Source organism: Primulina tabacum, chromosome 12, assembly GCF_025594145.1.
Source record: "Primulina tabacum isolate GXHZ01 chromosome 12, ASM2559414v2, whole genome shotgun sequence".
Classification (NCBI taxonomy): domain Eukaryota; kingdom Viridiplantae; phylum Streptophyta; class Magnoliopsida; order Lamiales; family Gesneriaceae; genus Primulina; species Primulina tabacum.
The window spans coordinates 303,187-357,088 of record NC_134561.1 but is presented as its reverse complement, the minus strand read 5'-3'; the positions used below and the strand labels follow the sequence as shown (position 1 = coordinate 357,088).

Below are 53,902 nucleotides of genomic sequence, written 5' to 3'. Positions count from 1 at the left end.
TGAATTTTTAAAAACAAAACTGATGAATCTGGGATTGTTGTGAGAAATAAAGCTAGGTTAGTTGCTCAAGGGTATACTCAAATTGAAGGAATTGATTTTGATGAGACATTTGCCCCTGTTGCCCGGATTGAGTCAGTCCGACTTCTACTTGTTATCGCTTGTCACATGGACATAAAACTATATCAAATGTATGTGAAAAGTGCCTTTTTGAATGACATTTTGAATGAAGAAGCTTATGTAAGCCAACCTAAAGGATTCGAAGATCCAAACCACCCGAACCATGTCTACAAGTTGAAGAAGGCACTTTATGGACTTAAACAAGCTCCACGAGCATGGTATGGTAGGCTTACTGAATATATGCTTGACTTAGGCTTCAAATGAGGTGAGGTTGATAAAATCCTTTTTATTCAAAAATCGAAGCATGATATTCTTGTGTGTCAAATTTATGTGGATGACATCATTTTTGGTGCTTCTTCTCAAAAGCATGTTGATGAATTTGTTAAATGCATGTCTACCACATTTGAAATGAGCATGGTAGGAGAATTAAGTTTCTTTCTTGGATTGCAAATTAAACAAATGCATGATGGTATCTTTCTGTGTCAATCCAAGTATGCCAAGAATTTGGTGAAGAAACTTTCTACCGAGAACACTAAACACATGAAAACACCAATGGGGTCGACTGAAAAATTGTCCAAAGACGATGTTGCTGCAGGTGTTGACAACACCCAGTATCGCAGCATCATAGGCAGTCTTCTTTACTTAAGTGCAAGTCGTCCCGACATTATGTTTAGTGTATGTTTGTGCGCCAGGTACCAGGCTGATCCTAAAGTCACTCATTTAAAAGCTGTCAAAAGAATTTTGAGATATATAGCCGGGACAGTTAACTTAGGTTTGTGGTACACCAAAGAAACAAACACAAATCTAGTGGGGTTTAGTGATACTGACTGAGCTGGAAATCTAGATGATAGGAAGAGTACCACTGGAGGATGTTTTTATCTAGGTAACAATTTGGTGTCATGGTATAGTAAAAAGCAAAATTGTGTATCTCTGTCTACTGCTGAATCTGAATATGTTGCAGCTGCTAGCTGTTGTTCACAACTTTTGTGGATGAATCAAATGATTAAAGACTATGGTTTCAACAGTGACACCTTAATTGTATACTGTGACAATTCAAGTGCAATTGATATTTCAAAAAATCCAGTACAACACTCTCGAACGAAACACATAGACATTAGACATTATTTTATTCGAGATTTGGTTGATAAGGGTACAATTCGAATGGAATTTGTTAGAACTGAGAACCAACTGGCTGATATTTTTACAAAACCATTGGATTTTGAGAGATTTTTCAATCTTAGAAAGTGTCTCAGCTTGTGTGCAAAATGATCACTCACGGATGTTGTCCTCGGTGTTACAACACCTGTGGACAACACTCAGCATGCATGTGCATTTTATTTTTAGGATGCTAGACATATTGCATACATCCTGTTTTGTGTGAAGCCTATACAAGTGAAGGATACTGAATGGTGTGCTCTCAGTTGTGAATCAAACTTTCTATCAAAATTTTCTAAAGTATGGAGTGTGCTCAATCTAAGTCATTAAGCTGTGAGGATGTTCGTGTACCACATGATCTTGTCCAATGTAGAAAATGACTTAGAAAATTCTTGAGCAATAAGGTGAAAAAAAAAAATTTGTTTAGAAGAAAATGGAAAAAGCTACCTAGAGGAGTCCAATGAAGACCGTTCTTCTAGTGTGGGAGCTACCACTTCTAATTCAAAATACAGATGGAAAAAGCTACCTAGAGGAGTCCTATGAAGACCGTTCTTCTAGAGTGGGAGCTACCATGTCTGAATTAAAAATGTTCAAGAAAGTTTGAGTCCAACTTGTGAGTGTTGCCAAGAGGTGTTGCCAACACTAAGTACAGACTGATCACAGTTTGATCACATGCGTGTGCATTTCATTTTTGATCATATTTTAGGCATAAATTTAAGTCATTCATACTGCTGTTATGTGAATTCATCATGATCAGTGGGCTATCAGTTTTTAATTCATGAAATACGAAGAAAACCCTAACCGACTTAATTTTGAAATTTCTTGATTTCTAACTGTTTGTCGGGTTAATTCGACGTGGTATTTTATCCTGCCTGATTTCTTGAAATAATGATGACACTGTTTCAGAAAGTTACTGTTGGGTGAGAGTAAAAATTGAGTTGAAAAGGTGCTGAAGTTGCGGCTCAACAGAATGTTACCGTTGGAGAGATGTGCTTAAATAATTAGGAATGGACGAAGAATAACTTTACTATTTAGTATTTTCCCTCACATTCTAAAATTTCTCCTGCCCTCACTATTCATTGTTTTTGCTTAAAATATCTCTGTTCTTCGCGATTTTCTGTGTCCTTCGAACCGATCTACTTCTTTTGTTCTTGATTTCGCAGATGGCTGGCTTCGATCCTCACGAAATTAGGAGTGAAATGGCTGCGAGCATGTGTGGAAAATCACCTGACTTTGTTCCAACCAAGAAACCACGGGCATCTACCTCCTCAAATCTTCTGGACCCTGATTTCTCATCCGGAGACGACTCCAATGATGATGATTTTGAGTTGATGGCTCGCCCCAAACCAACTGTTGCTGCAAAGGAACCTGGTTCTACTTCTGGTATTCAAAAACAAAACCCCATCACAGATACTCAAAATGTTGCAGAAGAAAGAGTTCCTGATGAGCCTGTAGAAGATGAACAATCTCTGGCCGAGTTTCTTGCTCACCTTAAGGAAGAAAAGGCTGCCAAGAAACAAATTCCTAAGGATGATGAACCTGATTCAGAAATGATGAAGGAGTTTGAGCAAAACCGACCTGGAGCTTCTTCCTCTTCATCGTCTGTATCTGACTTTGAATCTGAGGAACATGGTGATGCTGAATCTGAGGATATTGGCTCTGAAGCTAGTGAGTCTTCTGATGATGTTGCTGCTACTGCTGCCGGTGTTGAGGTGGATGTTGACAACACCGAGCACCACATTGACTCGGCTGACTATGATTTAAGTAAGTCTGTTCCCCCAAATTTTATTCTGAGGATGCCTTGGCATTATGACCGTTGTTTGTTCAAAGAGAGCTGATTGAGGAGAAAAATATTGATGTTAATGCATATGGGAAATACAATTTGATTGAGTTTCTCAAGAACCGAAGGTTGCTATCCACAGTCACTACTGTTATGCCCTACTGTCGCCGTGTAGTGTTAGAATTCTACTGCAATCTCCTGGGCAGTGTTGGAGATGAGGAATCAGTGAAGTATGGGAGAGTGTTTGTTCGTGATCGTATCTACAAGTTCTCACCTTCTGTGATCAATGCATTCTACAACACTCCGGATATTGAGGAAGTTGAAGAGGATCTGGACATAAATGCTGTAACCTCTGTGCTCACTGGAGGCCTGATCAAAGTATTCCCTGATTATCCCAAGAAGTTGAGTGCTGCTAATCTCACTTCTTTTTTCTCCGTGCTGCACAAGACATCAATCTGGAATTGGACACCGTCATCCAATTCTACTACTGTGACTAGATCTCAGGCCCTGGTGTTGTTTGCTATTGGTACTGGAAGGGCCTTTATCTTTGGAAATCTGGTGTTCAGGACAGCATTGCAATATGCTGAAGGAGACTTCAAGAAAACAAAGCTGCCCTACCCTTCACTGATTTATGGAATCTTGGAATCTCAAGGTTTCATTAGGGATATTGATGAAGATCATTGCCCTGTCAGAGATCCTCTGAAGATTTATCCTGCTTATTTCAAAGGCAACAGAAAGATCGATCTTCCTTGGCTGCATTCAAATGTTGCTTCGGATGTTGGCAACACTGATGATACAACATCTGAACATGTGCCTGAGACAGCTGAACAGCCACCTACAGATGTTCCTCCTACTGGTTATGTCACACTGTCTATCTCCTACATTCAAGCTCAGATTGCCTATGGTCGACAACATATTGAAAATGCCAAGAAAACCATTGAACATTATGAAAATCAAGTGGCTGACTATGAGCTTCTGCTGGGTGAAAGTGTCCATTCTGGACAAAAAGGGGGAGTAGATACAGATATAGCTGGAACTAGTGGAGCAAAAATGGCTGATGGTGATGATGGCAGTAATGAAGGATAATGAGATTTTGAGTTTTTTTCTCTCTTGATGGTTTTGGTCTCTCTGGATGGTTCTAGTACTTCTTACTTTAGTTGTCCTTTTATTCTCTCTGATCTTTGTCCCTCCTGATTAATTAACTATTTCGGTGTTATGATCTGAATGTTGTAACATCTAACATACAACACCTGTGTGAACTGTATTTTTCAGCAGGGGAAGGCTTAACAGTAGAATTCAGGGGGAGTCAACTAAAGTTGGCTGAGTCACTGATTTGCTAACTCAGAGGGAGCTGAGCTGTATAACCATTTTTGGGTTGTTTTGTCCAGAAAGACAAAAAAGGGGAGATTGAAAGAATTCTATTCCTTGATATATTTTTCCTTTTTTTATCTTTAATATTTTGCCTTTCTAGACATGAGAATAATCTCGAAATTGACAATATGATCTCATGTAAATCTAATATTTGATATGAGACTACATTTGATATGACTCATAATATCCTTAAGATGTGATATCATAATATCTTTGAGATATGATATCACAATATCTTTAAGATACTATCCTTGTTTTAAAGAGAGTTTGTTTTCCTAATGAAATTGCTTTTTGTCTATGTTAAATAGGACTAAAAGGAGAAAGAAAAGATGGACGATATAGAGCATAAAACTTTCGTAGAGACAGAGACGCATTCGTACGAAGGAAAGGTTTTCTGATTGAAGCAATCTCGCGTCGTTGATAAAGTGTTGCTGTGAAGTGCTGACAACATCTGAAGACAACACCTAATCACTGTTTTGATTAGTGCGCTGATTTTTGAAGACTTTTTCACTTCTCAGTTGATGCATCCTATGTATTTTGGTTATACGGTTTGTTAGAGGTTTAGGATGCAATTTGTTACTCGCCTTAATAAGGGAGTTGTTTTATTCTTTCACTAGTATTGGTTTTTGTAAACTTACAAGTTTTTCTAGTGAATTATTTTGCCCTGAGGCACCGCACAAGTATTTTATACTTGTGCTTATCTCTCGTATCTCGTATTGTTATCATTCAAGTTGCGTGTTAGTGTGTTAAACTATAATTTCCGCTGCATGTTGTCGTGGGTGTTACAACACCTACGCACAACACCTACATTCTGATACACACAACACTCACCCTCGTCACATTCACTCATGTGGAAACTGGAACTTTCATTATCAATAGTGCATAAACAATGAGTAAACAGAAAACACCATCTATCCATCATATGAGGTGATTGGTACAAAAATTACTGAGTTTATATGTACAGTTACACGTGCAGATTGTTTCAAGCCATCTTGAAAGTTGAGAAGAAATGTATATCTCTGATGTAAGAACAGATTTAAAGAACAAATAAGAAGGAAATATGTCAAGCCAAACAAAGAGAAGTTAGCATGAAAGACCAACGAATTATTAAGTTAGACTCTTGTACTGATTATTAGCATCTTTTGACAACTTTCATGACATAACCGAGCAGCATTACAAGTTCTGTTTTTTTTGTACAAAATGAACAGTTATTTAATGCATGGAGATGACCATTTAAAAATGGCGTAGACGTGACAGAACAATATTCAGCACATAAAATTTTGCTGTACGACCCACTTAAAAGTGAAATCTTCTCATTTTTTAACATCCAAGATCCCAGACATACAATTCCAAACTAGTAACAATACAATAAATTCGAAGGAAATAATGTACGTAAAAGGAATTTTGGTAGATAATACTCAACACCATCATATTTAAAAAACTAACACTCACTTTTGAAATGTCCATTCTACCCTCATTTTAAATATTTTCAAATTTTTTTTTCTTTTAACCCTAAACTGTTTTCTTCCTTTGGGCTGCTCATTTGTTCTTCTTCTTTTGCCTACAGTTGCTGCTCTAAGCTTTGCCAGAGATCGAGGAAACAGGCTCAGGAATTCTTCCGCAGTTGAAATTATTTAGTTATTTGTTTTACATTTTAGTTATTTGTTTTACATTTTTATAGGGAATCTTTAATTATTTGTTTTACATTCCATGGATTCCATGGTTTAGTTATTTGTTTCATGGTTTAATTATTTGTTTTACATTCCATGGATTTCATGGTTTAGTTATTTGTTCCATGGATAAGAAATTACAATATTAAACATAGTGTGAAATAATCCAGAAATGATTTAGGACGACCGAATGACGACTGAGAGCGACCAAATGGTGATTGAGTGATATAACAAAAACAAAGTAAGCAAACTCGTGTTTTATATCTTATTTACTATATTATGGTATGTTTTCATGGATAATAAATTACGAAATTAAATATAGTGTGAAATAAGATAAAAATGACTGAGGGAGACCGAATGGCGACTGAGAACGACCGAATAACGACTGAGTTATACAGTAAAAAATAGTGAGCAAATTCGTGTTTTATATGCTACTTAATATATTATGATATATTTTTATGGATAAGAGATTATAAAATGAAAAATAGTGTGAAATAAGCTAAAAAGCGATTGAGGACGACCGAATGACGATTGCGTGATATGGTAAAAACAAAGTGAGCAAATTCGTGTTTTATATCCTATTTACTATATTATGGTACGTTTTCATGGATAAAAAATTACGATATTAAACATAGCGTGAAAGAAGACAAAAATGACTGAGTTATATAGTAAAAAATAGTGAGCAAATTCATGTTTTATATGCTACTTAATATATTATGATATATTTTTATGGATAAGAGATTATAAAATGAAAAATAGTGTGAAATAAGCTAAAAAACGATTGAGGACGACCGAATGACGATTGAGTGATATGATAAAAATAGAGTGAGCAAATTCATGTTTTATATCCTATTTACTGTATTATGGTATGTTTTCATGTATAAGAAATTACGAAATTAAACATAGTGTGAAATAAGGCAAAAATGACTGAGGGCGACCGAATGGATACTGAGTTATATAGTAAAAAATAGTGAGCAAATTCATGTTTTATATGCTACTTAATATATTATGATATATTTTTATGTATAAGAGATTATAAAATAAAAATAGTGTGAAATAAGCTAAAATGCGATTGAGGGCGACCTAATGACGATTGAGTGATATGGTAAAAACAAAATGAGCAAATTCGTGTTTTATATCCTATTTACTATATTATGGTACGTTTTCATGGATAAGAAATTACGAAATTAAACATAGTGTGAAATAAGGCAAAAATGACTGAGGGCGACCGAATGGCGACTGGGAGCGACCGAATGACGACTGAGTTATATAGTAAAAAATAGTGAGCAAGTTCATGTTTTATATGCTACTTAATATATTATGTTATATTTTTATGGATAAGAGATTATAAAATGAAAAATAATGTGAAATACGCTAAAAACAATATTTTCTAGTACATCAAGTGGTTCTATTAGATCACACATATATCACTCAGTCACTCTCAGTCGCTCTTTGTATTATGACATTATTTTTATATTTTACACTATCACTCCATTATATTATACTAAAATAGAGTAAATAGACCCCAAACGTGAAGTTGCTCGTATTTTCTATTATAAGAATCATATATCACTCAGTCGCTCTTTGAGTTATTTTACGCAACTTTTATATTTTATACTCACACTGATTATAATATATTTGTGGGGACCCGGACGCTAATCAAGTTTTTAATCATCATTGGGACTAATTAATCAATTATAAACAGGGTCTAAATTTTTTTTTTTAAAATGCTGAACGTAGTGACATAAAAACATATATACATCTCAGTATATAAAAGTACCAATTCTATACCACATACATTTATTTAATTAAGGTTTAACAGCTAATATCAAGTGATATCAAGTGTCCAACCCTATCTCTAATCCAAGTCCGGAGCCGCCACTCTAATCACGATCTCCCTTCATCTTCTCAACCCTGAACCTGTCCCACCTGTTAGTCATGTACACATACAAACAAGACAACAGCCGGATAATTCCGGTGAGAATATAATCCCAGTATAAATCAACGAAACATGTAATCATATAAACAAATATAAAGCATGTAACAGGTAGCAGCAATATGTATCAAAATCTGAAACATAATCAATCACAGACTGTCGACAATGCTCGTAACTCTACCATTCAGATTAGACTCAATCCTAGTCTAGGGATCCCGATTTCTAGAAGTTGGCATTCCATATCGATCAATAGTAATAGAAGAATTTCCGATTCTATCCACATCGATATAGTATCGATCACCAGTAATAGAAGGAGCTCTGATTCTATCCACATCGGCATAGTATCGATCACCAGTAATAGAAGAAACTCCGGTTCTATCCACATCGATATGACATCGATCATCAGTCATAGAAGAAGTTATAATTCTATACACATCGATACGGTACCGATCACCAGTAATAGAAGAAGCTACAATTCTATCCACATCGATAGCCAATCCTCCAGTGACAGACTTTGGCACAATCGCCAATACACTATCTTATGACATCGTGCAATGTGCCCGTGGCGATCCCGCCACTATCAGGCACTTCTGTCATAAGACTACTCTTCTAATACCTGCTATCTATAAATCAAGAGAACAAGTACATCAATCGAATCAATGCAATATCAATGCAATAAAGTAAAGTATGTGATTTAGGGAAACTCAAGTCTAAACCGACTCAAGTCGATCTCCCAATACCACATTGACTTATACCTTCCGTTTGTAGTCCTGGTCTGAAGCAATATCAGTTCTGAACTCAAGACTGTCTCTGTAAATCTGAAATGACATATTGATAATCATAATATCAATGTTCCATTCTCACTTCAACACTGAATCTGATTAATCTGGATTTAATTCAAAATCAACGGCATAGTGGTACCATCTCAGTATCCCCGTCAATACAACATCACCAGATAACACTTACAATCCATAACCCATATCAGTACATTCTACAATCATCTATAATTCAAATCTGTCCAATATCAACCGATATATGTCTGAAAATTCATAATAATTCCATAATCAAGCTGTTTCTTAATCTGACTTCGATTCTACGATGTCTAACATATCAAGAACATCATATATGAATCATATTCAATTCTGACAATGACATAATTTCAAAGCATGTCAAAACGTAGCAAAACTTACGTCAAGTTGTAGCCTACGTTGATAGGATTACAGTACTGAAGTCAGATTACAATTCGAACGGACGTATTTCTCACAAAAGGCGTAGTGATTTTCAACACATATACAGGAACCTTTTCTCGATTCTTCTCTTTTCGTTCTACTGAAGGAAACAAACGTATATATGTATATATATATCCTAAGTTGCATGTTTCAGCAACGTGTCATTTTTTTCTTGAATCTCGGTTGGCAGCTCGGGCGGTCATATATTTCCGCCCGGGCGCTTGCTCGGCGCTCGGGCGGTTGAAACTTACCGCCCGGGCGCGAGGGGTTCTGCCTCCCGATTATTCCTTGGCGCTCGGGCGGTCAAAAACTACCACCCGGGCGCCACATCTTCTGTCCGAAGCATACACTTGTTGCACAATGGCGCTCGGGCGGTCAAACACTACCGCTCGGGCACCACTAGTTCTGTCCACCACTTGTGTAACTTCATATGCATTGCTCAATCTGGTCTCGGGATAGCCCGGATATAATCACATCAATTCATAATCAATAAATCATATCAAATTAATAGAATCAAAATCTCGGGCATTACAATATTATAATATAGTAAATAGTCCACAAAACATTAATTTGATCACCTTTTATATATCGAATATTACAAAATATCTTCGATTCATTCATACTAAATCATTGATGTTCAATTACATTAAAAAAAAAACATTCAACCTTCCACTTCCAGAAAACAATATCTTCTAGTACATCAAGTAGTTCTATTAGATCACTCATATATCACTCAGTCGCTCTTTATATTATGACATTATTTTTATAGTTTACACTATCACTCCATTATACTATACTAAAATAGAGTAAATAGACCTCAAACGTGAAATTGCTCGTATTTTCTATTATAAGAATCATATATCACTCAGTCGCTCTTTGAATTATTTTACGCCATTTTATATTTTATACTCACATGATTATAATATATTATAATATAGTAAATAGTCCACAAAACATTAATTTGATAACATTTTATAGATTGAATAGTATAAAATATATTCGATTCATTCATACTAAATCATTAATATTCAATTACATAAAAAAAAAACATCCAACCATCCACTTTCAAAAAACAATATTTTCTAGTACATCAAGTGGTTTTACGAGTACATTTCGTCTTATAATGTCCAACATCATTGCATAAGATGCATTTCTTTTTTCGTTGTTGTCCAAACTCTCCAATAGATGGTCTTCTTCATTTATTTGGTCACTCCCGTTTTGGCTTGAAGTTAGGAGGTAGCATTTCCAAATTAGAAATATAATCGAGAATCTTCCAATCTCTTGAATCAGGCACGGGGTAAATGGTACCGAGTAGGCTTGACGCCACATATGCACAAGCTAATGCGTGTTTACATGGAATTTTATCACATTGAAACACACAACTACTGCAGGAGTAGGTGGAGAAATCATTCTTCCACTCTCCATTAGAATTAATCAAAATCTGGATGATCGTCATTCATATACAAAATAAGCAGTAAAGATGTCATAAAAATTAAATGATTTAACATATAATTGGATGACATAACATATCAAAATGGGCGACTGAAAACAGAATTAGGCGACTGAAAACAGAATTAGGCGACTGAACCCATAATGTTTGGACGACCGAACAATTAAGAATGAAATATATGAAAAATTATATTTACAATATATACATTGTAATAAAAACCAGTAAATCAATAAAAAAAATTGAGATGACATTAGAACTTACACCTGCATTTAAAATCTTTGACAATGTTGAGAAAAATTGAAACTTTTTTTTAGGGAAATAAATACTAAAATATTCTCTTGCTTAATGTAGTGGAAGAAAAAATATTGAAGAGAAGACTAATGAGTGAAGGATGAAGAAAAGAAGAATCGTTGTGAGAAGGATGAGAAGAATGGAGGGAACAAGATCCTATTTTCTTGCTCCCTTTTCTGTTTTGTTTTTTAATTGATTAATTATTTTTTTAAGTGGATGTTATATATCAAATTTTGAATTCTAAAAGGATAATATTTAAAATTAAAATTTTCTTATGTTTAGATTTTAAAGTGGCCCCCATTTAAAAATGGCGTAGACGTGACAGAACAATATTCAGCACATAAAATTTTGCTGTACGACCCACTTAAAAGTGAAATCTTCTCATTTTTTAACATCCAAGATCCCAGACACACAATTCCAAACTAGTAACAATACAATAAATTCGAAGGAAATAATGTACGTAAAAGAAATTTTGACAAATAGATTCTGGACAATCATTCATCGGCATCTAAAACACACCCCGACAATGTAAGCAAGGATCATCGGCCCAAAATATAAAAGCCTGAACTCACTCTCAGTTTGCTGGTAGCGATACTACTTTGGTACAAAAAAATTATATTATATTAATTATTCAAATTAATTAATTCAAATTTGAAAGTAATATAATTTCGCACTTATGTTGTAACATCCAAATAAGAGCATGAAATAATCTGGTAAACCGATCAAGCCGACTTTTCTAGAGTAAATAATTTGTATTTGAGATATTAAATTCGAGTTTAAACTATTTTATTTGATAATTTGCGAACTTTCGAATGATATTTTTAAATAATTTGCGAACATGATCGAATATTATTTATTCGAAATTGAAAATTTTAATCTTCAAATAGAATATTAGAGATGAGATCAAATGATAATATGATCACACCCTTCCAAACAAAACATTGAAGAAAGACCGAGAGAGATAGAGAGAGAGGGCCGGGGGGATCTGTCCTCAGAGACTCCGATCATCTCCAGTTGTCCCCAAATCAAACAAACCCTAATTATTTATCATGTCCTTGAACATGAAAACCCTGACGCAGGCCTTGGCCAAGGCATCTGCCGTCATTGAGAAGACTGTCCAAACAACCGTTCAAGAAGTCACCGGTCTTCCTAGACCCATGCAGGACTACGTCCTCCTAGATCAGATCGGATCCGCCGGCCCCGCCCTCGCCTGGAAATTGTACTCCGCCAAGTCGCGTGACGGCCATGCGCCATCAGTCTACTCCACCGTCTGCGTCTGGGTTTTGGATAAGAAAGCTCTCTCCGATGGGCGCCAGCGGGCTGGCCTTTCCAAAGCCGCCGAAGATGCGTTTCTGGATGTCATACGGGCCGATGCGACCCGGCTCGTCAGGTTGAGGCATCCTGGTGTGGTGCACGTTGTCCAGGCTTTGGATGAGAGTAAAAACGCCATGGCTATGGTCACCGAACCTCTGTTTGCTTCCGCCGCCAACGCGCTGGGGAATGTGGAGAATATTTCCGCGGTGCCAAAGGACCTCAAGGGAATGGTAATTCTACTCAATTTTTAACTTGACGATTTTGTTCCGACTTCTATTGCATGAATTTGGATTTCACTTTGAACTATTGTAACTTCCAGAATTAAATATGATGATGTTGATTGTCAATTTGGCTTCTTTCAGCTACTTCTGTGAATTAATGATACTAGAAAAATGTAATACGCTAAGATAAATTTCAATGAATAATGGGCAAATTGTGAATCGTGATGGCCTTGGAATCTTACTGTAGGAAAACCTCTAACCAGGCCTCAACCACGACCAGGATTTTCTATTGGAAGCTTCTTTGAATAGGGGGGAGCTTAGAGATCTGTAATTGCAAAAAGAAAATTATGATCATCCATTGGAATTCCCTGTTCTGATATCTTTTTACGTTCATAAATTGTCAAATAAATCACTCTATGTTTCAAGCATCATATGCCTAATGCCCTGCATGTTTTAGAGATACCGTGGAGGTAGACTTTGAAAAATGTGTCACAGGGCTCTTCACCTTGGAACTTTTAAGTTTAATTTATTTTATCTGTTTTAAAGGCTTGCTTGAATCAACCAAGTATAATTCTAGTAGTTGTCTGATATCAACAACTAATACTTGTTGAAATTAGGAGAAAGCAACATTCTGGTTTTTCCTATTCATATTTTGGTCCCAAAGCTATCAAAGGATATACTATTATTTGTATTTATTTCATCATGCAGGAAATGGGATTGCTGGAAGTGAAACATGGTCTGCTCCAGATTGCAGAGACGTTGGACTTCCTTCATAATAATGCACGCCTTATCCACAGGGCTTTGGCACCCGAGGTATGATTTTTGGTCTCCAGGTGATTTTTGTTTTCACATTTTCACGCACTTTCTTTCTCGCCTTCTTTTTTCTCTTTGTTTTAATAGAAAAATCCACTTGTCATTCTCTGTATTGACCTTGTGAATTTTGGAAATAAAAAACAAGTGAGTAATGATTTATGAGGGAGCACCTTAACGGGAAGAAAAGGAATGGTGCACCGATTTAATGTACTATCGGCTCTTGTAAGTGACTCATCACTCAGCACACGACGTGAATTAATATTTGTGTCTAACTATGTATTGCCTTGGGTATTATTTTCAATTTAAGTATTAAACAGCATGTAGATAATGGATGATGATTTCTTCACTTTTGTTTTTTCTATTACAGAGTGTCCTCATAACATCTAATGGAGCTTGGAAACTTGGGGGTTTTGGTTTCACAATTTCAACTGATCAGTCGTCCACTGATTCTGCCAACAGTCAGGCATTCCATTATGCTGTGAGTAATAGTCTTTGACACTGTGATTTGAGGGATACCGGATATCCATGCATTTTTCTCTTTGCTCTTAGAGAAAATACAGGCGTGTGTATATGTATTTTCAATTTTGTGGTGATTCTTATGAACGAGTAAAATTAAGAACTAAATGTTATGAGTCAATGAGACGGAGAGGAAATATCATACAAAGAATTCTGAGTTTTTCAAACTAGCTAGCATGTTGAAGGCTATCTGGTCTTGAAATCTGGAAAAATTTCTTGAGCAAGACGAGTGTCTAGTTTTGTCTACCATTTGAGCGAGGAATTTATATTCTATCCACATACTTGGGTCAGGGTTCGAAGGCATTTGATAATGTTCTATTTTGTCGATCACAATGTTTTCCCAGTCATTGCTAATCACATTTTTGTTATTATTACATATTTGAGTCAATTTTTGTTAATTATGAATGTCAATAATGTATGATATCTTATTCTGATCAGGTTTTTTTCGACAGGAATACGATGTAGAAGATTCTATTCTTCCCCTCCAGCCATCAATAAATTACACTGCCCCTGAATTGGTTCGCAGTAAAACATCTTCAGTTGGGTGTGCATCTGATATTTTCAGCTTTGCATGCCTTGCTTACCACTTGATAGCTCGGAAGCCATTATTTGATTGTCACAACAATGTGAAGATGGTATTTTCTTGTTCTTGCTTTTTAATTTTATTATGTTACACTACTGAATGATCTTCTTGTGTTTGTTATGTCTGGACAAGTTGAATGTTTTTAGTCTCATCTCCTTGGCCATTTTTTGCGTTCATTTCATTAGTAATGCAGATTTTATGTTGTAATTCTTAATTCTTTTGATTTGTTCCTTTTCCTGAAGTATATGCTTGTGTTCTCTGTTTTCTGTCAATATGACATTAAAACATCTTCACATTTGTCTTTTGATTTAGAATTAGATGTAGTGAGTTTGATAAAAATTTCTGTGCTCCTATTGAGAGATAAGATGGGAGCTTGTCAGCTATGTTTTGGAATATTTAATTTTGCAGGAACACAATCACGACAATGATAGGGTCTTAAATTGACTTATGGGTGACCAATAACTTTTTGTATTTAGCTTAAAATACCGAATATGGAAGCATATGTATACAGATTTCTTACTTTGTCACTATTATTTGAATTTTTTATTTTAAACCAATTTCCTCTTGTTACTAGCATTGGTCCACACCGTCTTGTTCTTATTGAGTTTGGCTAGTTCAGGTAGCCACTAATACCCAAAGAATTATTGACTAGTTTCTGCATCAATTCCGTAATTTTTCACTGATTTAAGGCAGTTGTGATGAAATTTATTAGACTTAGGTGCCAAACATTTTAGTTTCAGTTAAAAAAACAAAACAGATTTTGAAAAATTATTAACCTAGTGAAACTAATCTCGGTGCATTTATATATTTTATTTTTTTGCGAAAAAACTGAGTCGCTTTTCATGCTGGAAAAATTCTTTCTAATAAGAAAATCCTTGCTTTGAGATTAATTACTTCTGGCCTACTTATTGCTGCAGTATACAAATAGCTTGACTTACCTAACCAGTGAGGCATTCTCCACCATTCCAAAGGAGCTAGTTCCTGATTTATTGAGGATGCTTTCTACAAATGAAGCTTTGAGGCCAACCGCATTGGATTTTACAGGTTAGGGTTGATGGTGCCTTGTCTGTTCAAGTATGTTCTTGATATCTTTGAATCAAGATCAGGGTAATCGAATTCCCTTCTTTTGTTTGTTGCGTGTTGTTCGGACGAGGAAGACCATTTGAATATCTTTTTGCACTAAGAGAGAGCAGGTCATAAGGACTAATTTTCAGATTCCAAGTGTCCTATTCTTAAAATGTACTGTAAATAAGAATACTTCGTGGTAGTTTTGGATGTCTTTAAATATTTATCTGTATCTATTACTGTATGTTAATTTCTGTTATAATCTATACCAATGTATTAAACTACTGCATCCCTTTGTAGTAACTACCCGGTCTCTTTTGGTATGTGAATATATGAAATTGCACTACTACCTTCCTCTTGTCTTTGCTATATATTAACCTTGCTAATTCTAATTCTACACCTCATTGTGATTTCGCCTTAAAATATATTACTACATATATTGTTAGAGAATCTTATAATAGCCATCATGGCCTCTTAAGTAAACACAGATTGTTATGCACCCATATTACTTAGGGTCCTGCTGCTAGTATACAATAGGGGCAAGGAAAACTACTTTGGTTAAGGTGTAAGACTAGAAAAGATCCAACTCAAATTTTAAAAATTTCGATGATGAAAAAATCTTAGTACAATCTTTTGATTTATTGAACATATGAGATTAAGTGCATTATTTTGTTGAACTAAACAATATCAAGTGTATACAATCAAAATTCAAATGATTATCATGAAAAATTATCATATGTTAATATTATTTTCTACTATTTAACTCGATTCTTTGACATATTGAATAAATATACGAGTATATAATATAATATATATAATATTTTAAAAATACAAGTATCAAACATTAAATTTTCGTTTATTTCTTTTAACTTAATCATTTTTAGCTTTTCTTCTTGCTATTATATGAATCGGTATCGGTCAAAATTGTTGTAATTTAATTTTTATATTACAGCAATTTCGTAATTAATATCTATTATTTATTTATTAATATAATTTCGTTTCCTATCAAAAAAAGAAAATTTTCGTAATTTAATTTCATTTTACCATTCATGGACTTGATCGTATAACATGGTTTAAATAATTTTGTTGCAAAGAAAAGTGTGATGTTGTGCTTTGTTTCACTTTTAGTTGAAATGATCGAGAACAAACGATTAGTAGCTTTATTTTGTGTTGTGTTGAAATGTTATTAAAAGCATGGGCCTGCGCACCCATTGCGTCTGGGTTGTTACCCAGGTGCGACACTTGAAACAAGCGCACTAAAGCGTGCGCCTTTGCCTAGGCGCGCGATGCATCCGAGAGGCGCAGAAGCGTGCGTTTTAAAGAAGTGGCTGATATTTTGTAGGTAAATAAGAAGTAACTCAAGCTCAACTAATTTTGAAGCCCAATTAGCAAAGCTTATGTCTATTTAATGATAAAAAAATCCCTATTGTTACTTATACAAGACTTTTTTTTTATCATGAAAATTCAGAAGTCTCCTATGCAAACTTTTACAGTAATATTCTCCCAATGATGATGATATAGTTGAAGAGGTTGAAGACGAATTTGATTATTTAGATGAACCCGTAATCCTCTATGCAAATTTTTAATCAAATTTCTTCTAAACTCATTACTCATCATTGTTTTGCAAGATGATGATAATGATATAATTGAGGAGGACGAAGATGAATTTGATGATTTAAATATTTGAAGTTTTTTTCTTGATATAATGTGAATTGATGACTTAGTAATGAATTTTAGACTATGAAAGTTTTTTTTTTTCTGGTTATGATTTACGTTTTATTGTCTATTGATGAATTTTTATTTTTAATGTTTGCTATTGTTGTGAAAAATATTTAATTTATGTAATATTATAGTATCAATCATTTTATATGTATTTAATTATAAAATTTATGCTAAATGCGTTTTACTTCGACAAAGTGTTCACTTCGTCTTTCGCCTTGCGTCTCGGGCTCCAGGATACCCTAGCGTTTCAGTGAGCCTTGCGTCCTAAATAACTATGCGTTCAATAAGTTATTTTAGATTTATGTTGTATGATATAAGTGAGATTCTTGTACTCTGTAGTCTATAACTTTACTATACACGTTCCTTGATTGCAGGTTCATCTTTTTTCCGGGAGGACACCAGGTTGCGAGCTCTTCGCTTCCTGGATCACATGCTTGTAAGGAATCCTACTCTTGCATATATGTGACATGCTTTTTCTATTGTTACATTATACAGTTGTATGAAATTAAACCCAGAAATATCTCTGATGGCTTGCAGGAAAGAGACAACATGCAGAAATCTGATTTTCTAAAAGCATTATCTGACATGTGGAAAGATTTTGACTCCCGTGTACTGCGGTATAAGGTCTGAGATTGTTTATTTCATAAAAAAAAGTATTTCTTTGCCCTGACGAGAACAGAGAAGTACTGTAAATTAAATTGCATTTCTATTATTATTTATGCAGGTTCTCCCTCCGCTTTGTGCAGAACTTCGGAACTTGGTGATGCAGCCAATTATTCTGCCAATGGTTCTTACAATAGCTGAATCTCAGGTACTTCAACATGGTATTCTGAAGTCTCTTTGGCTTGATTATATTAACTGTAGTACGTGAGACTTGAACTATGCTTGCTAGGCAGATTAATTCTGCATTTATATGCTTTTCATAACTGATTATGCGATATTAAATATATGCATATGAATTTCATCATTTTTGAACTATGATAGTGGAATAATATTTTTGTGCTTAATTGTGCTTGGTGATTAGATGATTGTGAGTGATTTTAGTTTAGAATGAAAAATATCATTTTGCTTCTTACTATGCATGAGATGGTTGACTTATCTGATCTAATGCCATGATTGGATCATTCACTCTGATGATTTCCTAATATTTTCCATGCATAATTTATAATTCTACAAATCTGAAAGCCGGTATCTTAAAACTGCTGCAGGATAAAAGTGATTTTGAGATATCGAGCCTACCAGCTCTTGTTCCAGTCTTGAATACGGCTTCAGGTGAGACATTATTGCTTCTCGTGAAGCATGCTGAGCTTATTATCAACAAGGTAATGAAATATTTTTTTTCTCTGAGTTTTGAAATTGTCTGAAGAACCGGTTACTCCAGTTTAGATTTGAACAAAGTTTGAGGATAACTCATGTGAACAATGAGAAAGCCTTTTGTTTCATGTTTATGTGTTCAAAGTTGTTTGGAATTAGACACAGTTGCATGTTATCTGACATCCATTTGCATAGTTGGCTTTGGGTGTGTGTTGGTATTTTGATCACTTTACACAACTATAGTGAGAATCTGTAACAACTAAATGATGGAACGGTTACTACCTTAGTGGTAAAAAAAGCAGTTGGAAACAAAATCATAATAAGCTACTTTTTTATACATAAAAACCTGAACCCGCATTCTTTAATTATAGTTAATATATTACAAATTTGATTAATAATCATTGAGTGATTGGTGGATAAAAATCATTTCTATTTTATAAAATTAGACCAATATTCTGAATTAATGTAGTATTTAACAAATTTGTCTATAGTTGAAAGAAAATAACAAAAACAGTTAATTAGGTGTACAATTTTTTTTCTTCATGAAAGACTATAAGTGAATAATAATCAATTTCAAAAGAACAATGTTTACTAATATATTTGAATTTTTCGAAGTTGACAGAGGGACAATTATGTCCTAAGAAGAGAGAGCTATAAAGTTTATCTGTTCTTGTTTTATTTTATTCTTGTTTATGCATGAGCATGGACTGAATAGTTGTGTTAAATTTTGAGAAAAAATTAATGGAGTTATGTTATATAACAAAAAATGGGGCTCGAATGAATCATTTTAGGTTGTGCATGCGATTTTTTTTTGTGTGTGAAATGAACTCTTCTTTTCTAGGAAAGAAACCATTATTGTTTATATGCATTCTATGTATCCAACTTAAATGCTTCAGTGGTTCAGAAAATTTGAACTTCGAAACAAAATGTCAGAATCCATCTTCAGTTCTTGAACTAGTATTTTCTTGTGTTTCTATAGTTGAGGCTTGAATCTGTGGCAGGATTTTTTTAATCTGACAGGCTAGCCAGGAGCACCTTATTTCACATGTGTTACCCATGCTTGTTAGAGCTTATGATGATACTGATGCCCGCTTGCAAGAGGAAGTACTCAAGAAGACTATCTTACTTGCGAAACAACTGGATCTTCAGGTAGTATATAGTTATATTCTAGTTGATAGTTCTCCATATTTTGTGCTACTTGGAGACTTATTATTTTGCTTCATTTGGACGGCGTAAGATTTTTGAACTTGTGCAAATTTAAGGCTGTGTTTGATTGGGCACCTCTCAGTAATTACGTAATAACTACTGTTCTTTCTACACTTTCAAAGAACTATATTACAACATCAGTCTCTGCTTCTTACGTCAACATTGATAGTGGATATTATCTAAATACCATTTCCAAGTTTTCTTTTCCCACCATTTTGTTCCTTGTCATCTAAGTGGAAATAGGTTGGCAAACAGTTATGAAAATATCCGGAAGACGGTTTGTGAATTGAGGTTAAATTTTATACATCACCTTAGTTCTTGGATTAAGATTGACCTGGCATTTAAGAAGCATTATCTGGTTTTAGGTTTGTTCCTTAATTATATCTTTAGTTATCTCTTGCAGATGGTCAAGCAGGTTGTGTTGCCTCGTGTTCACGGCTTGGCACTTAAAACAACTGTTGCCGCGGTACGTGATATTTCTGATTTCAGGTTTCCAACTTACGATTGACAAAGAGTTCAATGTTCTTCATAGTCTGTAACATGACAACTATGTCTCCAACTTATTATGTTTCTTTCTTTACCAATAAAAATTGAGATATATTTGTAAGTACACATATTAGGCCTATGGTGACTATAAGATTTCTACACATGCTAGTGTTGTGTTGTTCTTATTTGGTAGTCACTGGCCATAACTACTTTAGAGTTTCTCAGTACTTGTGTGTTTCATTCACAAGTTAATGATGTAATTTTCATTCACTAATTAATGGCGCGATGAAGAATCCATCGAACTATTGAAGATCATTTAAGAATCTTGTAATTGGTATTGTTTCATCCTTGGTATTGTAATATGATGCTGGAGGAAGCAGGAGAACTGTTGTAGTCTTTGCTGATTGTTGTAAAGAGCTATTAAGATGGCTATAAAGTAATTTATTTTCTTTTTGTGACGAAAGACAGGTCAACGTCTTAGTCTGTACATTCTCAACGTGTCCTCTTGTTTGGATAAGTTCTGAAATTCTCTGTTTTTCTTAGATTTTCCCACTCCTTCCCTATAATTATCCAGAAGGGATCAGTCTATCCTGATCTTATTCTGTTTGCAGGTGAGAGTGAATGCTCTTTTATGCTTTAGCGACATGGTTCGCATACTGGATAAGAAATCTGTTTTAGATATCTTGCAAACTATCCAGCAGTGTACTGCTGTTGATCATTCTGCTCCTACACTAATGTGTACCCTCGGGGTTGCAAACTCAATTTTGAAGCAGGTTTGTGATGTTTTAACCAAGTTGGTAGTACGATTGGTTTTCATGGCCACTTTATCTCCTGCTCTGAACTTACAGTGGCTTCTTTTGTTTCTTTCTACCAGTTTGGCATTGAATTCGTGGCTGAGTTTGTTCTTCCATTGCTCATACCTCTTCTCATTACTCAGCAACTAAATGTTCAGCAGTTCGCGAAGTATATGCTTTTTGTGAAGGATGCACTGAGGTAGCATCTCTTTCCTTGGTGGTAGCTATGTTGGTTCCTGTTATTTTCGTTAAGCATATATGATGTAACATTTACTTCGGTTACCAACATTCTTTTTAACTGTGGTTGTGATATCGTCCCTTACCAGAAATCAATTTGCCTGTTGCTGCTGCACAGGAAAATTGAAGAAAAGAGAGGAGTAACTTTGACAGATGCTGGAATCTCAGAAGTAAGAACAATGCCTGAACCTGAGGGGCATCCATCAGGACAAATGAATAAAACTGCTTCCAATATCCCATCTGTTCCAAAGCGCAGTTCATCGTGGGATGAAGATTGGTTGCCTGCTAGAGTAGCTCCAATGGCCATCCAGTCTATAACCATGCCATCAAAAAACACACAGCCTTTGATACAAAGTCAGCCTATTCAAGTCAACTCGAGATATTCCATGCCCTCAACATCATCTATCGCCTCCTGCTCAAGAACCACAATCTTCATGTCCTGCGGTTGATGTTGAGTGGCCTCCTCGATCTTTATCGCGTGTTACTACTCAATTCGGTGATATAGAAAACCTAAAGGTAAACAAAGGTGCATCACCAAATTCAAGTTTGGATACAATTGATCCTTTTGCTAACTGGCCACCACAGGCTAGTGCCACTTCAAGTGTCTTAAGCTCTTTAAACAATGGCACCAGAACATCTACAGCTAACAATTATGGTCTCAGCAATAGTGCGGCTACCAATGGTTTGAGCATGCAATCTGCTTCTTGGGTGCCCAGCTTGCAACCTTCTTCCGAGTTTGATAGACAGAATCAAGGAAGTAGTAAACTGGAAAATGTAGGTAATCTTAGTGGTGGTGGCCCAAATTCACAGAATTCACTCGGGTTTATGAAACAAAATCATGGAATTTCAGTCATCGGTTCATCCTTGGATAGAGCTGCAGATTTGGGATCGATCTTTGCTACTAACAAGAATGAGAAAGTTGCACCTAGACTTGCTCCTCCTCCCGCGGCTGCTGTTGGTAAAGTTAGAGGACGTGGGAGGGGAAATGAAGGGCGGGTTGGATCATCCAGCCAAATGATATCCCAGGAGCCTTTATTGGACTTGCTTTAGCTCGCGGGGTTGACCACAATTATTTCTTTCTGCTTGTTTGTACGAGACAAAAATATGGTTTTGAGTGAGATCATATTCTTGCTGACTGTTGCTGTCGAGGGTGATTCATTCGGTCTCATTCTTCAGATGGTGATGCTTGTGACTGAGTGGTCAAATTTTCTTTTGTTCTCTATCTTTTTGTTTATAGTAAATTGATTTATTGTTGTTTTTGTAACGAAATGTAACAGCTTGCAATTAGTACCAAGTCTTCCGATGAAATTTCTAGCATGTTACTTGACTCTATACACGCCAAAAGAGTCATATTTTAATATAAATGATAGTGAATATTACGAATTTATTTTCTTCAAATTTAGGCTGTAGTATGAATAGGATCCTTTGTTCAAAAGACTTTTAGATTAAATTATTTTGTTTTTCTTTACAAGGTAAAAGCGTGTGTATAGCTTTATTATTTGGTTTTTTCTTTTCGAGTAAAAGTATATGATAAGTTCATTAATAGTTAAAATATTTTTCAAAACATATATAGTCTTTGGACAAGTATTTTAAAAGTGAAAAAAAAATTTTAAAATATGTATTCGTACAAATTTTTTTTTTGTTCAAATATAGTTTTTAAAAACAGTTATATCTGTTTTTTTTTTATGTTCATAGAATTTAAAACAATGATGGAAAACCAAATGTGTTATTTTTAATTGTAAATTATTTTACAAGATAGTTGTCTAAACCCGTATTTATTCTTAAAACATATTTTAAAATATTCTGTAAAATTTTGTAAAAAAATTTTTTATAAATTTTTTTTATATAAGTATTTGTCCAAATAAATCATGCTATATTATATATTTAAAGCTCTCTAGTTTAATAATTTATAAATTAAAAGTCTCTTATGGTTAAAATATTCTTCATTCTATATTTCAGCATATTTTATTATAATTTCATATTTGTGAATCTCTAATGACTTGTAAATATATAATAATGTGTGGAGTTTATTTATGTATTTTTTTCACAATTTATTCAATTTTTCATGAATTTATTAGCTTAGAAAACATAACTATCAATCAAAATTTGAAGTCACATCTACATTTTTCGATCAAATTTGTGTTGGGTGCATTTACATCTATATGTTAGACTAGATGTCCTGAAAATCAACGGTTGACTAGAAAATTTATCGACTCAGTTGTACTTAACAGTATTTATTTTAATATAATTTATATTTCATGGTTTCATTTCACTTTATCTGTACACATATGCAATCGACATAGATAAAGTTCTTGATTATACTTTAATACAAATGAATCATAATTCGATCTTGAAACTCGTTTGTAAACACTGTATATTCTAAATTTGTTCTGGTCAATTCAGCCGCCTAAAATAAGGATAAAGACCGCTTGAGCTTGAGACTAATATCTGTGATGTTGTGTACCGTGTTTCATGGTAAGGACATAGAGAGTCCAATCATAAATATGAGTAATCATATGATGATTATACCGAACAACCATCATTCGAATTTTTCAAGTGGTTATCATTCATCGAGAGGAAAAGTCCATGATTGTGATTGTACATCATTAGTCCTAACAACCTGGGACAACACTGAGGCTCTACATACTAGGATTGTGCTTTGACTCGTTTATCGACTCCGCGAAGGGTTACAAGATGACGAGATTGGGTGCAATTGTGACATATATAGGAACAAGTGCATGGTAGTCGGGAATTCATCGCTCATCACAGGTTTGGATATCCTATGTGATCTAACAAAATAATAGTGTATGAAATATCTGGCCAGAATGAAAGATGTAGATTAGGGACACTGGGTTCTTTAGTTGTGTATGCAATCACACTATGATTATTTCATGATTGTATCACATGGATATCAAGTTTAATATGCAACCCTCAATGAACCAATGTTTGTAAATTCGATCGGGATATGTGAGAATAAAGGATCGTACTATACATTAATAATAACCGATTGGTTCTTGTAGGCACTATCAGTGATACCTAAAGAATCTTGGGGCAATGCTACAGACGCTCTTACCATGATTCGATGAGTTTGATTAGAAAATGATTTCTGACATTCTTATTATCAAATGTTGGTGCATGGAACATGACAAATTATGGTAAGTCCGAATAGAGGAAAATGTCCTGAATCACGAAAAATTATGAAAACATGACTAGCTGTATCTCTGAATCATTAAGGGTCAGACAAACATTTGATCATTTGTTCATGTTGAGAGAATAAATTCAATGAGTTGAATTTATATAAAATTATGAGATCATAAATAAATTCAATGAGTTGAATTTATATAAAATTATGAGATCATAAATTCAAGGAGTTGAATTTATGATAATTAAAATTTAGAGAGAATATATTCAAGAAATTGAATTTATAAAATTTAAGAATTTAAAATATTAAACTCAAATGTTGAGTTTATAAAATATTAAATTAAATATAGTGAGAAGTAAGTATAATAGACTTGTACTTCTACAAATCCAACATGCTAAACAAGTAAAGTTCTTTATGAATTTTAATATAATTAATTAACTAGTTGGACTAGTCCATTAACTATATCATTAAATTTAATTAAGGAACTTTTAACTCATAATTAAGATAATTAGGTTAATGATTCAGATTAAGGCGGGTGATCAAAAACCCTAGCCTCCACAAGCCTTGTTTTCGAAAATTCTCTCATCCCCTCAAGCTCCAAATTTCAGCCACTTCTAAGAAAATAAGAATTTGAGCATCTTTTGGTTTTTGATATCAAACGCGGAAATCTCTTCTAAATTTCCTGTTAACTCGGGAATAGTTGGTGTCAAGTGATTTATTCATTAAAAATAAATTCATAAATGTCCTATGAATGATTTTATTTTTTAAATTGTACGAAGTGTCCAAAAAACATATAAAAATGCATTTCTCCTTTTCTATTTCCGTGTACTATATATGAAAAATGTGTATGATAGGAAAAAGTATTATTATTATTCTCATTAATCAAAATGGCAATATGGCACAGTCACAGAAGTTGTAATCATTTTATTTTCTGCAAAATTTTAATCGAAATTTTTAATTGAAACAAAATAGTAAAGTTTTTATTTTTTAGTTTTTAGGTAGTAAATGGGCCTGCCGTCGATTACAAGCCCAAAACCTTCTTCATTCCTAAAAGTAAACCCCCCCCAATCTCTCCAATTTATTGCTGCTCGCTGCTTTCATTTGGGATTGTTGAGCAATAGGAATCGAAGGATCGAGCATTTTCTGGCTCCATTTAGGCCATTCCTGAGGTATTGTCGAGAACCCTATTAAATTTCTACCCTTGTTTTCGGTTTTTTGTTGTTTCGTTTGTTTGAATTTATATTGCTCGAACTACGAGAGTTTGAATCTTATATGTTTGTTGCTATATTTTGAATGTTGTAGTTTCGTGTCTAGAAACAAGTTCAAGGTATAATAAATCATATGAGTATTATTTTCGTAATGTTGATTAGGATATTTATTCAGTTTTAGCTTGAACTTGTACTTGTGCATACTAATATAAATTGGTGGTTGTTTAAATTGGTGATTAATTAATGACAACTTTTTGTAAACGACAACTTAAGATTTAGAAATAGTGATGTCCAACTTTGGGGTATAAGGTATTAGATCAAGCCATCATATGATAAATCGCAACTATTAGGGTTTGGTTTCTGTTTAAAATTTCTCATTTTTGCAGCAGTTGAAATTTGAACGACTAAATATGAGGCCAATACTGATGAAAGGACACGAGAGGCCTCTAACATTTCTAAAGTACAACAGGGAGGGGGATTTGCTCTTCTCGTGCGCTAAAGACCACGATCCCACTGTGTGGTTTGCCGATAATGGAGAGCGCCTCGGCACTTACCGTGGCCACAACGGGGCTGTTTGGTCCTGTGATGTATCCAGTTAGTTATTAGTCTCTCTCTACTTCTGTCACTTTTTACATTGTGTTGTATTTTGTATGCCTTTTTCGACTTTCTTGTAAGCGAGTACACAAGGGTGAGAGAGTAAGAGTGATTTGTTGAAAGTTGACTGTTTTCTTGGATTTTCAAGTTGGGTGTTCTTGGTTCTCGATTATGAGTAATTGTGTATGTGTTGGGAAGGAATGTAGGAAGTACTTGATACACATCAAAAAGCTCAGATGCACGCAAATGCAGTTTGAGTTTCAAGACATTTACTGGGAAAATTTAATGTACTTGCTATTTATTAAAGTACCATTATGTTAACTTTTAAGCTAGGTGTGATGGAGAGTTAGTTATTCAACTGGGCATATTTGCTCTCCAAGTCTTTCATTGCCTAATCACTGTCTTAGTCACCCACATGTACTTGAGTGTATATGCTATATGCATCTTGAAATAAGTGGAACACAAGAACTAGATAGAGAGGTGTGGTACTTATATTGTATTTGATGACATTTCCACATACTGAGAGAAGGCCCATATTTCTTCTTCAGCTGGATAGTATTCTATATCATTTGTTTACCTAGAGATACCAAACTGATTTAAGAGAAGTTATTGGTGTAATGTGAGACACGGTGAAATATTATTTCTCTATCTGTAGGGGATTCAACCAGGCTTATCACTGGAAGTGCAGATCAGACCGCAAAGCTATGGAATGTCCAAACAGGAACTCCATTTTTCACATTCAACTTTGATTCACCCGCTAGATCAGTTGATTTTGCAGTTGGTGATAAGCTTGCAGTTATAACGACCGATCCTTTCGTGGGATTGCCATCTGCTATTCACATGAAACGAATTGCAAGAGACCCTGATGATCGTGAGTGTATAATTTTTTTTTTTTAAATTTTTTATTGAGGCTCACATCTTTGGTGTTTTCCAAACAAACTTTAGTGATTAACTGAAAAACTTATACTTCTGTGGAAATGCAGAAACTGGCGAATCCATTCTCGTTCTCAAGGGACCCACTGGAAGAATTAACAGAGCAGTTTGGGGACCTCTGAACAAGACTGTCGTTAGTGCTGGCGAAGATTCAGTAATACGAATTTGGGATTCTGAGGTTGTTTTCTCCTGAAGATGTCTGATTTATATGAAATCTATAGTTTGTGATGATAAATCAAAATATACTGCAGAAAAGTAATGCCAAGAGATCAATTCCTCTTCAAAGTTTTGTTTGCATATTGTTACTTTCAAAGATACTTCTTTGAACAATATGCAGCCAATTGCTTTTTTTCCCTTTTTAAACTGCAGACAGGGAAATTACTTGAGGAGTCTGACAAGGAGGATGGCCACAAAAGAGCTATTACATCTCTTTCAAAGTCAGCTGATAGTTCACATTTCCTGACTGGTTCTCTAGACAAATCAGCCAAGGTATGCTAGTCTTTTTGTCTCCTTCCATCTTTTTATCTAATGCTGTACCATTATGTAAGTGCCACCATAGAGTTGATAATTGATTGATGCTTATTTATTAGCTTTGGGATACAAGGACGCTGACACTCATCAAGACCTATGTGACTGAGCGACCAGTCAACGCAGTTACGATGTCTCCACTTCTTGACCATGTAAGTGCCACCATAGAGTGGACCATCTAGTGCAGCCATCAATTTTGGCCGTTATTTGACTTAGATTTTATGTGTTCTTAGTTCATTACTCGCAGATGCAGATGAAACTTGCAGCTTTGAGATATGGCTACCAACATGCGTTAATTGGCATTCACTTTTTTTTTTTGATTTCGTTTGTTTCATGGTTTTCTTAGGTTGTCCTTGGAGGTGGTCAGGATGCATCTGCTGTCACCACCACTGATCATCGTGCTGGAAAATTTGAGGCCAAGTTTTATCACAAGGTGATATCATTCTTTTGATGTTTGAATCTAAACATGTAATGCAGATGAAGAATGAGGATGTACATTTCTCTAATGAAATTTTTGTTCTCCGCTTGCACTGTGTTTAGATCCTTCAAGAGGAAATCGGAGGTGTAAAAGGTCATTTTGGACCGATAAATGCATTGGCTTTTAATCCAGACGGGAAAAGGTGAGATTTGAATCCTATTCCCTTGCTAATACTTCTTTTTTGAGCTCCCGCTGCATGTTAATGGTCTACTGGAAACCTGCTTATTCCACTTGGAAAAATCCACAGTTCCAGGTCGCATATAAATAGTAAAATAAAAATAGCGACTGTTTTATATATTAAACCTGTTACATATATATATATTTTTGAATGATCTTCCATATCCTGATCTACGACTTTGCATGCTCTAGATATTTTCATTGTCATGTATGCTTCTTCACATATTATCCTTAAGTTGCTATCCCTTCTACTTTTCCCCTTTCTTCTTATCCTTTTTTCCTTTATTGTCATTGGTCGCAATTAACAATGGCTTATGGGTTATGTCTAATAACTCCATAAGATTATTAGTTTGTTCGACTGGTAGACCCCCTATCCCAATTGATGAGGCCAACCCAAACTGAACGATTCCAAAAATCAATTAGCGATGGAGAAAAATAAAGAAAAATCTGACCTTGTTAAGCAGTTTTAAGGTTTTAGCACAAGTTCAGTGCAAAACAAGTTTCTGGGTTTGTTATGTTTTTCTCTGTGTTTCTACTGAATATTTGCTTTGACATCCCCTGCTAATTACTGATTTTACATTTGTTTGGCCCTCCCAAAATATATGTGCTACGTTTAATGCAATTTTTTTGGCTCATGGTCTGATTCTGTCTATAGTTTCTCAAGTGGAGGTGAAGATGGATATGTGAGATTGCACCATTTTGATCCAGACTATTTTAGCATCAAAATTTAATCAAGAGGCATCAGGAATGGTGTTTTACTTTTTGCGTCCTTAACTTTACTTTTATATGTTGTAACTGCATTTTGTTTTCTATTTTTGGGATTTCCAGACTCCAATTCCCTTGATATTAACATCACTATGCAAGATTGTCAGTAATATTTAATATCGAGTTATAGTATTGATAAGGAATCCAATTTCACCTTTATTTACTTGTATTGATTGTTTACGAGAAAGCATCTTTGTGAAGAGTTCATTTTGTGCTCCAAAGAGTGGCAAGTATATATAGAGCTAGCTTCTCATTCATGCATGCATGCTTGCATGTGGCCAAGAAGTTTGGCAGTTCAATTAGTCAATTATTTTTATTACAGTTATTATTAACTATAAGAGATATGGATTTCAAAATATAAAAATAAATATTTGTTATTATATCACATAAAAATTCTTTGTGCACAAGAACTATTGATAAATTGTCAAATTGATATATGAATTATTGAAAATGATTTAATTAATATATCTAGCAACCTTATCTCAAATGGCACCGTTGAATTAATGCATGCATAACTAAACTTGCTGTGTGTTTAGAATGAAAAAAAAAGAAGGTTGGTGGAATTTGGAATTCAAGATATTTTTAATGCCTTTGTAATGATTATATTTGAAAACGGAATTGGTTTTTGATGAAATTTTAATTAATTAAATTTTCTTTCTGTTAGATCGAAAGTAGTGTCTTTTTAACTCAGTGGTAAAGTAATGTCATATTCTTTTGAACTATGTGATTGAATAAATTTCCTTCTATCTATTGTGGGTCAAAGATTCTTTCACTTCCTATTTCAAAAAATAAATAAATACAAATTATACATTTCGTCCCACTTTGTTTGGTCAAAACGTATTGATGAACTTTATCCATGTTTTAATTCTTAAACAAATTATTTAATAACAACATGGTTTTTTCTGATTATTTTTTAAAGCTAATATTTTATTCAATATCATGATAAACAATTTATGAATATTTTAAATAAATTTTATTAATAAACAAGATATTTTAAAAAAATATTCGATATATAATTTTGTTGTCAAATAATATTATTTTTAACTGTCAAATTCAATCCTAAAAAAATATTTTACGATTTATGCCAAATATCAAAATGAAATTATAAATCTATAAATTTAAAATCTAATTCAATTCTAAATTCTATTTTTTATTCATCCAAACATAGTGTTAATAATCCATAAATATCTCATATAGAAATCCATAAGTACAAACTGAAATATTTGTACAACTAAATCAAAATACATAATCTATAATCCAATAAAAAACAATTTAAAAAACTAATAAAACCTCCTCTTCTAGAATATGATCTCGTCTGGTCACTACTATGCCATATGGCTCGTCCAACCCAAAACTTTGTCCCGTGAGAATTGTGTTCAAGATAAAAAACAAAGACGTGAGCAACATAATCGCTCTATACATATATAAGAGTATACAAACCTATATGAAAATATATGAAAGTATGCTCTCGTGACAAGGATCAATACTGGTTTGTGTAGCTAGCTGAAATTTCATTGCAAACAGTGCATTCAATCAATTTTAATGTGTTACTTATAGAACTTCTAGTTGTTATAAAAAACAATTTCTAATTGATATATTCGTTAATTGTTTTATCAATTTGAAAGCTCACAATCTAACCAAAATATTTTTGTAATTATATGTTTTGTGATATTAAAATAGGTGCAACAGATATAGTAACAATATTGTTTTTGTCAAGAATACTATTTTTACAGATTACATATTCATAGATACTTTTCTATTAAGACAAAATGGCGTTGTGCTATTAAGGAGAGAAATTTTCTTCCCATATCATTTATCATTGGAGATTATGAGATATACGAAACATATAGATACAATTAAGAATGCAAACAAAATAAGTTACTCACGAGTTACTTGGAGCTCGGCTAGATGAGAAGCTTATTTGAAATTGTTAATCTTATCGAGTCAACCTCTAACTTAAGAATATTCGACTCGTGAGCTCGTGAACATGTTCGTTTATAGGCTCACAAGCCTATTTTGAAACTCGAGCTCAGCTCGTTTACTATTCCTGAACATATTCGTTCATATGGCTCATAGGCTCAAGCTCGAGTTCAAGTAATTTATTTGGTTCGAGCTTGACTCATCTACATGTTCGTGAATATGCTCATTTTCATGGTTTGTGAGCTATAGCTCGGCTCATTTGTTCAATTAACAAATAAAAATATTAGTACTAATGCATTTGGACATATTTAAACTAAGACTTTGTTGAAATACATGTAAATTTACACCACTTTATAATAAATATGATTATTATTACTATATTTACTTAAACAATAACTTACGTGTTTTTAAATTTGTTTAATAATTAAGTTATTCTAGTATAAAAAATATTATAAAAATTGTTTATGTATTTAAAATATGTAAATAAACGTAATAACTTGAAATTAAATATGTAAATAAACGTAATAACTTGAAATTACAAATTTAATTTATTGATCTGAAATTTTGATATACTTTTTTCTTTCAAGTTTCAAATACATGGTCACTTTCCAAGTAAAAACTTCGAAGACTCAGAACTTGAACACCCTTGGTTAGTTCTTATCATATTTCTTATTATTTTATTTTAGTTTTTATTTTTAAAATTATATATAAAAAATAAGGCTAAAATTAGTTTGATGTCCAATCCGCCCTGCCGCCTTCAAAACCATACCAACCGCGAGGTAAAACTTAAATTCTCTATAAGATAATCTGGATTTCATTATAGAAGCCTAAAAAATGAAGGCACCACTTGCAATTTTGCTGAAAGAAAAGTATGATAACCTTGAACTGTATGCATTCGGTGTTACACATGAAATCACATCATCTCTGCCATTTGATTTTGGCCTACCATATACTACTCTAAATCACTTTCTGGCACATTTACCTGGTACAAAAATATAGGACGAGAATTCCAACATTCTTCCCGAGAGTCTTCAAGCACATGGATCCAGCTCAACGTTGAAATCCTCTCCACAAGAGCACCTAACCTTGTGCGAAATTTCCTAAAATAATGAACATTAAAGATGAGATAGCAAATATGTTGCGACGACAACAACACTCCCAAATAAATGGATCAAAATAGGTAAATATTAATTAATACATACGAAATTGTAAGGTAGTTTTCCCGGAGACACTGCTCTGTACAATTGTAATTTCCCTAGCACAGCTAGTCGCTAAACTCTCCAAAAAAAATAACCGAATATTTGTATAATGGGTCTTTCTCCATTTAATTGTTGGCCCATTTCCTGTAACAAAATATCACTAGCTGCTTGATTCAGCAGCTTATCCAAACTTTCTTCTTCATCACAATATTAACAATCATTGTCAGTTTTCCAAGGTTGAAGGTCACACACACACATTAACAAACCATCAGAGATTAGGATAGAAACTTTAGAGCTCAAGACAGATGTGAATTGCTGCCTTGGTTGTAAATTGTTAGATCTAAAAGGAAGAGTTGGTAAAACTTACTTTCAATTTCCTAATCTGGAACTGCAGAGATTGCACATACTCGTATTCTCCAGCTTTGTCAGATAAGAGTGCTCGAAGCTCCTCTTCCAAGCTTTTCTCATCCATTTTCACAAGTTCTTGCTGCAAATGTCGTCCATCATAATCAACAATTGGACCATTTCACTAGTTAGACTTGCTAGATGGATAATTAACATGATTCAGAAAGTGGGAAGCTTAAAAGTCTAATCTCCTCTATGCTGACCATTTGCTTTTGCTAAATAACTTTAACTGGTTTGATCTTTCAGTGAATAATTGAGTGACCAGATGACATTCATACGTTAAATAATGTTTGATTAAAAACCAACCAATAAATTATGATAACAAATTCACAACTGCCACGCTCCTATAAAAAACAAAGAACAATGAATGACTATTAATTTATTTCCCAATCAAACTGAAAAAGAAGAAATAAATTCATGCACTGATTAAATTTGTGCCAGACCAATTAATCACTATGTCAGGCAGTTGGAATCTAATTATAATGTTGCATTGTATATTTCTGCAAGAAAAAGATTCGGAAAAGCCGGATTTGCACAAGAACTGGCCAGCTGCCAGCTAATTAACAGTTCATCAAAATACGTACAAAGCAAATACAAGAGATAAAATTGAAAAAAAAATTGTGACTATACGAGTTACCTTAAAACAATTCATTTTAGACTTCAGTAGATCAACAGACTCCCTCAGCTGTAACACCAATATAGTAACAAAAGTAAGTTAAATTATGCAGTGAGTTATCACCCAAAATAACCACAAAAACTTTCCCTCGCACAAAGTCAGTGAAGAACAGAGTCAATTTTCTGAGAACAATCTTTGGGTGACTGACGGAACAGACAAAAAAATCGAGTGCATATGAATATTTCACTGATCCATCTATACCCGGAATTAAAAAAAATTTCAAAATTACCCCAACAAAGCTACCAACCATATGATTAATTGGCATTCTAATGGTAGTATAATTTCTTATCATCTAAATAAAATAAATTTTCAAGATGCTGGAATATAATGACATAAATCAAACAATCTAACATTCATACCTTACCATTCTCCACAAGAAGATTTGCTTTCAATTGTTCCAGCTTATCCAAGTTGGCTTTAGCAGCATTTAAATCCAAAATTTCTGTTTGACCAACATCTTTCAGAAAGTCTGGTAATTAGCATGGTCTAGTCATATTTGTGAATATAATTAACATGAACAGAGTTGTTCTGAGATTTCTTACATGCGATATATGGCACAAATTATAAATATCATCGATCAGTAGCAATCAAAACTCCTATTGACGGCACCAAAACTAACATATCCATTCTTGTGAAGTCACGCTGTTATGTTATCAGAAAAGACACTTTGCCATTAGATGTTGATAACTGGGCAAATTCTGTAACTGTAATCTATCCTTTCAAGTTGGTCATCAATCCCAAGATATGAAGTTTCACATGCTTACAGATGATCTATTGAATGGTCGCTTACTCGCTTTAGAGGCAGGAACATATTATTCCCCACCATGCACATCTGGCCACAGGACAAAATCGCATGCTCAAAATAAGCTAAACTCATCATTAGGTTTTTAATGAAGTATGGTCCAGTTCATCTTATCTTATTTGACTAGAACAAAACTGAATGCATCCTAACACTGAAAAATAAAGTTAAAGTATTCCCTATCAATCATATACAAGTGAACATTACACTTTCTAATAAAATAGAAACACGTGTTAATTAAAATGCTTTCCGTTGGAATTGACAAAATTAAAATGGATTATTATTAAATTTTTTAATTTTTATTTTTTTGTGTTTAACAGCTTAGCCATTTTCATCCTGCAAAAGAAAGAAAATGCTAATGTACATTTCACTTGACAGAACATGTTGAAATGTACCTTCAGTTCCATCTCCATTTGCCTTTTCATTTACCTGCATGAACATCAACCCAAATCAATAATAAAACTGCCCTCTGAGAATGCAACAATCACCTAACAAGTCCATGTTATATAATTTCATATTTTTCCACGAATGTTCCTCCTTGAGATTGGGAAATGAATTATCAAATCATAATTAATATCAATATCATTTGAAACTAGCGATGCAACGGTTTAGGTTGACATAGATTAGATTATCAGAGAGGTGGTAAGGTATGTCTTCAGTATCAAACAAGAAAATTGAATACATGATTTGACCAAAAACTATAAAATAGTGTAAGAAAGAGATAATTGATGCCTTAGTACCAATTGAATCTTATCGTACAAGCCTAGAGAATACTAAAGGAAATTTAATTTTTGGTGGCACCTCAGAATTCATACAACATATTATCATGTTAAATTTAGAGGTACCATACCGTTTGATTAGGAGAAATCCATTTCTTGCCTTTTGGATTGCTTCAAAAAAGAAAATTAAATGCAACTGATGATAGCTTCATCTTGCAATTGAGCTCAAGCACTCATTCAGAAATTTATGCATTATTGTTTTGAAGTAATATTGCAATAAATCTTTAGAGTAACCTGGGGAGTTGTAATGTTACTATCTGAAGAATTGTGCTTTTCATTATTTAACTAATTATAAATGTTTTATGAACAAAAAGGAAAAGGTATTTTCAAGAAACCACTAAGCCTTCTTTGGTCACTGAGTCGAATTGGTGAGCATCAATCCATTCCTGCATGGTCAAATTCACAGCCTTGTAAAAGTGACATATACAGCAAGCATGATCTGGATACTACATAGTATGATGTCAAACCTGCCATCCTTTCAATTCTCGACTAATATCCTTGGAAACCTTTGCGTAATGCCCACTGTTGGAAATCCATGGTGCCGTTATATAGTGATTCATTGTCTCTCTTGTGATACATGATCTTTGAGTTACCTTCTATCCACAAGTTTCGCTGACAGGCTTAATTTTTGTTGTTGCATAAGCTCCATTGTCTGCGTGCCAAGCGGATCCGACAGAAGTAGGGTGAGTAGTTTGATTCATGAATTGAAAAAACAAGACCCAACCTCCATTCTTCCATAGAAAGGAGAATTTTCCCTAATATTCTAGATATGTTAAGACTTATAAAGCACATACAAATAAATTATAACTCTTTCAAATGTGTTCTTGAGGATTTTATGTTTTCAGTACGTAAACTTAAAACAGAAAAGAAGAGGGTAACTGAAAATAAAGGATTTTTTTAAACATATATGTAACTTTCACGTGCTTTTTAAAAATACTATTAACCTCCAAATGCATTCAGTGTACTAGCATCCGCATAGAATGGTGCAAGCTGCCTTACAACTTCCAAGGGTCAAGATCTAGTTGGAAGTGTTTAGAGAAATGCCTACTTGAAATTACCTTTTTCTGCAAACTGTTTAGAGAACATGTGCGTGAAAGTCATAAGCTTGTAATTCTTTCTGGAGATCGAAAGGTGTTTGAATGAATAATATGCAATTTTGTATTTCATTTGAAGATGTCGCATGGCACAAGTTCTTATAAAAATCAACCTATTAAACTCGTTACTGTTTTTGGTTAAGGTGGATTTGAAATTGAATGAGGAACCGCTGAGGCTGTTGTATGTCTGATGCAAGTGTATATAATCCCAATAGATACCTTGTTGATCATGGTTTGACTATCAAAGGGTGTTAATCATTGCAGGCTTACGTGGGTTACAAAGAGCACTATAAGAATGTCAAAAACTACCTAGATGAGAAAATTTTAGGACCTGTGAGACTCAGACAACAGAGTACTCCAGCGATGAAGAATCTCTGTAAGTAAGAAACAACAAGAGTACCTACTCGAGGGACGTCGCCAGATTACTTAAGATCAACTTACTAAGAAAAAATATCAGGAGGACATGGCACAACCGCAGAAGTAACAGGATCATGTTTCAACCAGATATGACTATAAACATATCTCCGCCATGCTTAGTTTGCGAGACACTATTGTATATAGGCCTTTGTGGCCCAGGTGAGATCAAAGCAGGATTAGCTGAAAAAAAAATGAAAACAGATTGATTCACATGGTGAACCCTGAAAGTGTGGCCTTCATATGTCTGCTCCAGATTCAGTTAAACCTCACCTTTTAGATTGACAGTTTCGGTCTTGTAATATACAATAAGATATCCCAAAAATATAATGAATAAAAAGACAAATATTATTTATAAGTTTATTATCAGTTTCTCGAGGGGGAAATGTGATTGAGTTTGATAGTTACATAACATGCGAAGATCTATCAATATATTGAGTATCAGTTGAACCAAAAGCTTTACCTGATTGAGGGTGGACGAATCAAATTCGAGAGAAGCAACTTTCAGACGATTTTCAGAAATCTGCAAACAGATCAGCTGCTTTGCCTTGGCCATCTGAACAGTTTCTTCTTTGACTTGCCTTGTTTCATTTTTCACTAGATTTCATTAAAAAAGAAATATGAAAATAGAGAAACTAGCACACTGTAAAACTTCTGGAAACAAGTAGAGGACTGCTAGCTAGGGGAAATCCATTTCGTCTTCACAGATTGGGAACCTAAAATTACAAGTTCTAATTGGTAATATGTTCAGCACATCCATCGAGGCAAAGAATTCATTAATCGAATTTTCTAATTGGAAATATAATCAGTACATCCATCGAGGTGAAGAACACATTAATCAAAATTTAACCGTGAATAAACAAAACAAGAGCTACAAATGCCAATGCCGGTATTTAACGACAGCACAAGAAATGGAAAGAACAAGAGGAAAACAATAAAATAAAAAATATAACAAGTAAGGTAGAAAACCTATATCGAGATCATTTTGGAGAGTTTGAATAGTAGTGCCGTGCATATGCTCTTCAACAGAGGATATCTGCTTCTTGATCCGCCACATCTGCAATTATTGGCAGTGTTAATCAATCAAAAATAATTTTAAATTCGACAACATTGGACATTATTGAGCTATCGATCAATCCTCAACATATAACTCGAAAATAACGAAACGAATTCCGAATTGCCACAAATATTTAAAATTCAATTGATTCAAAGCTATCAAATAACAAGTATATCAGGAAGAGATGGAAATACCGTTCATTTGAGAACGGAGGGTCTTCATATAGTGAAATAACTCCTCCATTTTGCTGCCGTAAACATACAAAAAGGACAAACAATTCATTCATTCATCTCCAAATCCAGTGATAGAATCGAAATTGATACGATCATAGATACCTCCTCGCAAGTTGTAGTTCTGAGAGAGAATTGGAATGTCTTATGAGTAGCGGCAGGCGGAAACAGCTCAACCCCAACGTCCATTATTAGTATTTTATTATATAATAATAATAATAATAATAATAATAATAATAAGAGGAAATTATTTCTTTTGACAATTCGGCTAAAAAGTATTGGTTCCAAAAAAAAAAAAAAAACTCAAGAGGAAATGTTTTCTTTAAAAGATTTTAAAATAAAAGTGAGTAGAATTTTTTTAAAATGAAAAATAAAATATATAGAAAAGTCTATTATTATAATTATAACATAATAAAATAAATGTAGTTAATATGATATCATTTTTAGACAAATCCAAAATTATATAATGATTAAGTTAGAATGCATGCTGCTCTTCATGTATTCGATAGTTCTTCGGACGAGACGGGTCTTGTTTGCTCTTCACGACATACATACATACATACATACATACATACATCAACTTTTATATAATTGGCCATAACTATGACAAATTTCCTTCTGTAACATAGAAAACGGAAAGTTTTCGGCAATGGCATTTCTGGATTTGGTTTCTTGAGATTATGTAAAATCTCACTCAATTCGGTACGGAGTTATTTGTTTCTCACATGTCAAATATATATATCTGGGGACTAAAGTTGGTTGGTTATTTGAGCATGAAAGAGGTGAGATCAATGGCTTTGGCCGGCCGGCCGGATTAAATATACTTGTGGTGGATAAATACGTACTAGTGTAGTTGCAGATCGATTGTGGATCAGATGGCTTGTTTCTAACCATCAGCAGCAGCATTCATTGAAGTTTGATGATGTAAATATATGTTCCAACTGCAATGAAGGTATGCCGGTAAATCTGTGACAGAGTGGGGGTGCTTTCTGATCCTTGTTGGTTATATGGATTTGATTTGACTAGTATACAACTATACATACGTGCCTGTAGTTTTCATTGGTGTTTGTTTGTTTCTGTCATGGACATTGCGATGATGGATCTATTGACTGAGGTGGTTTGTGTTTAATGAAGAACATAATTAGTGGTGTGTATGAATGATTTCTTGTTGCTATTAAAAGCGATGTTGCTTGCTTGAGCACGTGGATACATGGTGTTGTGCAAGATACTGGAAGCTACTTCTCATTTCGATGAATGATATCCATTTTTTGGAATTTCAGGTAAACATACCGTATAATTAATATTTGGCTGTTGGAGATTTGAGTTAAAAATTTCAAAGGTGAATGAATCAATCCATTTGGACAAACAAATTATTATATTTATTTTGTTTAAAATAGAAATATCTATCGTTATAAAAATTCTTATTTCAATATTGCATTTGTATTACATGTTAAAAATGTTGAATATATATATATATATATATATATACACTATATTAATGCTACGTTAATGTTATTAAAAAACCAAAATAGCAAAATCTTTTACTGATAATGAATGATCTTCGTCTACCTCTACCGTACATCTCTCTCCTTCAAAATTATTATAATTTATAAAGCTAGGCTCATTCGGCAGTGCGCGGCGGTTATTGATTGATTTGAATCGCATAGATATGCTGAATCGGGCGGGTTCTTGGTTCCGAAGAAAAGTTGTAGACCCTCTTTTCCAAATTCTCCGCAGGGGAACAGAGCCCAAGCAATTGGCATTCTCCGCGGCATTGGGAATCACGATTGGAGTCTTTCCCATCTGTGGTATGCGTGTTTGTTAATTTCCCATTTTTGTGTTCTAAATAAATATAATTAGTGCTAAAAATGGAAGCAAGTAAACTTCTGTTTGGGTTATTGTCTTCTTTCTGTTTGTGAGATCACTCGAAGATTATATATATTGTCTTCACCCAGGGGTTACTGTGTTTCTCTGTGGCATCGCTGTCGCTGTACTCGGATCTGTATGTCATGCTCCAACTGTAATGCTGGCTAATTTTATTGCCACTCCTATTGAATTGAGGTTATTTTTCGTTTTGAGCTTTCTCATTCTGTTCAATGTTGAATTAAGACCAGAGAGTTTGTGGAGACTTTTGGATTAGTAATTTTTGTCTCATTTTAGATCGCTATCTCACCACCAATATCTTTCCGCTATCCACTCACTGTTAAAACTTTTCATTGCAGAATGCATAATCCTAGTCTTTCTATGTATGTGCCCTTGGGCGAGCTTGTTTGGGAGGGGAGGTGTGCGTTGGGTTAATATTCTTGCAAGAACAAAGACTTTTATCTATTTTACTTCTTGTTGGTCTTAAATGTTAGAAGATGGTGGTATATGGTTTGGCAGACCCAATTACCACAGCTGCCACATTTTTCTTCTTTCCTTTTAACTTACCTTCGAACTTTTGGCATGTGTGTACAAATACCATCATGCTTTTCTTCTTATATTTTGTCACTTTCCCTCAAACTTTTGGCATGTGTGTACAAATACCATCTTGCTTTTCTTCTTAGATTTTGTCTGTCATAATATAGGAGAAAATATGGATAAGAGAAAATATGGCGTTTTTATGATATAACTGTTGTTGTAACCTCTCTGATTGCAGCTGGAGGCATTCTATTTCGGTAATTTTTGTTTCCTATGAATTTTTCTGATTACGGCTTCCTTTTATATGTGGTTTCAACTTTTAGTCTAGTGTTTCCATTTTTACGCTTCGGTGAAATCGTCACTGGTGGTCCTCAATTTACATTGACCTCGGATGCTCTCAAGAAGGTCTTGACTGGACAGGCATCAAAGGAAGTTTTACAGAGCATTTTCCACGCAGTATGCAACCTATCTGATATTCAAATCTATCTCTAGATTTTGTCTCTTTTGCTATTATTAAAGCAGGTAGTTCAACATGTTAGGTTAGTTATGAGTTAGTATATAAGATTTTTGGGGAGCATCCCATTTTGTCTGCGTCTTGATTTGAATGATTGTTCATGCTTGTGAATAAGGATAGTCAAAATGGTTTATGATAAAGCTCGAGTTAGCTCATTCATAGTTTCTTATAGTTATAAAATATGGAGATGGAGATACAAGGAAATAATCAGGAATATTGAAATTTGTCAAAACAATCTCTCTTTTTATGGATAATTGGACAAATTTATGCATGTAAAACATCAAACTGTGGTACCATGGCCTTCTGCGTCCGTTATTGTGTAAATGAATGAACTAGCAGCTGTGTTTAGATTGAAGTAAGGTTACAACAAATGCAATTAGTCATAACGTGACAAACTGTGATTGGGCTCTGATTCCTAGGAGATTTATGCTTGTATTTTGCTCTTTATCTTTAAGACTATCCTATCATTTGGTGATTTTTTTGAAAAATGCAGCTGTTGGGATGGCTTGTTGCTGCACCATTTATCTTTGGGGCCCTCTATGTATTATTTGTGCCTTGTTTCACAGTCTTGGTACGTAAGTTCAACTCTGTTCCTTCAAGCCCAAAAAAGCCGCTCAACTCTCCCTCTGAAGTCAGGCTAAAAGTCAGGGATGTATGACTGCCTGTTTGAAGTGCACACTGTACATGAAACTCAAGCAGAGACTGTTAGCATGGACGCATGTCAACATGAAGTAAACTATGATGAAACATTTATGTGAATAAGGCAATTTTAGCTCCTCTGTTGAAATGTTTATTTGTATGCTGTTTTATCTTTTAAGGTTTCTTATCCATATTTATATGCTGTTATGTATTTGGTGTTAGATCTATTGATACGTGGAAGGAAATAGAGATAAGAGGGTTTCCTAGAAAATTGACAATAAAATAAATAAATAAATGTTGTGTTTAGAAGTAGTTAGTTTGGCAAAAATAATTGGTGGTTAGTTACAATGGAAAGGAAGTAAAGCGAATCAAAATGTTTTTCAGCAACTTGATAAATTATTCTTTCTTGGCTTCGGGCTTATCTCTGTCCCCAAGACGTACTTAAGTCGACATAGCTCCATGTATATGTTCTTTGGAGCTAAAAGAAACTTGTACGGATAAACCTTCGAAAGGTGAATTGAGGCAGAGTAGACAAGCAATTGGACACAAAGATATGGTGGACTGGGCTTTGCACGGTAGATTTTCAGATGGATAGAACGTCGCAAATTTGCCCCATCTTTGTGATTATTTACTGTTTTAAATAAAATAATTATTTATTTTTTTTGTTTTATGTTGTTTTGTTGAAAAAGATCGAAACATAGAAAATAATTGAAATTTGTTGTGAAAAAGTAAAAATTTATGGTAAAAAGTAAAAATCTCAAACTCTCAAAATTTACCAAACTACACACTTTATAATATTTTTCTCTCTACTCAATTGTGATTTTCTTCACAAATGAGAGATCTATTTATAGGAAATCTTTACAAATAATCCAAAAATAAAATACATCATTACCTACATCATCACACACTAATTTTCAATATTTACAACTCTTATTTTCAACATTCAAATATTCAACATTCAGATATTCAATACACACATTTTAAATATTATTTTCCAATACTCCCCCTTGTGATGATGATCATGATACGATGATGTCTTCATTACGTTTTTTTGTACTGCCTCGTTAAAAACCTTACTTGGAAAAACCCATTGGGATAAAAACCATAGTAAGGAAAAAAGAGTGCAGTCACGTAAACTTTCCCTGATGTTGACATGAACAATTCTTCACAAATTTCGTAGATTGCGCATCCCAATATTATATATGTGCTTTCTGAATATTGACGTAGGAAGTGCCTTTGTGAAGAGATCTGATGAGTTTTCACTTGATTGAATGTGACGAACATCAATACATCTATTCTTCTCAAGCTCCTTGGTGAATGCGAAGAACTTAGGAGGAATATGTTTAGTTCTGTCGCTTTTTATGTATCCTTCTTTCATTTGAGCAACACATGCAGCATTATCTTCATATAGTATCACAGGCTTCTCATCAGATGATAATCCGCATGAAATTTGGATATGTTGGGTTATTGATTTTAACCACACACATTCACGACTTGCTTCATGTAGTGCAATAATCTCGGCATGATTTGATGAAGTTGTTACGAGCGTTTGTTTCTGAGAACGCCAAGATATTGCAGTGCCTCCACGAGTAAATACATATCCAGTTTGGGAACGTGCCTTGTGTGGATCAGATAAGTATCCAGCATCAGCATAACCAATTATACTTGGATTAACATCTTTTGAATACAAAAGTCTCAAGTCTGTCGTTCCTCGTAGATAACGGAATATATGTTTAATTCCGTTCCAGTGTCTCTTTGTTGGATATGTGCTAAATCTTGCCAACAGATTCACGGCAAAAGATATATCAGGCCTTGTACAATTTGTAAGGTACATAAGGGCACCGATGACACTTAGATATGGTACTTCTGGACCAAGAATATCTTCATCTTCTTCACATGGTCGGAATGGATCCTTTTCTATGTTTAATGATCTAACAACCATTGGAGTACTTAAAGAATTTGATTTATCCATATTAAAACGTTTAAGGATCTTTTCTGTATAATTTGTCTGGTGAACAAACATTCCACATTCTTTTTGTTCAATTTGTAAACCCAGACAATACTTGGTTTTTCCAAGATCCTTCATTTCAAATTCTTCCTTCAAGTATGACACAACTTCTTGAATTTCCTTATTCGTTCCAATGATGTCTAAATCATCAACATATACAGCAATAATTACGCATCCGGATGTTGTTTCTTAATGAAAACACAAGGGCATATTGAATTATTTACATATCCCTTTTTCATCAAGTGATCACTTAGTCGATTATACCACATTCGACCAGATTGCTTTAACCCATATAATGATCTTTGTAATTTCACAGAATAACATTCTCTGGGTTTTGAACTTTGTGCTTCAGGCATCTTAAATCCTTCAGGGATTTTCATATATATATTACTATCAAGTGATCCATATAAGTAAGCTGTAACAACATCCATAAGACGCATTTCTAAATTTTCAGATACCGCCAAGCTAATCAAATACCGAAACGTAATTGCATCCATCACAGGAGAATACGTTTCTTCATAATCAATTCCAGGCCTTTGAGAAAAACCTTGTGCAACAAGTCGAGCTTTATATCTTACTATTTCATTTTTCTCATTTCGCTTTCGAATAAAAACTCATTTGTATCCAACAGGTTTTACACCTTCAGGTGTAAGGACTATAGGTCCAAAAACATTACGTTTATTTAGCGAATTTAATTCAACCTGGATGACATCTTTCCATTTTATCCAATCCTGCCGATTTTTACATTCACCAAAAGATTTTGGTTCATGATCTTCGTTATCATTTATGATGTCGATTGCCACATTATAAGAAAATATATCATCAATTTCATCTATATCTTTTCGGTTCCATATTTTTCCAGTATTAATATAATTGATAGATATTTCATGATTCTCGTCAGTTTGTGGTTCTGACAGAACATTTTCATCATCATGTGTTTCTTCAGGAACAACATTCTCTATTTTGTGATCATCATGTGTTTCTTCGAAAACGTCATTCTTTATTTTGTGATCATCGTGTTTCTCTATGAATTTTCTTTTTCGAGGATTTTTATCCTTGGAACCGACTGGCCTTCCATGCTTCAGGCGTTTAATGACATCATGAGCATCTTCCATTTGTTTCTTTGGAATTTCAATTCGAGCAGGGGCATTTGCAGCATGTATATATGATTTAGTTACCCCTTTTGTATCTGCAAATGCATCTGGTATTTGATTTGCTATTCTTTGCAAGTGTACAATTTGTTGTACATCCTTTTCACATTGTTTTGTTCTTGGATCCAGATGTAACAATGATGATACATACCATGTAATTTCCTTTTCGGTATGTTTCTGTTCTCCCCCTAACATTGGGAAGATTTCCTCATTAAAATGACAATCAGCAAAACGTGCTGTGAACACGTCGCCTGTCTGAGGTTCAAGATATCGAATGATTGATGGACTATCATAACCGATATAAATTCCAACCTTTCTTTGAGGTCCCATTTTCTTTCGTTGCGGTGGTGCAATAGGCACATACACCATACATCAAAAAATTCTCAGATGAGAAATGTCTGGTTCTTTACCAAATGCAAGCTGCAATGGGGAGTATTTATGATATGCACTTGGTCTAATGCGAATTAATGAAGCAGCGTGTAAAATTGCATGTCCCCATAGAGAAATAGGGAGCTTTGTTTTCATAATCATTGGTCTAGCAATCATTTGCAGACGTTTAATCAATGATTCAGCCAATCCATTCTGTGTATGTACATGAGCAACAGGATGCTCAACAATGATTCTCATAGACATACAATAATCATTGAAAGTTTGGGAAGTAAATTCACCAGCATTATCAAGTCTAATTTTCTTGATTGTATAATCGGGAAATTGATTCCTCAATTTTATTATTTGAGCAAGTAATCTTGCAAATGCAACATTTTGATTTGACAATAAACATACATGTGACCATCTGCTGAAGGCATCAATCAATACCATAAAGTATCTGAATGGTCCACATGGTGGATGGATTGGTCCACAAATATCACCCTGAATACGTTCAATAAACATTGGTGATTCAGTTTGGATTTTGGCTGGTGATGGTCTTATAATAAGTTTTCCAAGAGAACATGCTTTACATTGAAACTTATTATTCTGAAAGATCTTCTGGTCTTTCAGCAGATGACCATGTGTATTTTCTATAATTCTTCGCATCATTGTTGAACCAGGATGTCCCAATCGATCATGCCAATTGGTTAATATTGAAGAATTATCAACTACTATGTTTGATTCAATCGGACTTATATGTGTATAATGCAATCCAGTATGGAGCATTGGTAGTTTTTCAATCACATATTTCTTTCCTGATTTATATGTGATAAGACACATATATTTTTTATTCCCTTCATTCATTGTTTGAGTATCATACCCATGGGAATATATATCATTAAAACTCAACAAATTTCTTTTCGATTGTGGTGAATATAAAGCATCATTGATCAAAAATTTTGTACCATTAGATAACAAAAATTGTGCTTTACCACATCCTTTAATCAAGTCTACAGGACCTGATATTGTATTCACCGTTGTTTTTGTTGGTTTTAGTTCCAAGAAATATCTTTTATCTCGGAGGATAGTGTGCGTTGTACCACTATCGGGTATGCAAACTTCAGCTTTGCTCATAGCATTTTCCATATTTGAACTTCAAAAAAATATGCAATGAAATAAATTACTTGCAATATATATTTAAATATAACACAAATCATAATTATACAATAAAACATTATTCTATGAATACATGAAAAATAGATTATTGTACATTTATATTCTATCATTATATTGTTCATTTTCAGAGAAATCGTTGAGAAAATCTGAAGCATCAATATTGTTCATTTCTATCCCACCAACATATTGATCATTTCCAGAGAAATCATTCATAAAATCACCAGCATCAAAATGAGTTGAATCACTCAAACGGTCACTGCGTTCAGTGAAGTTGGTCTCCTTTTCTTTCCCCTTTAATGATTCTTTATAAAGTTTACAAAGGTGCTCAGGGGCTCGACAAACTTTGGACCAATGTCCTGGAGTACCACATCTGTAACAAGAACTTTCATATCTTTTTGAGTGCTTCTCATTAACACTTGTATTCTCATGATGCCTTTTCTGTGGATGGTTTGGGACGTTCTTTTGAGATGAGTTATAAAAATAACTATCTCGATTATTTTCAAAACCACGGCCTTGACCACGACCACGGCCAATTCCACGTCCACGTCCACGACCTCGACCTCGACCAAAACCTTGTCTTTGAATTTGATTTTGGTTTCCAGGTTTAAATTCATTTTTACTTACAGCATTTACTTCTGGAAATGCTGTTGATCCAGTGGGTCGGGACTGATGATTTCTCATTAATAGCTCGTTGTTTTTTTCCGCCACAAGAAGACAGGCGATGAGTTCAGAATATCTCGCGAATCCACGTACTCTATATTGTTGCTGTAGAGTAATATTTGATGCATGAAACGTGGAAAATATTTTTTCAAGCATCTCAGATTCTGTGACCTCATGTCCACAAAATTTTAATTGCGAGATTATTCTATACATCGCCGAATTGTAATCACTGACTTTTTTAAAGTCTTGGAATCTCAATGTATTCCATTCATCCCGGGTGGTCGGAAGTATAACTTCTCTTATATGTTCGAATATTTCTTTTAATCCCTTCCACAAAGCTATGTGATTTTTTTCAGTCAGATATTCACATTTCAATCCATCGTCGAGATGTCGACGCAAAAATATCATGGCTCTTGCCTTTTCTTGTGACGTGCATATGCCATTTTCTTTAATGGTCTCGCTTAGACCCAATGACTCAAGATGCATTTCTACATCTAGAGTCCATGGCATATAATTCTTTCCCGTGATGTCGAGCGCAACAAATTCGAGCTTTGTTAAATTTGACATGGTGGTACTAAAAAAAATTACGATGCATTTTATTAGTTAATAATTATTGCAATACAAAGTAACGGATAAACAACAAGTACAAGTATTTGTAAAATAAAGAAAACGCACGAGGAGGATATTCTCCGATAAATACAAGACTCGTGAGTATGACAACCAAAATAATTAAAAATATCCTTGAGAAAGCCATCTTCTTTTTTCTTCGAAAATTTAGTGAAGAATAATTTTTAGAGAAGAAGAGAAAGTTGGAGTGATTGAATGTGTTTATGAAATCATATTTATAGGGCAAAAACTAGCCGTTTTGTTACCGTTTATGACCGTTGGTGTATAAAAAAATAAAGGTATGTATTTGTATAATTTTATGGTAATAATATGGTGTATATAATATTAGACATGTTTAAATAATTATGTATATCATATCATAATATTATAATGAGTGTCATAATTTATTTTGTTTAAAAATCTTATAGGCTTTTATACTTGTCGTATCCCTTACCGGGAGTATGGGATGTCGTCTTAACATCCTCCCAGGATTTATAACAAGTTTATGAAAAATTTATTTTTATTATTTCTAATAATAACATTATATTGTATATTAAATAAATACACAATAAATAAATAACAGTAAAATAAATATAATTATTTTTGTTATCTTTTTCTTCTGTTTGGAGTTTGGAAAAGTATGTAGGACTTTTAGAGCTTTGTGCTGATAACGTGTTGTGAAAAAGTAAAAATTTATGGTAAAAAGTAAAAATCTCAAACTCTCAAAATTTACCAAACTACACACTTTATAATATTTTTCTCTTTACTCAATTGTGATTTTCTTCACAAATGAGAGATCTATTTATAGGAAATCTTTACAAATAATCCAAAAATAAAATACATCATTACCTACATCATCACACACTAATTTTCAATATTTACAACTCTTATTTTCAACATTCAAATATTCAACATTCAGATATTCAATACACACATTTTAAATATTATTTTCCAATAAAATTCTCTGTTTTAAAAAGTTGAACAAATAATTAATTAACGCACACTATTTTTTCAATTTTCCGATATTTATCTATCCGGCCTTATTTTCCACATTGATATGACTCTTAAGGAAGATCACTACTACTACTATTATTATTAAATTAAATATGATCTCACTTTGCATATGCGGAAAAATTAGCATTTTAATATTTTATATGGGTTTATTTTTTATTTTGGTCTTTTATGTTGGAAAAGATGCAATAATCGGTTTTTTTGAGATCTCATCCTGTGTCGTCAGAACTGGAGAGAGCAGCCGGATTTTATATGTTTGACACCGAATGTCGCCCACTTTGCACCTATTAATGATCATGTTGCATAAGTGGATTCCACCTAAGCAAAATTAGCTTACAACAAAAACAAAAAAACCTAAAAAATATATTTTAAAAAAAATACTCTTTTACGGTTCTAAAATACGATCGCATCTAAAAACACCATATTTTGTTTACACATACACACTCATGTGTATCTAAAATGGAGGATGAGTATCCAAAAAAACCATAAAATGGAGGATGAGTATAATTTGGTACAAGTGAAGATGGTCAATGAAATGGAGAATGGTTGAATAGAGCGTGTGTGTATTATATGGATGGTCAAAGAAAAAGTAGATTGATTTGGAGGAACAAGGTTTTCCCTCTTGTTTTTATTTTAGCTAATTTTGCTTAGGTGGAATCTATTTATGCCTCATGATCATTAATAGGTGTCAAGTGGGCGAAATTCGGTATCAAATAAGCAAAATCCGGTAGATCTCTCCTGTTCTGACGACACAAGACGAAATCCAAAAAAAAAAAAAAATCCAATTTTTTACCTTTTCCAAAACATGACAACATACATGTCCAAAACAAAAAACAAGCAAACATACATGACCAAAATGCTAATCCCCTGCATATGCCTGTCAATTGGTACTTGTCGCAAAGTGAAATCATATTAACATGAAAAACATGAAAAATTGTTGGTAAAAAAGATGATAGAAGTCATCGACGTCATTAGTAATCACCAATGAATATGGACTTAATAAACAAATACAAAAACTAATGACATTTTGTATATATCATACTACCCATTAATAAAGAAATTATGTCTTTTTCTAATTATTTTTCCTCTATTATAAATCTATAAGCTGGAACATAAACTCACTTCCCACCTCAATAACATAAGAGATACCAAGGAGGAACACATTCAACTACAAATCGTTCTACATTTTTTAAAAATGTTTCTATGAAGACGCCATATATGACTGACACGTCTAGAAGACCAAATGATTCTTGAAAGGAAACTTATCTTGTCTTGCAAGACACAATATATCTCCTAAATTCTTTTCTTTTTTGATAAGATTTTGCTTAATATTTTTTCTAGAATATTGAGTTTATTAAACTCTAGATTTTGATCTTTGATAATTAAAAGAATTTGTTTCTTAATGAAAGACTACTTTTCTTATCTTGTAGGAACCTATTCAAGGAATCCTATCAAGATCAACACAAATCTCTATATATTGCAGAATAATAGTTGCACAAGATGATGCATGAACAGAAGCAAGAAGAGCAATATACGAGAGAATTTTCAGAAGAACTCGCAAAGACGAATCATCGTTATTTTACTGTATTGTCGTGACGTATTTGACACATTTGAAGATGACACATGTGCAAAGTGTTGTTCAAAGAATTGTTTTGTTGCTCTAAATGTCGGCTAAGAAGAATTGCATCTTAGCGTGTTGCTTATTTTTTATTGAAATTTTAGGATGTAATTTACTTCCTTGACTTATTAAAAAAGATAGTTTTTCGTTCTTTCACTAGCATTGTTTTTATAAACTCAATTTATTTTCTATTGATGATTTTGCCCTGAGGCAATGCACAAGTGAGCACACTTGTGCATAATTTTCTTTTTGTTATTTTAATTATTTTTGTGTTATATTATTCTGATGCATGTTGTCACAAGGTATTATAACATCCGAGACAACACTTATTTCATACATCCAATTTTTACCATTCATGTTAAACAAAATACTTTCACTTGGTATCAGAGCCAACTCTTGAGGTTACTAACTGTGAGGCCCGAGATTTTATACCGTGTTAAATTACGATTATTGATTTTTAATCGAGATAATTATGAAAGGGCTAACCGAGACACGAAATGAGATCGCGTGTGAAAATTGATGTGCGAGGACAGTAGCATCGGCGCACATGCGCGACCGGATGCGCGCACATGCGCCAAATAGGCAGAAGACCTCGCGCATATGCGCGGAAGATGTCGCGCATATGCGCGAAGCCTATGCGAGTAACTCCAGAGAGTCTCGTGCATATGCGCGGAGATGAGTCGCGTATATGCGCGAGGCGATGTACAGGATATGCGCGGAGACCGAGTGTCTCGCGCATATGCGCCGATTGGGGTCGCGCATATGCGCGAGACGTGTTTTATGAAGGAGTGAGCCACTTGCCTTGCATGCACGAAATATGCATGTTTATATATATAAACATACAAACGTTAATCCTCAGAAGGAAAAAGAAAGAAAGGAACGGAAGAAGCAGCTTCTGCTTTTGATCGAGATTTACGAAAAATCCGTCCGTCTGTTTTTGAATCCGACTTCAGTACTGTGTTCCTATCGACGCAGGCTACAACTGGACGTAAGTTTTGTTACGTTTAGACATGATTTGAAATCATGATATTGTCAGAATTGAATATGAATCAGATATAGTGTTTCTGCTACAGTAGACATTGTATAATTGAAGTCAGATTAAAGAATAGACTGTTTATACAATTGTTATGATTTTCGAAAGATATTGATTGAGATTTGATATCAGAATTCTGTTATTACTGATATTAAGTGTACCGATATTAAGATTATGAATTGTATTGATACTGATTGTGAATTCTGGTAGTATCTCTGTAATGTTGAGATTGACGGGATTATCGAGACTGTATTATTATGCCGTCGAGATATCAGTAGATTGATATTGATCAGATTCAGTATTGATTTCGATTGCATCGTGATATCATTGATATGAATTAGATTGTACCTTATTCAGATATGGATCAGATTATATACCGATTTGACTATTGATCAGAGCAGGTTTTGAACTGAGTTATATACTGATATTGTATTTATGCGATTGTCATTGCCAGACTGGGTATGGACAGATTGGAATACGAGACTTCGTCCTCATCAGATCGTGAAGATAAAGGTATAAATAAATGTTGATTCGGGATTGCACAACTCGAGTTAGGTTTGACTTGAGTTTCCCAAAATCACATACTTTACTTTATTGCATTGATATTTGCAGCTTATCAGATTGATATGTTTAGTCTATTGAATTATAGCAGAACCAGAGCTTGAGTCTAGGGCAGATCAGCCTAGCTAGGGCAGAACCGCCGAGTCTTTGTCAGAACCGCGTAGACTCTAGACTTACGGTGTATCGATGAGCTTAGATGTAGATCGACGTCTATTGTAGACATTCGATACAGCATACACAAATCTAAATTAGATCAGGATCCCTAGATTAGAATGAGAGATGAGTCGAGTCTTAGATATCGAGACTAAAACTTGATGTACAGATCCGTATTGATTTATGTTTCGTAGATTACGATTCATGTTTTATTTACAGACTGGTATTGATACATGTTGTCTGATGATACTACATGTGATAAGATATAATACATGCTTTTATGTTAATTCAGTTAACTGCATGTATACATTATTTATACTGGGATTTATTCTCACCGGAGTTATCCGGCTGTTGTCTTGTTTTGTATGTGTGCATGACAACAGGTGGGACAGGATCGGGGTCAAGAAGATGACGAGAGAAGATGAGTTAGAGTGGTGATTCCGGACTTATTGTAGACCTGGTTTAATACTTGAATTTAGTAGTTGAACCTTAGACTAGTTGAATAATTGTTGTACAAGAATTGTATTATTATACTGATTGTATAATAGATTGATTCCATTACCTTCCGCACTTGCATTTTAAAAAAAAGAAAAAATTTTAGACCCTGTTTATTATAATTGATTAATTAGTCCCAATGATGATTAAGAACATGATTAGCGTCCGGGTCCCCACACTAAGTGTGATTCTAGTTATTTTTGTTTAACAGGTAAAATTCAATGGACGTGCCAGTTGCCAACATTGCACTGCGATTACCTATCTTGGATGGATCCAACCATGTTATTTGGAAAGTCAAAACAAGATTCTATATCAAGTCCGTAGATGAAATAGCATGACAACGAGTTGTCAACGGTTGGACTCCACCAAAAAGAACGGTTGGACTCCACAAAAAAGAGTTGATGAAGATGGAGACAGTATGATCAAACTAGAAAGTGAATGTACAACTGATGAAGTCCAATTCCAAACTACAATTCAAAGGCTTTAAATGACATATTCACATAAGTTGATATAAACATGTTCAACTTGATTATCAACTGTGTTTCTGTTAAGGATGCATGTGAAATCCTTAAAAAACATTGTGAAATATTTGAAAATATACGAAAAACAAAGCTAGGAATGTTAATCTCTAAATTTGAAAGTTTGACGATAGAATAAATTGAGACAATCATCGAATATGATTGCCGCTAGAGAGAGATAGCCAATGAATCGTTCATCCTCAGTGATCCAATTTCAAATGAAAGAGTGGTCAGCAAAGTATTACGATCACTTCCAGAGAGTTTCAAGATCAAGATCTATGCCATTGATGAGCACGAGATACAACTTAACTTGCACTAGATGACTTGATTAATTCTCTTTGTACTTTCGAGATGAACATGAATTTGCAAAAGAAGGAAAAATATAAAACTATTGTTTAAGTTTTTAATGACTCCTACAATAATTTTTTTTTTCAATTATCACAATAATTCAATGAATCAAACCTCTATGAAAACTCTATCTCATTAATCATGAAGAAGTTTGGAGATTACTTGAAAAGAATAAGAGAAAAAAAAAAGGCTGAACAACAATCTAAGTTTCCGAGTCTAACTGTTCTTGAAAAAATTCAAAGGTTCACATCTACCCCGTGACAATTTTGAGAGAGAAATGAAGGTAAGAATCAATCTGATGCTAAGAGGTTTGATTCTGTGCAATGTAGAGAGTGCACTAGTTTTGGATATTATGTGAATGAATATGTGAATAGGCTTCGCAAAAATAAAAGACTAAATATTTTTTTAAGTGATGAGGAATCTGATGAAGATTTAGAAGCTAGCCAAGAAGAAAGTCACACTTCCATAACTGCAGTTTTGGTAGAAAGATGCTGGTTGCAAGTCAATCTAACGGGTGTTGCCTCTGGTGTTGCAACACCTGGCCGTAACATAACTCAGAAATCAGTTTGCTTCAATGTTACAACTTCTGGAAATTCAAGTGATCAGGAAGATCTAGAAGTCGATGATGTTGAAATCATCCTTGAAGAGTGTAAAAAAATTGTATGAGGAGTTTGTATGCTGACTGGATCAAAAGAAATAAGTTGAACGCAACTCTCTCGAAGGAAAATACTGAACTAAATGATGTTATGGCCAAATTTGAGATAATCCTAAGTAAGAAAGATATGGAATTGTGCAAGATCAAGGGTGGAATTGAATATGAAACTCAAACTCTTGCTAAATTTAACACAAGCACAACCAAGCTTGACTCTATACTGATGATGAGAAATGATGGTAAGGCTAGTCTAGATTTCAACAATATTGTGTTTGAAGTTGGAGAATCATCAAAACCAACTGTATTTGTGAGAGAAAGAAGT

The 53,902-nt window shown here is 34.0% G+C and overlaps 3 protein-coding genes and 1 pseudogene across 4 annotated transcripts; 3 read left to right on the top strand and 1 right to left on the bottom strand.

The window, feature by feature from the left end:
- Positions 1 to 11,907: 11,907 nt before the first annotated feature.
- Positions 11,908 to 22,633, top strand: LOC142521212 (SCY1-like protein 2 A). The gene is given in 15 exon segments (XM_075624436.1): positions 11,908 to 12,543; positions 13,243 to 13,347; positions 13,715 to 13,825; positions 14,316 to 14,498; positions 15,364 to 15,490; positions 17,608 to 17,669; positions 17,771 to 17,857; positions 17,958 to 18,044; positions 18,442 to 18,555; positions 19,568 to 19,696; positions 20,157 to 20,219; positions 20,851 to 21,012; positions 21,114 to 21,232; positions 21,389 to 21,674; positions 21,676 to 22,633. Coding segments are annotated over 15 exon segments (2,775 nt in total). The 5' UTR covers positions 11,908 to 12,048; the 3' UTR covers positions 22,321 to 22,633.
- Positions 22,634 to 25,397: 2,764 nt separating this feature from the next.
- On the top strand, positions 25,398 to 29,254 carry LOC142521026 (eukaryotic translation initiation factor 3 subunit I-like). Of its 2 annotated transcripts, none has more exons than XM_075624209.1 (9): positions 25,398 to 25,581; positions 26,007 to 26,214; positions 26,870 to 27,085; positions 27,198 to 27,325; positions 27,517 to 27,636; positions 27,738 to 27,827; positions 28,022 to 28,108; positions 28,216 to 28,295; positions 28,986 to 29,254. In XM_075624209.1, exons 2-9 carry the CDS (start codon positions 26,031 to 26,033, stop codon positions 29,059 to 29,061), a joined length of 981 nt encoding a protein of 326 aa, XP_075480324.1. In that variant the 5' UTR covers positions 25,398 to 25,581; positions 26,007 to 26,030; the 3' UTR covers positions 29,062 to 29,254. The 2 variants fall into 2 exon arrangements, with proteins under 2 accessions (XP_075480324.1, XP_075480325.1); XM_075624210.1 differs by having other exon boundaries at positions 25,426 to 25,581; positions 26,010 to 26,214.
- A 2,549-nt stretch (positions 29,255 to 31,803) lies between these two features.
- LOC142520939 (uncharacterized) lies at positions 31,804 to 37,865 on the bottom strand (annotated as a pseudogene).
- A 1,314-nt stretch (positions 37,866 to 39,179) lies between these two features.
- On the top strand, positions 39,180 to 41,428 carry LOC142521300 (uncharacterized). Its single transcript, XM_075624523.1, has 4 exons — positions 39,180 to 39,476; positions 39,624 to 39,729; positions 40,392 to 40,524; positions 41,076 to 41,428. Exons 1-4 carry the CDS (start codon positions 39,338 to 39,340, stop codon positions 41,238 to 41,240), a joined length of 543 nt encoding a protein of 180 aa, XP_075480638.1. The 5' UTR covers positions 39,180 to 39,337; the 3' UTR covers positions 41,241 to 41,428.
- Positions 41,429 to 53,902: the final 12,474 nt, after the last annotated feature.

Bases quoted from the DNA above. Each gene is read 5' to 3' on its own strand.
- LOC142521026 (XM_075624209.1), top strand. From the start codon at position 26,031: ATGAGGCCAATACTGATGAAAGGACACGAGAGGCCTCTAACATTTCTA. The intron at 27,086-27,197 runs GTGAGTGTATAA...GTGGAAATGCAG, and splicing joins TGCAAGAGACCCTGATGATC to AAACTGGCGAATCCATTCTC. The intron at 27,637-27,737 runs GTATGCTAGTCT...CTTATTTATTAG, and splicing joins CTCTAGACAAATCAGCCAAG to CTTTGGGATACAAGGACGCT.
- LOC142521300 (XM_075624523.1), top strand. From the start codon at position 39,338: ATGCTGAATCGGGCGGGTTCTTGGTTCCGAAGAAAAGTTGTAGACCCT. The intron at 39,730-40,391 runs GTTATTTTTCGT...TTCAACTTTTAG, and splicing joins GCCACTCCTATTGAATTGAG to TCTAGTGTTTCCATTTTTAC. The intron at 40,525-41,075 runs GTATGCAACCTA...TGAAAAATGCAG, and splicing joins TACAGAGCATTTTCCACGCA to CTGTTGGGATGGCTTGTTGC.